Source organism: Polyergus mexicanus, unplaced genomic scaffold (genome assembly GCF_030449975.1).
Source record: "Polyergus mexicanus isolate NDT 795.1 unplaced genomic scaffold, iyPolMexi1.0 SCAF_5, whole genome shotgun sequence".
NCBI lineage: Eukaryota > Metazoa > Arthropoda > Insecta > Hymenoptera > Formicidae > Polyergus > Polyergus mexicanus.
In genome coordinates this window covers 6412366-6480746 of record NW_027223325.1, presented here as the reverse complement: position 1 = coordinate 6480746, position 68381 = coordinate 6412366, and the positions used below count along the sequence as shown (strand labels likewise).

The 68381-nt window shown below is 37.9% G+C and overlaps 2 protein-coding genes across 2 annotated transcripts; one reads left to right on the top strand and one right to left on the bottom strand.

Annotated features, from left to right (window-relative positions):
• Window positions 1–9608: 9608 nt before the first annotated feature.
• LOC138933117 (uncharacterized) lies at window positions 9609–47321 on the bottom strand. The gene is made up of 2 exons (XM_070295617.1): window positions 46999–47321; window positions 9609–10019 (listed from the first exon to the last, which is right to left on the bottom strand). The coding sequence occupies exons 1-2, from the start codon at window positions 47293–47295 to the stop codon at window positions 9609–9611; spliced, it is 708 nt and encodes a 235-aa protein (XP_070151718.1). The 5' UTR covers window positions 47296–47321.
• An 8410-nt stretch (window positions 47322–55731) lies between these two features.
• Window positions 55732–58248, top strand: LOC138933574 (uncharacterized). The gene has a single exon (XM_070296393.1). It carries the CDS (start codon window positions 55732–55734, stop codon window positions 58246–58248), a length of 2517 nt encoding a protein of 838 aa, XP_070152494.1.
• Window positions 58249–68381: the final 10133 nt, after the last annotated feature.

Genomic DNA, 68381 nt, shown 5'->3' with positions numbered 1-68381 from the left:
GGAGGTTATATTTGGTTATATTCTACGTATCGTCTGCTAAAAAGGTCGCATCACTCCTCAAGGAAGCTCGTGACCTTCCTTGAGATAAGGGAGCCAATAAGATTCCTTGTTCGGTCAAGGAAAGTTTATGAAACGTGGAACGAGAAACAAGGAATCCTTATTCCTCAAGGACGGACTATGAATACGGGTATATGTATACATATTCCGTAATCGGTCGAAATCGGCATTAGGCAATGTTAGAACGAGTCTTTTACAAAATAGATGTAATTGGTTACAATAAATTTTAATTCTATACATATGACTTATAAGTATAAGTCGCACGGCCGACGGGCACATGTCGCTCATCCGAATTATGTAAAATAGGCTCTCTCTCTATTCACTTCGCCGCCGCCGACAGTCATTAGTGTTATTTTCGCGTTTGTCTGTATAATAGGTTGTGAATTATCGGGATTTTTGCGTTCACGCGATCGATATTCCGACTCGCGCAAAGTATTGCGCCGCGCGACTCGTACACCACAGTCGTTATCGATAGTCTCCGTATTGTTTCTGTGTATTGTTAGCGCGTGTTTTGTGAGTATTGTAAGAAATTAGAGTCAGAAGGAAGCGAAATCCTAAAACTTCGTACAATAAATCTATCGGGTGTCTTTGAGCCCGCTATTAGTTTCCGCGAGTCATTCGAGCTAGAGATTAGGCATTTCAACGCAAAGGTCACCGTCATTGTTATTGTGGCGTATATCGGCTTACCGCGAGCCGGATCAATGGACCGATTTGAGTCGTGCAATCTAGTATTTTCTATTATATCGAAGCGGATTCACGAGCGTGCGTAAAGTAGTTACCGGCGTATTCGAGAGATTTCTTTAGCTGTCGCGGCCTAATTAAGTCTCGTACGGCGGAAATCCTCGCGGCCGAAAAGTCGAGTTAAAGCGCGTAAGACGCCCGGTAATTTGATACTGTTGCGCACGGTCGTGCCGATCTCCGCGGAAATAATATATCTTATTCGCCTGTAAAATAATTACTGTCATCTAAGGCTATTATTCATACAAACGGCTCTATACTCTTGTTTCTTTCGTTTTAAATATATTATTGTTATCTTTGTTTTAACCGACCGAATGCTCATTTTGGCTCCCGTGTTCTCGACTCTCAAGATTTCTCCCGTCTCCTCCGAACCCCCCCCCCCTCTACCATTTCGGGTATACTGAATAGCCGCGGAATTTTGCCGTCGCGTTAATTATCGGTCGCGCGATTATTTTTTGGTGTTGCGTTTTTCGTGAATGGTGCGGCCTGCCGTACCTGGCGCCCAACTTGGTTTATTTTGTGATTCCGGGAATTTTGTGGATCGCGAGGTCGATATTCGAAATACGCGCCGAAGGTGTACCGTGGGCATCGGAGAACCGCCCGCCGAATAAATAATTATTAATTAAATAATTTTAAAAGAAATATACGGTTACAATATATATATATGTAAATATATTATACATATAATTGTGTATGTAAATGTTTATATATTTGTAATATAAATTTAGAAACATATATAATACGTTATACAGGGTGTCCCCAATTTAAATGTCAAAACTTTAGGAGCGTGTAGGGGACCGATAAACTAAGACAAAAAGTCCTTTAGAGATTTGCTCGTTTTTGCTTCGTTTTGAAGAAAATCGCAAAAAATGAAACAAATAATTTTCACCAAAAAACTTAAAACAACACTAAAATTATTAGATTTATCAAAAAGTATTATAAAATAAAAATTGTAGAACATGGAATCAAGAAAAGAGAGTGAGTTAAAATCCTCCTGAGGTAAAATTAGATTAGAAACAAAATTTCGCATTGTCGCGTATTTATCTACAATTCTCTAATTTATATATATTAATCTAACGTGAAAGATTATAGATAAAGGGAGCCTCGCGAGCGAGACTTCGGAACTCTTCGATATTTGTCGTCTTGCTTGCTCCTTCATTCTTTCTCGCTTTCGCTTTTGTCGACTCTCCAGCATCGCGCGGGAATCTTTCCTTATCTACTATATATAAACATCTTATAAAATAAAAATTGAAACTTTCATATTGTATTTTATTAGTATAAAAATAATTATAATGGATTAATGAGATTCTTGCGATTAAAATAACACCAAATATGACAAATCGGATAATTTTAAATGAAATAAGTAATCATAATTTTAATAACATAATTGATAAAAAATAATCCGATTTATGCCATGTTTCGTGTCATTTTAATCGCAAGAATCTCATTAATCCATTATAATTATTTTGATACAGATGAAATGTAAAATACAAGTTTAACTTTTTATTTAGAAGATATATTTTGTAGATAAGGAAAGATCCCCGACGCTGAAGAGTCGACAAAAGCGAGAGCGAGAAAGAATGAAGGAGTAAGTGAGATGACAAACATGAAAGAGTTCCGAAGCCTCGCTCGCGTGACTTCTTTTATCTGTAATCTTTCACGTATTATATATATTATGTCATCTTACTATAGAAAATAAAGCTTTTGTATTTCGCATTTTATATATCTGAAAATAATTGTAATGGATTAATTACATTTTTGCGATTAAAATGACACCAAATACGATATAAATCCAATTATTTTAAATGAAATAAGTAATCATAATTTTAATAATATAATTGATTAAAAATTATCCGATTTATGTCATGTTTAGTATTATTTTAATCGCAAGAATCTCATTACTCTATTAGAATTATTTTGATATCGATAAAATACGAAAAACAGAAATTTTACGAACGATATGTAACCCGAGATATTATAGATAAAGAGAGCCTCGCGAGCGAAACTTCGGAACTCTTTGATGTTTGTCATCTCGCTTGCTCCTCGTTCTTTATTGTATTCTTTCATCCCCATTATTATATTCTTTTATTTCTTCGACTTTTATTCTTTCTATATTCTCGTCTTCCTACATAATAATACATTAATTTATTCGCCTTTATTTTATACCACATAAATGAGATATTGGGTATGTCATAAATAAAAAAAGTATTTAATTATGTGTATTTTTGTATGTACATGTGTTGTATTTAACACTATAGTTAAATAGAAAAAGAAAATAACTTGTGTATCTCATTTATGATGTATCAAATAAACATAAATAAATAAATTTATTTATTTTCATGTAGGGAGACGAGAATAGAAAGAATAAAAATTGAGCAAATAAAAGAATATAATAATGGGAATAAAAGAATACAATAATGAACGAGCAGAAAGAAAGAGAGAGAGAGAGAGAGAGAGAGAGAGAGAGAGAGAGAGAAGTGCGAGTGAACGCGTAAGTGAATATGCAAGGAGCATGAAGCTAAGCGATACGTAGTACATAGCGAGCGAGCGATTAGAAAGAGACAGAGCGTATGATCGAGAGAAAAAAGATACTGCAATAATGTTAGTGCGTACATACTCTCACACGCATGAAAAAGACAAAGATAGTACGATTATGTCATGCAACTAATCTATTGCTCTGTTTTACTCTTGAGCCTCGATTTCGCACACACACATATGCACGAAAATTTTATTTTGCAAAATCTTTTTTTTTTTTTATAAAGCTTCTAAACTCACTTCTCTAAGTTCACTTATACTCTTTGATGAAATGCCGAGTGCGGAGTTTACTGATTAGGCACGTATAGATTACAAATTTGTTATATTAAGTAAATGTTGACGCAGAAGCCGATAACAAAACTGTAATTTTCTCATTTTTTTTCACTTTTCATATAAAATCGTGAACTCTGCACTCTGTTATTATGTATACTTTAATTATGGAAAAGGATTTGTTGATATCTATAGTCAACAAAAAGATTTTGCAAAATAACTGATATTCGCGTCCTGTCGGTAATCCGGCATCCCCTTAAAAGATAAAATTGCTAAAGACGCAGAAAAAGAAAAGCATCTATTTTTACTTAATTACTTATTTTTATCATTTGCTTTTGTATCTTTTGATGGATTTCTAGTATCTTCAACTACACCTAACATTTAGCAATATAGGTGCTTATCTTTTTCTACATATTTAGCAATTTTATCGTTTAAAGTCATTAATTCTGTAATAAATATCTTCATTTCTAGATGTAATTTTTGAATTCAGTGGAGAGAGAGGAAGAAATTGTATAAGCTTTTGCATATTCCCCTTGGTGTCTCAATATTGTTCCTACGATACGTACAATATACCAGGTATATAAATATGAAACCGGAATTTTTGTATAGAAAATACACGTTTATTGTATGAAAATGATAAAAAATATTTTATTCGAAGTATTGCCCATTGGTAGCTATACATTTTTCTCATCTCTCTGACAATTTGTGGATGCCACGCCAAAAAAACTGTTGCTCCTTTGAGGCAAACCAGTCATCGAACCAGCCATTTTCGTACATTTTCGTAAGAAGTGAAGTGCTGCTCAGCAAGTACGTGCCCCATCGATGCAAATAAGTAGTAATCGGATGGAGCCAAGTCTGGTGAATAAGCCGCATGCGAAAGTATTTCCCAACTAAACGCCTCAATCGTTTCCTTGACCGGTTTTGCTGTGTGTGATGGTGCATTATTATGAAGCAAAATCACTTTGTGTTGCCTTTTTTGATATTCTGGTCGTTTTTCACGCAAAGCTTGATTCAAATCGATCATTTGTTGTCGGTAGCGTTCAGTATTGACGGTTTCACCAGGTTTTAGCAGCTCATAATAGATTTCGGTGGTCTTCCACGTTCTTCGTTTCTCACGTGAAAATCGCCACTTTTGAATTTTTTAAATCACTCAAAGCACTGTGATTCACCAAGAGCACGCTCACCGTAAGCTTCGATAAGCATTCGATGCGATTCTGCAGCAGTTTTCTTCAAATGCTAACAGAAAATCAATGCTGTCCGCAAATCGTAGTTTCCAGGCACAAAATTCGACATGTTCAACGCTATTAAAAACTATGCTGTTGTATGAAACTTGTATTATTGTGAGTTGAAAATCTTTATCAGATGTCAAAACAAGAAAATGGCGCCAATGACGCGGTTTGACGGTAACTACATTGACAGCTAGGGCCATCTATGGGCAAATTCCGGTTTCATATTTATATACCTGGTATATACACACATATTTACATTATTCCTGTGATACGCATAATATGTATACACACATATTTGAATTTTCTACATATAAAATATAAATCAAGAATATATAAAACTTATATAAAAAGATTAAAGATAGTAAATAAAAAGAAGATTAGGATTTTTGCAATACCTTTTAAGTAGCGCTTTAACATTTTGTAGTTGGCACCTTCATGTTTCACATTTTCTAAAACTGCTCCGTAAGCTTCTGTTTTAATCAACGCAGCTGCCAAATTATTATAAACTTTTATATGTTCCTAGAATAAAATTTGCAATTTAGTATCATTAATCAATTTTTCCTCCTCATTTTGATTCAAATTTGAATACTTTTTGTTGATGACAGATATTCTAATGTTCTCTGATAACATTATATTGCAAAACCCAGCTCTATCCAAATAATCAATTTCCATTGTTTAAAAAAATAAGTTTAATCATTATATCAAAAAAAGTTAAATAGCTTAACAATAAGTCTTGTCCCTAGAGAATTTAGTCTAAGAAAATAAATAACCTTTATTATATAATTTATAAACAAAATTATTATCTTGTTTCTCTTCCTTGACTAATACTTAACATTTCTATTTCAAGCTCTATGACGCTATAACCGTGACGCTTTCAATTCAACGCTATATAATGTAATATTTTTGATAGAATTCCTAAGACTTGTGTGTGTTTTCCTATATTAACGTAGATATACAATTCATTGTTTAGCCATTTGTAAGTGACCTAAAAATATTAATTATGCATTAAATACTTTTATATATAAAATGTAAATAAACATTTACATTTTCAGAACCAAAAGTAGCGAGTAATTCCAGATCCGCAAAATGTTTGTATACACTATAGAAAAGTGCTTTGATATGATTTTATCATTATTATTCTAAAGCTAAATAATGAAAATGTGTATTTAATGCTGTGATTTTTATGATATTTTTCATAGACTTCTCATAAGATTTATATTGCTATATTAATATAAATTCATTGCTTTTAGTCATAAGTTAACCTAAAAATATTAATTATGCATTAATTACATTTATATATAAAGTACAAATAAACATTATATACATGAATGCGTATTCGCGCGTATAATTACCAGCTTATCGAAAACATGGCCAACCAAAATCTCCAAATATTCCTTCGATTCATTCATAATCATTTTCCAATAATGTATTTATCACAAATATGTTATAATTGATAATGCACTGATTCACTCTGCTATTCGCTCAGTTTTATTAATGTAACCTGTAACCAAACTTTGCTCGATATGACATCGATTAAAAGAAATCACTTCTCTTCCTTACACTATTAATAGTGTACAAGTTTAATAATTTCTTTTCACTTTTTATTACTTCTCTTCGTTGTTGCACTATTCTGCGATACTTTTATCACTTTTCGTTCTATTATTCCTCGATATATACTATATTGTATAATTGAAAACTGCGCGACACACACAAAATTGTCTTTCAATCAATATAATGTTTTTCATACATTACTCTGCGATTATTCCCAGACAGCACAAAGATGTCCTTAGGACGTCCAAAGGGCATCCAGGACATATATGTAGGATATCCTCAGGATATCCCATTATAATCCTCAGATTTCCTCTGGATGTCCTGAGGAAGAGTAAATGATAGCCGTATATTAACCTCTGGAGAATCCAGGGAGATCCTGTGGAACATCCTAAGGATTTTTATAGGATATGTTAGGGATATTTTTCGTATGTTTCAAGGAGCAAATTTTAAAATTTAAATATAAATTAAAATTATGTTTTGTTATTTACTGCCAATATTAAAAATCTAATATTAAAAATAGTTCACCGTTCTTTAATATTTGAGGCTTTCGTGCTGTACATGAATATTTTAGGTTTGGCTCCCGGGTTTGAGTAGTGTAATATTTTCTAAACAATCCAATATCTGAATTCCCTATGTTGGGATTGCATCAGAAATTGAACTGATAGAAAATAATTACATTTGTAATTTCCTGTCAGTTGCTCTTTGCAAACTTTATATAATTCTCATGACCAAATCTCAAATACGAGTTCGCGTGTCGCATAGCGGTAAACAAACGAACTAGCGGTGTAATACTATTGTTTGTAAAGTTTTTGGAATGTTGCGAAAACATTTCTCTTGAAATATTAAATAAATAATAATTTTGGATATATGAAAATGTGCGCATCAAATTCAATTATTAATATTAAACGAAATTAATGTTAACAATTAATTGCACATGTATATGTCCTCTGGAAATCCAAAAGACATCCAATATAATAGACAGGGCAGATATATCCTACAGACATCCAGGGGTTATCCAGTGGACATTTATAGGACAATACTTATTATAATACTTAAGAGTTCTAAATTATATTAAATAGCCCACACAACTAAAAATAATTATGTATGCATATCAAATTTTTATAAATATATTTATAATAATATGTTAAAACATCCTACAAATATCCTGAACCGTCCTGGACATATTCAGGATGATCCTGAGGATGTTTTGTGCTGTCTGGATTATATATTATAACCTTGTTACATCTTATACCATACATTATTCCACGATTATAACCTTATTATACGTATCATATACGTATGCATGCTCATACACAAAATTGTCTCTCAAGGCGTATTTGCACACTCAAGCGAATAATCATACATGACCGTTGCAAACGCGCCTTGAGGGACAAAATCGCTTTGCGTGTTGCGTGCGAGCATATGTACGTGAGCGACTGAATCTGAACCTGAAAGAAAAATGAGAAAAAATGTCACATTTTTGGTATACGATTAACATTCCTCAGGATTGACTGCACCAATCTTATTCAAACTGGTCGCAATCGAAAGCTTGCATCCACATTGTATAAGAAAAGTGCCGTCAGATTTTTGATTAATGGCTTGGTTTCTGAGAAATTTTAATCAAAAATTTATTAGACGTAAAACTCCGGATAAGCTACTTGGTAGCGTCGCGGCCCCTGTACATAGGCAAACTGTTGACAAGCCAGAAAAAATTTTTTTTCATATACTTGGCGTCGCGACGCTACCGCATCGCTTGATATGTATATATAATAATTAGAATTTTGGTAATAGCTTTCCACATCATCCATGAGGTACTATTGTCGATGCGTTTTTTTTATAATTTTTTTTATAGTTCCCAGTAGGCCTATTCCACATTATCCTATTACTATTTCATTATTTTTATTATCTTCTAGTGGAATAGGCCTACTGGGGAAACCACTTTAAAAAAAACGCATCGGAAATAGTACCTCATGGGTGATGTGAAAAGCTATTATCTAAATTGTAATTATTATATATACATATAAGGCGGCCGTCGAGCCTCGAACGATAGTGGGGGAACCGCAGGCGGCGCCTCAGATATCGGTCCGAAAAGGGTATCTAATTCCGAGCATTGGTCTAGGATGTTAAATATATGTATATATTTTTTCCTAAAGCACAATTTTTATGATTTAAAAAATTATCTTACGATCTTCTAATATTTAAAAACTTTCAATAGATCACACACACACACGCACGCATGCAGGCACGCACACACACATGTACGCACGCACACACGCACACACGCACGCACGCACGAACACACACGCGCGCGCACGCGCGCACGCATACACACATACACACATACAAATTGCCAACTGCTAAAATATTTTTAAGTTTTTCATGAAATTATGATTTTTTTAACAACATATTGATATCAATGTTAAGATCATACAGAAGAGATAAAAACATAAACTTTTTTCACTATGTTTTTTCACTATATTTTACTTCTTTCGTTGCTTCTCTTTTCCTGCTTCCCCTCTTTATCATCCTTTCCCTCTCTCTCGCCCACTCCCTTTCCCTCCTCTCCTTCCTCCCTCTTTTCAGAGAACTGTCTTTCTCTTTTTCTTTCTCTTTCTAGCGCGTTTTTTAATTTTCTGCTAGCTTTGAACACAGCTTCGAACAAATCTGCAGCACCAAATTCAAACCGACAGATTTGGTTACTTTTCAAGCATTTGAAGGAGAGAAGACCATCTCTAACATGGCATAAATTGAGTAAAAAGATGCACGTATATATTTACAATATATCAATTGCTGCCATCATAATATTAATGTATTTGAAAAATACGCATTTCTTTGGTACTTTTTTCATAAGAAAAATATTTTTTTTAGATATTTTATTAATTAGTTTTTAATTATTATGTAAAAACGTTTATTATATTTTAAGAACTTTTTTTTAATAATATAATAATAATAAATCTATTTTTGTTGCTTTTGATTATGATAAAGAAAAAAGTAGATTATATTTATTTATACAACTTTATGCTGTGCATAATACAATGTAACCTCGTATTAGCGTTTAAGATCCCTTCTATATGTGCCAAACGATTCATGAGTACAGCTCCGTACAATGCATTATTATGAGGTTCTACTGTACTTATAAATATAATGTACGTATAAATACATTATTCTAACTAATACGGCAATCGTATACTATGTAAAAGATTTATAAAAATATATTATTTTCATCACTTACTCTATTATTTTTTGATGTTTTTTAATGCATGATACGATATGAATTTCATTAGTAGCTTGCTCCACTTCGAGAGCCAATATCTCCAGTTTAGCTGTGGAGTAGAATAAAATAACAGCAATCATAATATCTACACCAAGGCAGAAGACAGTTTGTGCAATTATAAATATTTGCATAATGTAGAGAATAAATTTTCTTAATAGTGGTTCTGTTGAAAACGGATACCACACATCCGTGGGAAATTCTAAAGGTAGAAATAACGGTGCGCAAATAACGGTGACCCCAGCTATGATAAAGGATATCGCAACAGCCGAGATAAACAATGCATAACGATCTACATATTTTTGTAGAATAATTTTTTCGCGATCTTCTGCGACTTCCACAAATTTTTCGATGCTCATCAGTAGACTCTAAAATAAATATTCATAATTCGAAATAAAATTACAATAAAATTTGAAATATACAGGATGTCCCATTAAAAGTGATAACTCCCTTTTATCTTTTAAACTAAAAGAGACAGATCGTAACAAATATGTACCAAATTAAACAGTTTAAACTGAACTCTATTGCGAGCATAGTGATTGCTTCCAAAAGTTATGTGTGTTAACGAACGAAGAGATAATATTTTTATACTAATATGAATACTTGGATATCATAATAGTTATAGCGCTGTTTGAAACAAATAAATCGATTGTGTGGGGGATTTTATAATCAAATGACAACGTGACATATATCAATCTCTAATGCGCGAGTCAGAAGTTGGCCACAAGGCAGGGCACAAAGTGAAAAGGCCTGCCATATTTTAAGTCGATAAAACTCGTATAATATGTAAAATATTTATATTATACCACACATTGTTATATTGATTTCAAATAGCGCTACAAATTTTATCGTGTTCAAATATTCACAGTAGTATAAAAAAATTATGTATGCTCTTCGTTCGTTAACACAGGTAGCTTTTAGAAGCGGGAGTGGTGCACTTGGACACAGTATAATTGGACACGGTGCAAATGGACACGTTACAAATGGACACGAGATTTTGCACACGGTTCAATTGGACACAGTGCATTTGGACACAGTAATTTTGGATACAGTAGCTTTTGGACACATAAGAAAATACGCATCGTTTACTTGGACACCGCTCAATTGGACACTGTTTATTTGGACACCGTTCGTTTGGACACCGTTATTTGCCCACCGTTCGTTTGGACACCGTTCGTTTGGACACCAAAATTTGATTTAAATTATACGACGTAATCCACACCAAATTTTTGTTTTAAATAAGAAATAGGTTTGGGTTAAGTTATATCTTCCGGAAGTGGAGCCCCCCCGCAGGGGGGGGGGGCGGAACCCACTGTATCCATGCATGACATCCAAATATGCGAAAGGCTAAACAAAGTGCTAAAAGCAATGTAAAATTAATGACATCAGTATCAGAGATATATAAGTATGAATATATTTTATTTTGACAGATATTATAACCTTCAAATGTATCTCCTTTTCACGATTTCATATTTTACATAGATTTACCAGTATAAAGTGTTATAAGAATACTGATTATATTTTCCCAAAATGATTTTTATTTCTCTCCATCTGTTACATATTCAAACAAACAGTGCGCATGTTTCTGTGTACAAATGAACGGTGTCCAAACGAACGGTGGGCAAATGAACGGTTTCCAAACGAACGGTGGGCAAATGAACGGTGTCCAAACGAACAGTGGGCAAATGAACGGTGTCCAAACGAACGGTGGGCAAATGAACGGTGTCCAAACGAACGGTGGGCAAATAACGGTGTCCAAACGAACGGTGTCCAAATGAACGGTGCGCATCTTTCTGTGTCCAAACGAACGGTGTCCAAATGAACAGTGTCCAATTGAGCGGTGTCCAAGTAAACGATGCGTATTTTCTTATGTGTCCAAAAGCTACTGTATCCAAAATTACTGTGTCCAAATGCACTGTGTCCAATTGAACCGTGTGCACAATCTCGTGTCCATTTGTAACGTGTCCATTTGCACCGTGTCCAATTGTACTGTGTCCAAGTGAAGGCCACTCTTTAGAAGCAACCATTATGCAATAGAGTTCAGTTTGAACTATAATTTGACATATATTTGTTACAGTGTAACGATGCATCCTACCGTTACCCTCCATTGTTACCCGGCCGCTGATCCGCTGGAAGTTCGCCGTCCAACAAACACCGGTTGGGCAAAATGCGGAGGCGCTGAGCGACCATTTTTAAACTATTAAACAAAACGCATAAACATCTAACCACCGTTAGGCGCGCGTAAACGTCGAGAGCTGGTGATGCGCTCGGGTACTGACCGACTGATACCGAAAACACCCGAGTCGCGTGCGCCGGTTCTATGACAAAAATACCATTAGCACAATAGGTGAATTACGCAGACGCGCGCGCCGAAAACTAGTATTAATAGAGCGCGTTTTTGTTATCGAGACCAGATCTTCCGATTCGCCAGAATCAGTAAGACGCCTGGAAAATATCTAAGATCCTTAAGAAAGCTCCTACGAAAGAGAAACAGGGTTGGGAGTACCTAGCCTTCGTCGAGAGTTTGCAGCATCTCAAAAGAGCAGTACTTCCGAATCACGGTTAGAAGCAAAACGAGATCGGGCGTATTCGATCCCACCGAGCGTTCTCGTCACCTCACAGATTTCCAATCACCTATATGTACCGGCAGTATTCACGAGGAGGGGAGTTCTCCCCCACGGACGGGTATACTCGTCAGCCGCAACACTCCTGAGTCCGAATAAATCTACATCGCGGTCCCGCTAACCGACACTATTAATATCCGTTCGAATTAAGAGACTCACCTTCAACCGCCATCGTCAAACTGAACTCGCCATAGATATGGAGCAATAAATCCCACGCCGAGGGACGACCCGCATCCCTACCGCGACACCAATCGACGCGCGGAAATCGATATTATCGCACATACGCGTCAAAGGACTGCTCACCGAAGCTACCGAAATTACCGCCCGCACGGTCCACGACCGACAGCTAGCGGTTCCTACCGAATCCGCGCCGCGTGATTTGTAATCGATAATTCGGATCTCGAAGAAAGGTGACCGCGCTGCATTTGTAACGGCAGGGCCGTTACTATGGCGCAGTAATGTGTAGCGCATAAATATATCTGTATTATATACACGGCTCGCTTTACTTCACCCAGCCTTACCTGTCCTGCTATCGCTATCTTTCACCCGCACACTCTATCTCTCTCGCGGTGTCCCCACGCGGTACCGACCCCACTACCGGACCGACAACACCTAGTGGGGGTAACAGCCGTGTATATAAGCCCTGCCGGCCGAGACATCGAGACCAAATCCCGTCCTGCCATCCAGCTCCTGACACCGACCTAACCACTGCCTACTACCTCTTGGGGGCTAAGATTGTCCTTAGCTCTGCTGGGTTGCATCGGCTCTCTCTACCTCCAGGACTGAGGTTGCCCTCAACTCCGCCGGGTTGCACCGGCTCCTATCTTTGCCTGGGGCCAAGGCTGTACTTGGCTCCGTCGGGTTGCATCGACCTCCGTTGCCAAGACAGGGTCCGACGTGACATTCGGCCCTACCCGCAATACCTAGCCACTCAGCCTGACACTAGGTCATAAGTTGCATGTCGTAGACCAAAGTCGCTAGCCGCGCCGTAGTACTAAGCCTGGTAGGAATAAGTTCGCTAGTTATGGCCGTAGGAATAAGTCTAGTAGAAGTAAGTCCGCTGGTTCTAACCACGCCATAAGAATAAGCTCGCTAGTAATAAGACCTAATAGTAGTAAGTCCATTAGCTGTAACCGCGCCGTAATACTAAGCCCACTAATAATAAGACCGAGCGAGGTGACCGCGTTACACATTGTATGCAGCACTGTCCGAATTAACTACGTACCATGCAGTATATGCGCTTATATACTTATATAATACATACTTGTATAATACACACACGCTTACATTCAACGTGCACACGCGCACCTCCGTATATTCTACATTTATGCGATCTCACACATATCTTATACATTCAAGCGCTCACATCCATAGATTACACACTCACACACTCGTTGTACACTACACGCACATCTTAAAATACAATAAATCTTTTTCTTTACAAATACATAACTTCGTGTTCGTATCTCGTACCCCTTTCACGAGCCCAGGATCCCGACCGAGATGTTCTAGTTCGTCTCGCGAAAACGTTACAACAGTTTATCTCCTTTAATTTAAAAGATAAAAGGGGGTAGTTACTTTTGATGGGACACCCTGTATAGATATGTATACGATATATACAATATATATTGTTGCGTCCGCGAATCGAAATGGATATTACTCGAACACGCGCGACACAATCGGCACTCACCGGGACGTAAATAAATAACATTATTTAAAAAAAACGAAAGGAACTTTAATAACAGCAAGAACACAGAACACAAAGTACAGAACAGATAATCTCGTAATCCGTCAATCCGTTCGTTCGGAATCGCATCCGTCGCGAGACTCAAGATGGCCGAACACCCTCAAGATGTCCGCCGTTGTTTAACAACAATCCTTAGCAACGTGTTTGGGAATGTTCTCCCGGAGACGGGTATAACAGGTTCAGGAATAACCGTCATAGACGACTCACAGGGACGCAACAATATATATTTGTGTATGTGCGCGCGCGCTTGCAGATGCGTGTGTACATGTGTGTATGTGTGCGTGCATGTGTGTGTGCGCGTGCGAGCGTGCGTACGAGCGTGTGTGTGTGCACGCGCGCGCGCACGTGTGCATGCGCGTGTGCATTGCGTGCCGTATGCATGCGCGTGTGTATATGCGTACCGTATGCATGGGCATGTGCGTGTATGCTGCGCGCGTGCGCACGTACAGGGTGAGTCATATGTTTAAAACTTCGTGAATGTATTCCAGGATAAAAAGTATGATCAAATGTTCCCATGAACATTAGACCAAAAATGCTTCGTTATCTAAATAATAAACACAAATGTTATCAAATAATGACTATATTTAAAAGCCTTAGGTAGGTATTTGTTTGTTCATGAGAGATGCTGTGAAAGTGTTACTATTATAATTGACACTGTTATAGTAAATAAATAAATCAATATTAATACTGTTTGGTTGAACTGCCTCAAGCATACTAACCAGTGATGCCAGAAACTGACTCCGGTAGCATGAGATAGCACAGTGCTGGGATTTACTTGCACATTTCGGCCCGATTCCGTGGCTCACGCCTCCACTGCCCTCCTTACCCCCCACTCACCGCTGGTGCGTTAGCAACAAGTCGCCAGATACGCGTAACTAAAGAGCGCGACGCTTTGTCTCAGAAGCGTCCGTATGTAAGAATGCCCAAATATAATAATAAGACAATACTTTTTTTAAAGCACCGCGAAAATTCTCAAAATTAAAAATTTTTCTTCAATATTTTATATCAATGAAATATAAAATATTGAAAAAAAACTTTTAATTTTGAGAATTTTCGCGGTGCTTTTAGAGAAGTATTGTCTTATTATTATATGCCGCGTTCCCACGAACGTGAATTACGCTTTCGTGCTCACTTTAGTTTCTTTCACGCTTAGTGGAAAGCGTGAACTGTTCACATGGAATTATTAATTCACGACAGTGTAAATCGAATCGTGGCCATGAATAGAATAGTTGCTGAGGGTTGTCAGATTATGTGTTCTATTTAAGCTTATGAAATTATTCGCTTACTTGGAACTGAACAAAAGAAACGTAGAAAAAGGCGATGGTGAATTAGACATTGGATATTACAACGTCCAATTTTGGGAGGTTCTACATTTATACAAGTAAAACTTAAAAATCATTATTCCGATGATTTTAAAAATTTCTTACGAATGACAGAAATACAATTTGCATATTTGTTAGAACGTATTCAACCTCTTATAAGAAAACGTGACACCAATATGAGACAAGCAATAAGTGCCAAAACAAAATTAGCAGTAACGTGCTTGCGTTATTTAGCAACAGGAGATTCTTTTAAAAGTTTAGAATTTTTTTTCCGTGTTCCAAAAAACAATAAGTAAATTTATCCCGTATACTTGTGATGCCATTTATACTTGCTTAAAGGAGTTTATTGGAGTAAGTAAAAAATTAATAATTATTATTATTTTTGTTATTATATTGTTTTCTATCTCATAAATTATATAACTAAAAAAATAATATTATGTATTATATAACGATATGTTTTCGAAGATATGCTTGATCGTTTAAAACAAGTCTTCTTGCGATTACGCTCGACTAATTTAAAGTTGAACCCAAAGAAATGTTCTTTCTTTAGACGGAAAAGTAAATATTTGGGACATATAGTTTTTCAGCAAGGTGTTATATCCTTGTACTAAGAAGCAGGTTCGTAGCTTCTTAGGTTTCTGTTCTTATTATAGAAAATTCGTGAAGGAAATTCGCTATCAAATTTTCGTTGATAACGAGGCTATTGTTTTCATTGACTGAAAATTTGATAAAATTTGTGTGGACTGAGCAGTGCGAGACAGCTTTTGAGGAATTAAAGAAACGTTTAGTGTCTTCTCCTATTTTATCTTTTCCGAAGGATAAGGGTCAATTTATTCTTGATACTGATGCATCTAATCATGGAATCGGTGCGGTATTATCTCAGGTTCAGGATGGGGCAGAAAAGGGTGATAGCTTATTATAGTCGTGTGTTGAATAAATCTAAGAGAAATTATTTTGTTACACGTCGGGAGTTATTAGCTGTTATAGATTCATTGAAATCGTTTCATCATTGTTTATACGGTAAATTCATAATTAGAACCGATCATATTTCGTCACGCTGGTTAATGTCATTTAGAAATTTGGAAGGGCAAATGACGCATTGGTTAGAACAAATTCAGTAATATAATTTTAAAATTGTTCATCGGAAAAGAAAACTTCACGGAAACGCTGATGGTTTATCGAGGCGCCCTTGTGAAGAGACCAATTGCAATCATTGCAATTAAATAGATTCTAAGAAAGAAGAGTTAGTCGGAAGAATGATTCTTGAGGAAGAAAATCTTGGAAATTAGGGTAAAGATCAATTAGAAGACCCGGTGATTCTCAAGATTCTTCATGGAAAGGAGGAAGATCAGTGTCCTTCTTGGCAGGAAATCGTTTCGAAGAATTCTTCCACAAAAACTTATTGGTCACAATGGAATTCTCTGGAGTTGAAAAATGGTGTTTTGTTTAGGAAATGGGAATCCCCAAATTTGCAAACTTGTTTTTCAGATGATAGTTCCACAGAAGAGGATTAAGGAACCTTAGAGGAAAAGAGTCTTAGAGGAAGCTCACGATTCTTCTTTAGGAGGTCATTTTGATGTAAACAAGACTTTGGGAAAAATTTGAAAAAAATTTTATTGGGCCACTTGTAAGCAGGATGTTGAAAATTGGTGTAGAGTATGTTGTAAAATATGCATAGCCAAGAAGGGTCCTTCTGATAAGAGATCTGAGATGCAAATTTATAATTCCAGAATTCCATTTGAAAAAGTACAAATGGATACTTTAGGTCCATTTCCAACATCTTTGCTAGGAAATAAATATTTATTGATCATTTCTGATTGTTTTTCTAAATAGGTAGAAACGTTTCCATTGAAAAATGTTAGGGCAAAAACTATTGTAGAAATTTTTGTGGATCAGGTAATTTCAAGATATGGTGTATCTTCAGAAGTACATACAGAACAGGGAAGGAATCTTGATTCACGAATATTCCAAGAATTATTACATTTCTTAGGAATTAGGAAAACAAGAACAACTCCATTTCATCCTTAATCTAATGGTTTAGTCGAACCTCAACATCAAATAATAATAAATTATCTAGCAAAATTTGTTTCAGATAATCAACGGGATTGGGATAGATGGATAGGAATGAATCTGTTGGCGTATAGGTCCACTAGATATGAGACTACTGGGATTTCTCACGCTGAGTTGTGTTTCGGTAGATTTGAAATTATCTTTGGAACTTCTTCGTGGAACGTTCTCCAGAAAATGAAGAAAATTTATCAGAAGAGAATTATGTTTAAAATTGAGAAGGAAATTAGACAAGGTTCATAATGTGGTTAGGCAATGTTTAAATATGAAGTTGTTCAGAAAATCTCGCGACTTTTACGCAATCTCCTCAACAGCATCTTACTCACTCTGGTCCTTCTCTTTAGTGTTCTCTCTCTCTTCCTTTTCTCTCTTGTACGCGACCTAACCCAATCCCGAAGCCTGTCCTATCAATCTAACCGGCATCGCGCCATGCTATCACCCAATCACAAGCACGCTCTCAGGACCTTATCCGCGCTCCTGCATCGATATCGACCCTTCCGGAGATTCTCGATCATTCCGTGAATACCCGTCTCTAGCAACAAGTGGCTGTTCAGACCGGCCTACGTCTCGGATTAATTAGCGATTCTTTGTTCGGATCAATTATATAATTCATCAGTTCGGTTCTTAGCGTGATTCATTATTGTTAATCATCATCAATCTGCATCGGGAATTTCTCATTTGGTAATGAACGAATATTATCAGTAACAAGGACAAATAACGGGTTATTGGTGCGGATCATTGGTTCGAATACTAACGGTCTTTCTCTCTTCGAAAATTTATTTAGTATCGCTCTCGGATTTATCTTATCTTTCTGTGAGGTCTTTCGTGACGCACGTCGCCTCTAGAACAGTTTACAAAAGCTCTCGGAATTCGGTTTTGCTACTCGGATCGGATCAAGTGAACACTATCCCGGTTTTCTCAAGGTTTTCGGTAACGACAAGGAACTTATCAACCGCAAATTAAGCATCGAAATACGTTTGCGCGAGGAATATTTGTGAGGTGCGGCTCAGACCAGGGTGAGTGTGCGTGACTCCTAGCTGTTCGGCCGACACCCCCCGAAACCAGAAACTTCTCGGGTCCTTTATCAAACAGAAGTCTTTAAGGGCAAAAGCGTTTTAGATACATTTTGAACCTGGATAGAAGGTTTAGTTGTATAATCCTTGAAGAATCGTAAAAAGAACTCCCAAATTACAAAATAATTGGGAACGTCCCTATGAGGTAGTTAAAAGATTAAACGACGTTGTATATTGTAATCGGAAATCTAAGAAGCATAGGAATAAAATAATTCATTTGGATGGGTTGGCCTCTCATCATGAGAGACACATTTAGATATCTGTTGTTTTGAGATTAAGACAGAAAAGTGGATTCTGTAATGAAAAAGATTGTTTTGCATCCAAAGCCTAATTTAATGTAATTTATTTTTTTTGTTACTCGTTTAATTTTTTTTGTTTCTTAACCAGTTCAATGAGGAAAAAGCGGTATGAAACATGCAGAGTTTGGTTGAAAAATTGCGATGTGAAACATACGGGTTTTGATTGAAACACGATTTTATTTTCGAAGACTGCCTCACCCGCGGTTTTTGAGCCATAGTTTTCCCGTCGGGTTTTAAGCCGAATGCCAAGGCAGGGGCTTGAGAAACTCTCTTATGAAGATGTCGGATTCATGGTAAATACTCCTTCTTGTCCGAAGATTTCTTTCCTTCTTGAGAAACGGCAGCATAGGATATTTCTACAAATCGGACGAGGAGTAGGGAACAAATTTTGTAGTAAGAAGATTTATCGGAGTCGAAGGAGCGGGAAACTGATTTGGTGCCCTAAAGTTGACAAAAATGAAAAGGATTCGATGACGAAGATTCAATCGAGCAAGAAGTCATTGTGGCACCTGGAGTCTTTGGTTTGGAAGAATAGAACTACAGTCAACCCATTCAATATAAACTCGTCGATCACTGATTGTTGGAACGACAATTTTGAGGAAGAGGGCGGGCAGTGTTACGTCCGTATTTCATCCCTGCGAGTCGTCTGCGCTAGTTAATCCTGAAGTTGCTGTTCCCGTTTCTAAGAGATGATCTCCAAACACGTTACTAAGGGTTGTTGTTAAACAACGGCGGACATCTGAAGAGTGATCGGCCATCTTGAGTCGCGCATCGGTGGTGATTCCAAGCGGACGGATTGACGGATTACGAAACTCTGTTCTGTGTTCTTGCTGTTATTAAAGTTCCTTTTGTTCTTTTAAAAGAGTGTTTATTATTTATTTCGCGGTACGCGAGTGCCGGTCGTATGTGTGTCGAGTAATAGTGAAGCCGATGCGCGAGCGTAACAATACTTATGATTCACTCATATATAATTTAATATATCGTGTGTGGCGGATAATCCACCACCAAGTAGAAACGCATGCCATATAAGGCGCGCGAAATACTCGCGGGAAATAAAGGTCCACGCGCTAATCACGTGCCACGCGCACAACAAGCAGCCACCAGCAACTCGCAGATACGAGGCCATCAAGAAGGCCCTCATAGAGCGCCTAACAGATTCACAGGCGCAAAAGATAAAGCAACTTCTTGAGCACGAAGAACTAGGCGACAGGAAACCGTCGCAGTTTCTACGACATCTGACTACCTTGGCCGGAACGACGGTATCAGACGAGCTGCTAAGGACCTTGTGGCTAGGGCGATTGCCTCCACAAATGCAAGCAATACTAGCTACACGAACGGAGGACGAACTGAGCAGCGTAGCAGAGCAAGCAGACCGAATACACGAGGTCAGCAACCGGACGCTGGTGGCGGCAATCGGACAGCAAACGGCAGCAACACAAGCAGCCAACCCATGGACAGCACAGATAGAAATGCTGACAAAGCAGGTCGCAGCACTCACGACACAGATGACAAGGTTCATGAAGCAAAGGAACACCCGAGGCAGCACGAGAGAACGCTCAAGAAGCAGGAGCCGAAATTATCAAAGAACACCTAAACAAGAGGGCATATGCTATTATCACAAACGCTTTGGAGCAGAGGCACGCAAATGCACTCAACCATGCACGTACAAGAAGCCAAAAAACGAGGAAAGCAGTCATTGAGGGCGGCCAATGACGGCGACACAGAACCTCGCCGCCTGTACATAAAAGACCAGAAATCAAAAATAACATTTCTGATAGATACAGGCTCCGACATAAGCGTCTATCCACGCAGGTTTAGGCAGGGAAATCAGCAGAGACAGCCATTCGATCTATTCGCAGCAAACGGCACGAGGATCGTAACGTACGGCATGATAACCCTGCAACCAAACCTGGGATTGAGACGAGCATTTCCATGGCGCTTCACGGTAGCAGACGTAGCACAACCAATCATCGGCTCAGACTTTCTGGCTCAATATCACCTATTACCAGACGTCAAGAACCGAAAATTAATAGACGGGAAGACCGGACTGGCCACGCCAGGAACGGCAAAATACAGCGAAGTCACCTCGATAAAAGTTGTGAAAGAGGAAACACTCTACCACCGTATAATAGCAGAGTTTCCGGGAATCACACAGCCCGCAGAAGCGCAGAAGATAGCAAAACATAATACAGAGCACCATATAGCGACAACACCAGGACAGCCGGAAGCAAGCCGACCACGCAGATTGGCACCCGATAAATTACAAGCAGCAAAAGCGGAGTTCGACCTCTTGCTACAAGAGGGAATTATAAGACCATCAAAAAGTCCTTGGGCATCACCGCTACACATGGTGCCAAAGAAAGAGAATAACTGGAGACCATGCGGAGACTACCGCAAACTAAACGCGAGAACGATTCCAGACAGCTACCCAATTCCGCACATAGAGGACTTCGCGCAAACGCTGCATCAGAAACAGATCTTCACAACAATCGATCTAGTACGGGCATACAACCAGATCCCGGTACACCCCGCCGATATCGTAAAAACGGCAATAGCAACACCATTCGGACTCTACGAATTTCTATACATGCCATTCGGATTGAGAAACGCTGCACAAACATTCCAACGTTTTATAAACGAAATCCTACACGGACTGGATTACTGTTATGCCTACATAGACGACATACTGATAGCCTCAAAAACAAAAGAGGAACACAGTAAACATATGAGAGAAGTTTTTACCAGATTAGATACATACGGGATCAAAATAAATCCAGCCAAATGTGTTTTCGAGGCAAAACAAGTAAAGTTTCTCGGATACCTCGTGTCACAAGAAGGTACTAGGCCACTTCCTGAAAAAGTCGAAGCCATAAGAAACTTTCCAAAACCTAGCAGCATTAAACAAATGCGCCAGTTCTTGGGGATAATAAACTTTTATAGACGTTTTATCCCCGGGGCTGCTAAAGAACAGGCAACCCTCAACGACGTGCTGAAAGATCCAAAGAAGAAAGGAAAAACACCTATCACATGGACGACAGAACTAGAAGAAGCATTCACCAGCTGTAAAAACAGCTTAGCTCGAGCAACACTACTGGCACATCCAGATCCAGCAGCAGAATTAGCGGTAACAACAGACGCCTCAGACACCGCAATCGGAGCTGTAGTCCAACAACGAGTAGACGGACAATGGCAGCCACTCGCGTTTCTAAGTAAAAAACTTAACAACGCACAAAAGCAGTATAGCCCGTATGATCGAGAGCTACTAGCGATCTACGTTGCTGTAAAACATTATAGACACTTGCTGGAAGGACGAACATTCACAGTATACACGGACCATAAACCGATTACGTTCGCCTTCAGACAAGATCCACTGCGCAGCTCACCACGACAAGCCAGACACCTCGAATTGATCGGACAATTTACAACCGACATTCGACACGTCTCCGGAAAAGAAAACGTCGTGGCAGATTCTCTTTCTCGCGTAGAAGCTGTAGAAAAGGCAGTAAACTACGAAGCACTCGCTCGAGCACAAGAGGAAGACCCAGAGTTACAAAAGATCCTGAAAGCGAAGAAAGGATTAAAACTAACAAAGATACCTCTTCCCGGAACAATAACCGGATTGTATTGTGACACGGAAACGCCAATCACACGACCATACGTACCAGAAGCACTACGGCGACAAATCTTCCTGTCACTACATAACCTGGCACACCCAGGAAGAAAGGCAACAGTAAAAGTCATCACACAACGATACGTATGGCCACAAGCACAAAAAGACTGCACAAGATGGGCACAAGCATGCATACCATGCCAAAAAGCAAAAATCTCAAGGCATAATCAAACACCGTTGGGAAACTTCCTAAATCCCACACAGAGATTCCAACATATACACATGGACATTGTAGGATCTCTACCAATTTCGAAGGGATACCGATATTGCCTAACCATCATAGACCGATTTTCGAGATGGCCAGAAGCCATCCCAATACGAGACATAACCGCAGAAACAGTCGCACAACACTTATACACAGAATGGATCACACGCTACGGCACACCAGCAAAAATTACAACGGATCAGGGCCGACAATTTGAAGCAGGTTTATTCAAACAACTAACACAGCTAACCGGTACGACGCACATAAGGACAACAGCATACCACCCGGCAGCCAACGGAATGGTCGAGCGCTTACACAGACAATTGAAGGGCGCAATCAAATGCTATCAAACCACCTCATGGACGGAGGTACTACCAACAATACTACTAGGCATTAGAGCCGCATGGAAGGAAGACCTGCAGGCAACCCCCGCCGAAATGGTTTACGGAGAAACAATCCGGCTCCCTGGACAATTCCTATGGGAACAACAGGGACAGGAGAGAGAGCAACAATCAGACACAGTAGTTGAGAAACTACGCAAAACTATGCAACAGTTAAGACCCGTAATAAAAAGGCACGGACAGAAAGCAGTATTCATATTCAAGGACATGGCAACGACACCACAAGTCTTCGTACGCCATGACGCCCCAACCGGAGCGCTACAACAACCATACGACGGACCATACGAAGTACTGCAAAGAAATGAGAAGACATACAAGGTCAAGGTCAACGGAAAACCAGTCAACATATCAATAGACAGACTGAAACCAGCATACGTCCTAGAAGAAGAACCAACGCCAACAACGCTAACATCGCCAACAACGCTAACATCGCCAACAACGCCAACATCGCCAAAAACGCCAACATCGCCAGCAACGCCAACAACGCAAGAACAGAAACAGCCAATAAAAAAGGGATACACCCGATCCGGAAGACCAATACGACCACCGGTCAGATTCAACATTGACCAGTAAAGGGACTTCACCACAACCAAGGGGGTCCTGTGGCGGATAATCCACCACCAAGTAGAAACGCATGCCATATAAGGCGCGCGAAATACTCGCGGGAAATAAAGGTCCACGCGCTAATCACGTGCCACGCGCACAACAAGAACCGCGCGCTAAGCACGTGCCGCGCGCAGGACGAAGACCACGCGCTGAGCACGTGCCGCGCACAGGACGAAGAGCACGCGATAAGCACGTGAATAACAGCTCAGGTAGTCAAATACCTAACCGCGAGGCGGCGAATTGGACAAACCAAAATCTCGCTATCAGAATACCATCAACAACAGTATATAAGGTAGCGAAGCGACAAGGCAGAACAGTCTGCTCACGCTTTCGAGAGCGCAAGCAACAGATACGTGAGCACGACTCTTTTGATATACGCTTAGAGCGTCAAAAAGCTGTTAAACAGCGCCCTAACAGGTTCGCCTTCACGACCGCTGCCGCCCCGTTCACCAGGGGCCGACCTACGGCATAGAGCGGACCAGCAGGGCACACAGCGAACTAGCGAACCACCAGCCAAGCGGGTACAGTGGTCATTACTGCCCTGGAAGCTGGAGCCGCTGGAGATACCGGCCGTCAACTTCACACGTCCTCCAAGAAGCCTGCTCGCTATCTGGGACATCCGACTGAGGAGGTATACATCACCCTCCTATCCAGCAACGGTGCCAGCACTCCTGACACCACCGGCGCTGACACCTCCCAGGAGCGACGCAAAAAGAGGCGACAAACAGGAGCGGGCCACCCAGACGGATCGTCGCAGCCTGGTACATCGCGGCACGCAACACCGACAACCGCAGAAACAGGAGCGGGCCACGCAGTCCTCCGACTCCGACTGGGAGGCCACCACCAGGACGACGGCCACGCAAACAGAGGCAGCATATCACAGGGCCTCCACAAGTATCCGGCGAGCGGTTTCCACACCAGCGAAGCCCAGGGGCACGTCCGGGCAAGGACCCTTGAAGTGGACTCGAACCACACCACACATCTCGTGGCGAGAAAACCTCGCCACGCGTAGGAGTCGCTAAACGCGACGCAATCGGCCCTTTTCAGGGCCACACAAAATTTAACACTTGTACATATATAATCAGGAGAATATATTTATTGTCGATACATAGACCACGCATTCTACCTTTCAATCGACATCCTATCTTCGAACACATCTACGCGACCACCACATCGTGTATATGTCGTGTAACGGCTGGTATATAAAACATTATATTTGCAGAATCAAATACTTATAAAGTTTGCACACATGCTTCATTTTATTAATAGAAAACATATGTCATATATATTTAAGTAATTGCAATCCATACACACAATTTATAAAACTTTAATTACATTTGTGCTTGTGATAGTGATATCTTAATAGTATTATTTATCATTAGATGAAACGTATTATTAGAGAAATATAGTAAAAAAACACAACACAGGTTCTAAGTAGGTCAACGTCAATAATAAAAGAGTTAATAAGAACTAAACGCGCGATGAAGGCACAAATAAAAAAAATAATGAACTTCTAATAAATTACAGGCGCCATTTATTATACGTTTCGGTCTCTCATCGGGCCATCTTCAATATCTATATAATAAAAATAAGAATATAAAACAAGATAACTATGCAAATTAGAAACTTGTACATTTCTTCCCCATTATTTTATTTCGCTCACAAAGTTTTAGTTCCTCAAAGCAAGCGGGTTTCTCAATCCTGGCTTCCTTATAGAGGAAGACATCTCCAAATTTATGAAAATTACAGCATGTATAGACATTTCTCAAAAAATTCAAAATTTTATAAAAAATAAATTCTTGCACAGATCCTCACCAAATCCAATACCAACCATTCATTAATAATATTCTATTAATGTAAAAAAATTTTACTCGATATCTCAAGATTTACGAAAGTTAGAATGTATACAAACATTTCTCAAAAAATTCAAAATTTTATAAAAAATGAACTTTTTCACTGATTCTCATCAAATTCAATACCAACCATCATTTAATGATACTCTATTCATTGTAACAAATTTAGCTCGATATCTCAAAAATTGCGGAAGTTAGAGGTTGTATAATACATTTCGTACATACATACGTACATACATACGTATATACGTACATTATACACTGTTCTAAACATATTGGCATAGAAAACTCGAAAAAAATTTTGTCACGAAAATGAAATTTTCTCTGTGAGGAAGCAAAATTATAAAAAATACAAAACAAGATCTTCATATAGTAAGAGTTAAATACAGTAAAATATATCTAGTACAATATAATATGATAGTAATATCTAGTAAACAATCGATAGAAATGCTTAAGGACCAAATAACGGATGTCCGTATAACAGTAAATCACAATGAAAAGACAAAACGCGACATTAATATTAATAAATTAGAGTAAAATAATTAACATATGATAATTTACAAGATGTGACTAATATAATATAAATAAAATGCAAGTTAAAAAATGTAGAATAAAGCGCTTTTTCTCGCTTTCTTTCTTTTCTTTTTTTACGTTTCAGTCCCAAACTGGACTCTTTTTAATGTAGTAAAATTGAATATAAAGAACGGTCAGTGATTAAAATTATAACAAACTGCCAACATATAAAATGCCAAAACTGATTAATTGTTAATTGTATTGAGTCTCTTCAACGGCTTCTCAATGAGATTACGAGAATTATTATCCATCACATAGTACCAAAAACTTGCAGTAAATGATGCCAAAGAGGCGCTAAGAAAATTCATTTATTACAATGGTGGAACAATGTCAAGTAAAAAACAATGTGAAATAAAATCACGACTTATCGATGGAGGATCAACATCGAGAGAAATATTGCAAACGCTTAAATATTGTAATAACGCAGAAACATCACATTCGATGGTATGTCTTAAACTACCGCGCGGATGGAGAAATAAAATACAGCGAATGGGAACAACGAAACAAAATAAAGTATAAAATAATCAGATTATATATAGAAGCGGCTAAATTAAAATTTTTTTAGCTTTCCGACGATCCGAAAATAGGAAGAATTGAGTAATTCCGTGTCGCTGTGCAGGTTCAAACCACATTTCTGTTTTTTTATATACAGACTGAAATGTGTATGGAAGGAGGGGGGGAGGGAATTTAAGGCGGTAGGAGGCACGAACCAACCATCCATCTCTTCCACGGCAGCGGGACTGTCGTATCAGTATAGGGCATTTACCATATATACTCTTTCAGTCCGACAAATAATTATTAGAAAACAATATTTGCGAACCTGAAAAAATGCGAGTACGAGTGGCTGAATCAGGAATTGAATCCGAGTCTTTCGCTTTCGGGCAACTGCTCTTACTGCTGAGCTATTCAGATCTCACATCTTATGCCATTTTAACACAGTTTATACGATTCCAAAGCAATGTTGGAATCTCGCTTAATAGATGCGGTGCCGACCGCCATGGAGAGATACCCAGCACGTCTCCAGAGCGAAAGTCATATGGTTCAGCTGCCAGGGCTGGTTGATCGTTCGCGAGGAAATGCGAAGCCTCTATGATCCTCCTCGAGTAGCCCATCCTAAATTACTACGTCTAAGCAACTCCCTCTTCTACTTCCAATTATCTGTGAGTCTTCTAGTACGGTAGCATGGTTCATTATCTAAAACTTCTATTCTATTTTGTTCCATTTGAAATTATGATTTTTCTTAGTTTAGTGGTCTGTAATTATGGAGGTTTGAGGGCAAGATCTGTTGATGTAATTGCGATGTTCACTTATGCGAGTTTTTAATAGTCTTTTGGTTTGAGCAACATATGACGCCTCACAATTGCAACAATTAATTTTATAAACAATATTGTTACAATAGAATTGTGGGAATGGATCTTTATGACCTTAAGGGGATCCAACAGTGACGAGCGAACTCCGACGGGTTAGCGCCCTCATCTAAGCGTAACTAAAATTATCGATAATACCGACCGAAATTATCGATAATATCAATAATTTTAGTTCCGCTGTTACCGATAATATTTCTGCATGTTTTATGCATATTTGAAAGAGAATTGTGTTCAATATGATGAAATCGGACAACATCGTGTATTTCTACTGCTCTATTGCCTCGCATGCATATTTAAGCGTATCTAAGCGTATAGATAACAGTATAACATAGACACGTCTCTGCCTTTATTGCATATTTGAACACAATTGCACACATTACTTATATGGACTTATATATATATATGTGCGTGTGTGTGTGCCTTCCATATATCTTTCCAAGAGGAATAATATTTGGCCATGTATGTGTGTGTGTGTGCATGTATTGTTATATATATATATATATGTGTGTGTGTGTGTGTGTGTGTGTGTGTGTGTGTGTGTGTGTGTGTGTGTGTGTGTGTGTGTGCGCCTTTTATATATATATATATATATATACATACATACATACATACAATGGCACAATACATATATATGTATTATAATATATAATAACGGTTATATTGCTAATCTTATATAACTATTAAATTGCATCCGATTCAAAATATTGTAAAGCAACCAGCACACGTAAATTGCCTCTGGAATACTTTTTACAATAACCAGCACACATAAATCGCCTCTGGGATATTTTTTACAATAACCAGCACACGTAAATCGCCTCTGGGATATTTTTTACAATAACCAGCACACGTAAATCGCCTCTGGGATATTTTTTACAATACCCAGCACACGTAAATCGCCTCTGGGATATTTTTTACAATAACCAGCACACGTAAATCGCCTCTGGGATATTTTTTACAATACCCAGCACACGTAAATCGCCTCTGGGATATTTTTTACAATACCCAGCACACGTAAATCGCCTCTGGGCTATTTTTTACAATAACCAGCACACGTAAATCGCCTCTGGGATATTTTTTACAATAACCAGCACACGTAAATCGCCTCTGGGATATTTTTTACAATAACCAGCACACGTAAATCGCCTCTGGGATATCTTTTACAATACCCAGCACACGTAAATCGCCTCTGGGATATTTTTTACAATACCCAGCACACGTAAATCGCCTCTGGGATATATTTTTAACCAGAACGCTCATGCAAACCGCATCTGGTATGAAATATTTACAACCAATTCACGAAAAGATCGCTTCTGGGATCAAATATTTCGGCAATATTTAGAGCGCACATGCAAACCGCATCTAGTATGAAATATTTACAACCAGTTCACGAAAAGATCGCTTCTGGGATCAAATATTTCGCCAATATTTAGAGCGCACATGCAAACCGCATCTAGTATGAAATATTTACAACCAATTCACGAAAAGATCGCTTCTGGGATCAAATATTTCGGCAATATTTAGAGCGCACATGCAAACCGCATCTGGTATGAAATATTTACAACCAGTTCACGAAAAGATCGCATATAGATAATATATAACACACATAGTATGCTCGGATCAGAAAGAGACGGACAGAGAAGAATGGCAAAGAGGAAGAGGATATGAGTGTAAGTGAGCAAGTGTCTATACAAGTGCCAAAAGTAAGAAAAAAAAGGAAATAGTTGGATCTTTCTCCGTAGCAATACTTTATGCTCACTAATATTTAGCGACTGATGTGAATTATTAATCGATATATCGTTGTACAGCCATTCCCTCGCATACTCATTCCTATTCTCTCTCTCTCTCTCTCTCTTTCTTTTTTTTGCCCATGTCTGTCTATTTCTTTATAACAAAAATACTATATGAGTACTAAATACTATGTGCATCATATACATATAATGTGTATGTTCATGTATTGTAGTAATTCTAAATTCTATTTAAAGATTAATTTTATGTTACAATTTTTTTATACAAAGGTCTTTATGTTGTTTTCTATTTAAGAATTGCTTTAAAGATATAATCAAAAAATAAAAAAAGAAACTTGAAATATTACATTTTTATATAATATTACATTATCATACTTATATTTTTGTGTAAACTGCACGGAAAAAAAATTCAATTATATCTAGCGACATATTAGTATATAGTATACATTAAAACAATTCCTTCTAGAATTATGGTATATAAATACACTAACCTTTTGACCCTTATTCTTTTTAAAGAAAGTCTGCGGGCAAAGCGAGGCAAGCGTTTCTCATTACATTTTCGCCCTATTATATGAACACACTATGACTACACAAACACAACACTCGTTTTTTAAATTCGACGCGTTATAACGCGTTATAACGGTTGAGCACACTTTTGCGGTTATCTCTCGTTACGCGTATGTACACAAACGCGCGACTGAGACTGAGACTGAGTACTGCCGCGCACTGATATTATCGCATGTGCCTGGCTGTGTGCATGTGAATAGTACAGTCGCCTTATTTCCCGATACGTACATACATACTTAGATACATGCATGCTACAAATATCGCGTAATAATAAAAACAAATGCGCATCTTTATAAACGAATATTCTGTAACCGAATAAAAAGTTATTTTCATATTGATTAAAATTAATTCGATACATAAAAACATTATTTATTAATATTTTACGACGTGTCATTTTAATCACAATAATGTAATTAATGCATTTAAATTATTTTTGGATATATAAAATGCGAAATACAGACATTTGATTTTCTATAGTAACATGACATATATATACAGGGTGTCCGGCGTCAACCGCAACACCGGTCATGTGCAGGTAGAGCAGGTGAAACCGAGAAGAAAAGTCCTGTACCGCGCGCTTAATAGTGTACGCCGCTGCGCATTCACAGCGCGCGGCTCACTGACGTGCGCCCGGCTAAAGGTCGGCGCTGATTGGCCATACTTTACTCAATAATAACTCTTTTATTAAGTGTTATAGAAAAAAAAGGTAAAGGACTTTTCTTCTCGATTTCATCTGCTCTACCTGCACACGACCGGTGATGCGACTGACGCCGGACACCCTGTATATATATATAAATTTTATAATAATTTATATATATTAATCTAACGTGAAAGATTATAGATAAAGGGAGCCTCACGAGCGAGACTTCGGAACTCTTCGATATTTGTCGTCTCGCTTGCTCCTTCATTTTTTCTCGCTATTGCTTTTGTCGACTCTCCAGCATCGCGCGGGGATCTTTCCTTATATAAACATCTTATAAAATAAAAACTGAAACTTTCATATTGTATTTTATTAGTATAAAAATAATTATAATGAATTAATGAGATTCTTGCAATTAAAATAACACCAAATATGACATAAATCGGATAATTTTAAATGAAATAAGTAATCATAATTTTAATAACATAATTGATTAAAAATAATCCGATTTATGTCATGTTTCGTGTCATTTTAATCGCAAGAATCTCATTAATCCATTATAATTATTTTTATACAGATGAAATGGAAAATACAAGTTTCATTTTTTATTTAGAAGATGTTTATATTTTGTAGATAAGGAAAGATCCCCGACGCTGAAGAGTCGACAAAAGCGAGAGCGAGAAAGAATGAAGGAGTAAGTGAGATAACAAACATGGAAGAGTTCCGAAGCCTCGCTCGCGTGACTCCTTTTATCTGTAATCTTTCACGTATATATGTCATCTTATTATAGAAAATAAAACTTTTGTATTTCGCATTTTATATATCTGAAAATAATTGTAATGGATTAATTACATTTTTGCGATTAAAATGACACCAAATACGATATAAATCCGATTATTTTAAATGAAATAAGTAATCATAATTTTAATAACATAATTGATTAAAAATTATCCGATTTATGTCATGTTTAGTATTATTTTAATCGTAAGAATCTCATTAATCTATTAGAATTATTTTGATATCGATAAAATACGAAAAACAGAAATTTTACGAACAATATGTAACCCGAGATATTATAGATAAAGAGAGCCTCGCGAACGAGACTTCGGAACTCTTTGATGTTTGTCATCTCGCTTGCTCCTCGTTCTTTATTGTATTCTTTCATCCCCATTATTATATTCTTTTATTTCTTCGACTTTTATTCTTTCTATATTCTCGTCTTCCTACATAATAATACATTAATTTATTCGTCTTTATTTTATACAACATAAATGAGATATTGTGTATGTCATAAATAGAAAAAGTATTTAATTATGTGTATTTTTGTATGTACATGTGTTGTATTTAACTATAGTTAAATAGAAAAAGAAAATAATTTGTGTATCTCATTTATGATGTATCAAATAAACATAAATAAATAAATTTATTTATTTTCATGTAGGGAGACGAGAATAGAAAGAATAAAAATTGAGCAAATAAAAGAATATAATAATGAGAATAAAAGAATACAATATACAATAATGAACGAGCAGAAGGAAAGAGAGAGAGAGAGAGAGAGAGAGAGAGAGAGAGAGAGAGAGAGAGAAAGAAGCGCGAGTGAACGCGTAAGTGAATATGCGAGGAGCATGAAGCTAAGCGATACGTAGTACATAGCGAGCGAGCGATTAGAAAGAGACAGAGCGTATCAAGTGTATGATCGAGAGAAAAAAGATACTGCAATAATGTTAGTGCGTACATGTATATTACTCTACACGCATGAAAGAGACAAAGGTAGTACGATTATGTCTGTCCTTGTCGTGTAAGATTACAGCTCCGTCTATCGCGACATCACGCAACTAATCTACTGCTCTGTTTTACTCTTGAGCCTCCATCTCGCACACACACATATGCACGAAAATTTTATTTTGCAAAATCTTTTTTATAAAGCTTCTAAACTCACTTCTGTAAGTTTACTTATACTCTTTGATGAAATGCCGAGTGCGGAGTTTACTGATTAGGCACGTGTAGATTACACATTTGTTATATTAAGTAAATGTTGACGCAGAAGCCGATAACAAAACTGTAATTTTCTCATTTTTTTTAACTTTTCATATGAAATGTTAAACTCCGCACTCCGTTATTATGTGTACTTTAATTGTGGAGAAGGATTTGTTGATATCTATAATCAACAAAAAGATTTTTCAAAATAAAGAATATTCGCGTTCTGTCGGTAATATTGGATCCCCTTAATGAAATGTTTAAGATTGTCAAGACCAATGTTAGACAAATAAAAGTCGGTGTTCTTTTTATGACAGATTTAAGAATTTTTCGGAGACTGATTTGATATATGGTAGTAAACGAAATTATCTAGAATCTAGGATCATCTATCTAGGAATTATCCAGGATCAGGAAACTTTTATCATCTATCTAGGAATTATCTAGAATCAGAAAACTTTTTTTATTAATGTCTGAACGATGGAATAGGTATTTTAATCTAAAGTTAATTGTGTCAAAAATAAAATTGAGAGGATAACTATTCTTTAATAGAATATCAATAATAAAAATTAGGTATTTTGGTGGAAAATGGGATGGAAGAGAAAAAAAGCTGTATCTACAAAACTAATTCTAGCGCCTCTTTTTTTACATAAAGGATGTTGTGAATGATCACAGAATCACAAAAAAAAAATATTTTTTAACTTTGAACCTCTGGTTCAATACATAATTTCTTATAGATTTTGGGTCTCTGAATATGAATCTGTACTTTATTTTACCGTATCACGTCACATTTTTTTTCATCGTAAAAAATAGTCGAAAATTTGCTCAAAATGTGTATTATATGAATAAGGATAAGTAATAACTTAAAAAAGTTATGTAAAGTATTCTTTTTTTTTAAATAATCAAATAAATAAAATATATTTTCATATCTGATAACGATTTAACTATAATGATTTACTATAGTAACCGTAAGCGGAGCGAGCAAGCACGCACGCGAGTCTTACGATAGAACGAGTGCGCGCTACGTGTGCCTGGTTCCGAGATCTAACTTTTTAGGTGTTTTATTAACGTGAGTTCCTTTGCCTTTCACGATTCGGAGCTTTATTAACGTGCAAATTGTATATTCTTTTATTTTTTAAGAATAAGCCTAAGTGTTGCTTGTTTTATTACGACACGTCATTACTTCCATGTAAGATATACGTACTATACAATAGGAAAGTATATCTTCCATGTAAGATATACGTACTATAAAATAAGAAATATAATAATAATTAATAATATAATTATAAAATGCAAGTTATCAGAAAAATATTAATTCTCTAAAAAGCTATTTCCCGAATGTTAGTCCCCTAAAAAGTTAGATCCCGGAATCAGGCACACGTCGCGCGCACTCGTTTTATCATAACACTCGCGTGCGCGCTTGCTTGCCCCGCTTAAGAGGATGCCGGATTACCGACAGAATGCGAATATTAGTAGGATTGCAAAATCTTTTTGTTGATTATAGATATCAACAAATCCTTTTCCACAATTAAGGTACACATAATAACGGAGTGCGGAGTTTAATATTTCATATAAAAAGTTAAAAAAAATGAGAAAATTACAATTTTGTTATCGGCTTCTGCCGTCAACATTTACTTAATATAACAAATTTGCAATCTGTACGTGCCTAATCAGTGAACTCCGCACTCGGCATTTCATCAAAGAGTATAAGTGAACTTAGAGAAGTGAATTTAGAAGCTTTATAAAAAAGATTTTACGATGCAACACTTTCGTGCATATGTGTGTGTGCGAGATCGAGGCTCAAGAGTAAAATAGAGCAGTAGATTAATTGCGTGATGTCGCGATAGAGGAGCTGCAATCTTACATGACAAGGACAGACATAATCGTACTACCTTTGTCTCTTTCATGCGTGGAGAGTAATATATATGTACGCACTAACATTATTGCAGTATCTTTTTTCTCTCGATCATATGCTCTGTCTCTTTCTATTCTCTCTCTAATCGCTCGCTCGCTCGCTATGTACTACGTATCGCTTAGCTTCATGCTCCTCGCATATTTACTTACGCGTTCACTCGCGCTTCTCTCTCTCTCTCTCTCTCTCTCTCTTTCTTTCTGATCGTTCATTATTGTATTCTTTTATTTCCATTATTATATTCTTTTATTTGCTCAACTTTTATTCTTTCTATTCTCGTCTCCCTACATAAAAATAAATAAATTTATTTATTTATGTTTATTTGATACATCATAAATAAGATACACAAGTTATTTTCTTTTTCTATTTAACTATAGTTAAATACAACACATGTACTGTAACCATATATTTCTTTTAAAATTATTTAATTAATAATTATTTATTCGGCGGGCGGTTCTCCGATGCCCACGGTACACCTTCGACGCGTATTTCGAATATCGATCTCGCGATCCACAAAATTCCCGGAATCGCAAAATAAACCAAGTTGGGCGCCAGGTACGGCAAGCCGCACCATTCACGAAAAACGCAACACCAAAAAATAATCGCGCGACCGATAATTAACGCGACGGCAAAATTCCGCGGCTATTCAGTATACCCGAAATGGTAGAGGGGGGTGGGGGGGTCGGGGGAGACGGGAGAAATTTTGAGAGTCGAGAACACGGGAGCCAAAATGAGAGCCACCATTCGGTCGGTTAAAACAAAGATAACAATAATATATTTAAAACGAAAGAAACAAGAGTATAGAGCCGTTCGTATGAATAATAGCCTTAGATGACAGTAATTATCTTACGCGAATAGATCTTAGGCGAATAAGATATATTATTTCCGCGGAGACCGGCACGACCGTGCGCAACAGTATCAAATTACCGGGCGTCTTACGCGCTTTAACTCGACATTTCGGCCGCGAGGATTTCCGCCGTACGAGACTTAATTAGGCCGCGACAACTAAAGAAGTCTCTCGAATACGCCGGTAACTACGCACGCTCGTGAATCCGCTTCGATATAATAGAAAATACTAGATTGCACGACTCAAATCGGTCCGTTGGTCCGACTCGCGGTAAGCCGATATACGTCTCGATAACAATGACGGTGACCTTTGCGTTGAAATGCCTAATCTCTAGCTCGAATGACTCGCGGAAACTAATAGCGGGCTCAAAGACACCCGATAGATTTATGGTACGAATTTTTAGGATTTCGCTTCCTCCTGACTCTAATTTCTTACAATACTCACAAAACACGCGCTAACAATACACAGGAACAATACGGAAACTATCGATAACGACTGTGGTGTACGAGTCGCGCGGCGCAATACTTTGCGCGAGTCGGAATATCGATTTTGCGTGAACGCAAAAATCCCGATAATTCACAACATTTTATACAGACAAACGCGAAAATAACACTAATGACTGTCGGCGGCGGCGAAGTGAATAGAGAGAGCCTATTTTACCTAATTCGGATGAGCGACATATGCCCGTCGGCCGTGCGACTTAATCTACCAAAAATATTCACCAAGTTAATCCACCAAAACGCGTGGCTCGACAACTATTAAGGGCGCGACTCATCCGAATTAAATACCAATTATTCGGCAACAAAATCGGTCGACGACGCTCGTCCCACCGGCAGGAATATCTCGGCTTTTCCTTAGCGCTCTCGTTCTCGCTCGTACGCTCTGGGCGACCTGCGTCCTTCCTAAAGGCTCGCCGAACAGTGCCGAGCGAGAGTCCTGCAGGAGACACGTCGGCGCGATAAATCACTATCGCGCCACTTGTGGCGCTTTCGCGTTACGCAGGGCCGTCCTGCGATCCTCGCGATCCTTGTTGTCATCACGGCCGTGTTGGTGGGTTCATCGCCCCGGAGTTTCCCAGATTTTCTTGTTCGGCTTAAAGGTGCGGGCTTACGGCTGCGCCCGATCGGCTCTCTTCCCTATTTGATGGAATAGGTTCCGGATTGAGAGTCCGCTCGTCGCCCCGTCCTTGGGACTCCCCCGCTTCGTGCGGCTGGAGTGGCCTCCCCTTTGGCCGGATTATTCCGGCCCTCCGCTCTCCTTCCCTGCCGTAAGAAATATACATTACCGGCAGCGATTTACTAGCCACCAAAAGTGTCTTTTAATAGTTAACAAATACGACCTGACGTCTCCTGTGTCCTTGGTGTCCTGGACTCCCGCTCTTCTCTCCTCCTCTCCTTCCGCCGGATGGGATCCCGCCGCTCGACCTCGTGCCGACAACCAATTCGCGGGCTCATCTCGAGCTTACATTTTCGATTTGTCTAACCGAAAGTCAGATCCCGCTGATCTGACCATCGGGCCGCTCTCTCCATGAATTAGGAAGATGCAGGCCCCCGAAAAACCGCCCCCGATCGGGCCATCCGGCCCTTGTGACGGACGTCCCAAAAACGTCACGTCACAGTACATACAAAAATATACATAATTAAATACTTTTTCTATTTATGACATACACAATATCTCATTTATGTTATATAAAATAAAGACGAATAAATTAATGTATTATTATGTAGGAAGACGAGAATAGAAAGAATAAAAGTCGAAGAAATAAAAGAATATAATAATGGGGATGAGAGAGAAAGAATACAATAAAGAACGAGGAGCAAGCGAGATGACAAACATCAAAGAGTTCCGAAGTCTCGGTCGCGAGGCTCTCTTTATCTATAATATCTCGGGTTACATATCGTTCGTAAAATTTCTGTTTTTTGTATTTTATCGATATCAAAATAATTCTAATAGATTAATGAGATTCTTGCGATTAAAATAATACTAAGCATGACATAAATCGGATAATTTTTAATCAATTATGTTATTAAAATTATGATTACTTATTTCATTTAAAATTATCCGATTTGTCATATTTGGTGTTATTTTAATCGCAAGAATCTCATTAATCCATTATAATTATTTTTATACTAATAAAATACAATACGAAAAAGTTTCAGTTTTTATTTTATAAGATGTTTATATATAATAGATAAGGAAAGATCCCTGCGCGATGTTGGAGAGTCGACAAAAGCGAAAGCGAGAAAGAATGAAGGAGCAAGAGAGACGACAAATATCGAAGAGTTCCGAAGTCTCGCTCGTGAGGCTCCCTTTATCTATAATCTTTCACGTTAGATTAATATATATAAATTATTATAAAATTTATATATATATATATACACAGGGTGTCCGGCGTCAATCGCTTCACTCGTGTACAGGTAGAGCAGATGAAATCAAGAAGAAAAGTCCTTTACCTTTTTTTTCTATAACACTGAATAAAAGAGTTATTATTGAGTAAAGTCTGGCCAATCAGCGCCGACCTTTAGCCGGGCGCACGTCAGTGAGCCGCGCGCTGTGAAGAGTGCAGCGGCGCACACTATCAGGCGCGCGGTTCACCGACGTGCGCCTGGCTAAAGATCGGCGCTGATTGGCCAGACTTTACTCAATAATAACTCTTTTATTAAGTGTTATATAAAAAATTGGTACAGGACTTTTCTTCTCGGTTTCACCTGCTCTGTCTGCACATGACCGGTGATGCGGTTGACGCCGGACACCCTGTATATACAGGGTGATTCAAAACAACCTTCTGTCCTTGCAATGTCATATACTTGACACTATTCTAAGACGATTTTTCCTTTGCGAAAATTTTTTCCGAGGCTTAGTTTTTAAATTATAAGCCAAAATAGTTAACGAATTACGGGCCGCGTACGCGAGGCAGGCAGGAGCGGCGCAACTCACCGTCCCATGCTGGTGATTACGTGAGGCGCTCGCTGCGATCAACTATTTGCTACATGCGATGAAGTATATGTGTGAGAGAGAACGTATACGCGTATACACTCACATAAATATTCTCTCTCTCTCTCTCTCTCTCACTCACTCACTCACTTACTCACTGACTCTTACCTTGTATGTAGAGATTCGTTGCCCTCATACGACTCAATAAATAATATTTCCGTATGATACAACGAGTAACTAGCAAACTTTTTTTCACTCACAAATTGTACCACTTATCGAACTTTTACGAATTAATCCACGCATCGATAAACTGAATTTATTAAAAAAAAGATGTTATTATACGTCATTATATTTTCATATTTTATAGTTTCATGTTTTCGAAACTATCGAATTTACAATGTCGGAGGCTTTAGCCGATCACAGGACACATGATAGCGTCCGCGTCGATCACGCGTAATGTGATACATTCAGTCGTTCGGCAGCCGGCAGCCGGCAACGCTAGTACCGACATGACTTGCTTGTTGTCGTCACGCAGTCTCCGCATCGAATAACGCGTTTCTTTCTTCGAGTTATTTTAATAATTAATCGGTAGTAATCAATAGATTGTGATTAGCCGTAGATTGTTATAATCGTTAACAAATTCAATTTATCGATAAAGTGCGTGGATTAATTCGTAAAAGTTCGATAAGTGATACAATTTGTGAGTGAAAAAAAGTTTGTTAGTTACTCGTTGTATGTAGAGGAAGTATTACACTTAGGAAGTATTACTTATTGAGTCGTATGAGGGCAACGAATTATTACATAAAAGGTAAGAATCAGTGAGAGAGAGAGAGAGAGAGAGAGAGTGCGTGTGTGCGATCAGCTGTTTGCTACACGCGATGGATGTAAAAAAGGAAGATAGAGAGAGAGAGAAAGAGAGTGCGTGTGTGCGATTAGCTGTTTGCTACATGCGATGGGTGTAAAAGAGAGAGAGAGAGAGAGAGAGAGAGAATGTGTATGTGTGTGTATACGCGTATACGTTCTCTTTCACACATACACTCCATCGCATGTAGCAAACAGTTGATCGCAGCGAGCGCCTCACATAATCACCAGCATCGGACGGTGAGTTGCGCCGCCCCTGCCTGCCTCGCGTACGCGGCCCGTAATTCGTTAACTATTTTGGCTTATAATTTAAAAACTAAGCCTCGGAAAAAATTTTGGCAAAGGAAAAATCGTCTTAGAATAGTGTCAAGTATATGACATTGTAAGGACAGAAGGTTGTTTTGAATCACCCTGTATATGTCATGTTACTATAGACAATCAAATATCTGTATTTCGCATTTCATATATCCGAAAATAATTTAAATGCATTAATTACATTATTGTGATTAAAATGACACGTCGTCAAATATTAATAAATAATGTTTTTATGTATCAAATTAATTTTAATCAATATGAAAATAACTTTTTATTCGGTTACAGAATATTCGTTTATAAAGATGCGCATTTGTTTTTATTATTACGCGATATTTGTAGCATGCATGTATCTAAGTATGTATGTACGTATCGGGGAATAAGTCGACTGTACTATTCACACGCAAACAGCCAGGCACATGCGATAATATCAGTGCGCGGCAGTACTCAGTCTCAGTCGCGCGTGTTGAGTACATACGCGTAACGAGAGATAACCGCAAAAGTGTGCTCAACCGTTATAACGCGTTTTATAACGCGTCGAATTTAAAAAACGAGTGTTGTGTTTGTGTAGTTATATTATGTTCATCTAATGGGACGAAAATGTAATGAGAAACGCTTGCCTCGCTTTGCCCGCAACTTTCTTTAAAAAGAATAAGGGTCAAAAGGTTAGTATATTTATATACCAAAATTCTAGAAGGAATTGTTTTAATGTATACTATATACTAATATGTCGCTAGATATAATTGAATTTTTTTTCCGTGCAGTTTACACAAAAATATAAATATGATAATGTAATATTATATAAAAATGTAATATTTCAAGTTTCTTTTTTTATTTTTTTATTATATTTTTAAAGCAATTCCTAAATAGAAAACAACATAAAGACATTTGTATAAAAAATTTGTAACATAAAATTAATCTTTAAATAGAATTTAGAATTACTACAATACATAAACATTCACATTATATGTATATGATGCACATAGTATTTAGTACTCATATAGTATTTTTGTTATAAAGAAATAGACAGACATGGGCAAAAGAAAGAAAGAGAGAGAGAGAGAGAGAGGGAGAGAGAGAGGGAGAGAGAGAGAGAGAGAGAGAGAGAGAGAGAGAGAGAGAGAGAGAGAGAGAGAGAGAGAGAGAGAGAGAGAGAGAGAGAGAATAGGAATGAGTAAGCGAGGGAATAGCTGTACAACGATATATCGATTAATAATTCACATCAGTCACTAAACATTAGTGAGCATAAAGTATTGCTACGGAGAAAGATCCAACTATTTCCTTTTTTTTTTTCTTACTTTTGGCACTTGTATAGACACTTGCTCACTTACACTCATATCCTCTTTCTCTTTGCCTATTCTTCTCTGTCCATCTTTTTCTGATCCGAGCATACTATATGTGTGTTATATATTATCTATATGCGATCTATTCGTGAACTGGTTGTAAATATTTCATACCAGATGCGGTATGCACGTGCGCTCTAAATATTACCGAAATATTTGATCCCAGAAGCGATCTTTTCGTGAACTGGTTGTAAATATTTCATACTAGATGCGGTTTGCATTTGCGCTCTAAATATTGCCGAAATATTTGATCCCAGAAGCGATCTTTTCGTGAACTGGTTGTAAATATTTCATACCAGATGCGATTTGCATGTGCGCTCTAAATATTGCCGAAATATTTGATCCCAGAAGCGATCTTTTCGTGAACTGGTTGTAAATATTTCATACCAGATGCGGTTTGCATGTGCGCTCTAAATATTGCCAAAATATTTGATCCTAGAAGCGATCTTTTCGTGAACTGGTTGCAAATATTTCATACCAGATGCGATTTGCATGTGCGCTCTAAATATTGCCGAAATATTTGATCCCAGAAGCGATCTTTTCGTCAACTGGTTGTAAATATTTCATACTAGATGCGGTTTGCATGTGCGCTCTAAATATTGCCGAAATATTTGATCCTAGAAGCGATCTTTTCGTGAACTGGTTGTAAATATTTCATACCAGATGCGATTTGCATGTGCGCTCTAAATATTGCCGAAATATTTGATCCCAGAAGCGATCTTTTCGTCAACTGGTTGTAAATATTTCATACTAGATGCGGTTTGCATGTGCGCTCTAAATATTGCCGAAATATTTGATCCCAGAAGCGATCTTTTCGTGAACTGGTTGTAAATATTTCATACCAGATGCGGTATGCACGTGCGCTCTAAATATTGCCGAAATATTTGATCCCAGAAGCGATCTTTTCGTGAACTGATTGTAAATATTTCATACTAGATGCGGTTTGCATTTGCGCTCTAAATATTGCCGAAATATTTGATCCCAGAAGCGATCTTTTCGTGAACTGGTTGTAAATATTTCATACCAGATGCGATTTGCATGTGCGCTCTAAATATTGCCGAAATATTTGATCCCAGAAGCGATCTTTTCGTGAACTGGTTGTAAATATTTCATACCAGATGCGGTTTGCATGTGCGCTCTAAATATTGCCAAAATATTTGATCCTAGAAGCGATCTTTTCGTGAACTGGTTGCAAATATTTCATACCAGATGCGATTTGCATGTGCGCTCTAAATATTGCCGAAATATTTGATCCCAGAAGCGATCTTTTCGTCAACTGGTTGTAAATATTTCATACTAGATGCGGTTTGCATGTGCGCTCTAAATATTGCCGAAATATTTGATCCCAGAAGCGATCTTTTCGTGAACTGGTTGTAAATATTTCATACCAGATGCGGTTTTGCATAATATATTTTGCATTATTATTTGCTTTCCATTATATCTATTCAGCAAACAAGTCATAAATTGTGACTTGTAGAAAATTATACACAAATATTGCTAATATCCTTTATATATATATATATATATATATATATAATAAATATCGTTGGAAAGGAACGCCTAAATGCAAATTTAAATCGGAGAGACGAAATATGTCAGATTAAGATATAAAAAAAACTCAAAAAGTACTTAATAAAAAATATTTTATTATAGTGTTTTGAAAAGCTCTCGAGATAAACTACAAGAATATGCAATAAAAAGTAGGGGTTTCCATTAAAAAGATTCAAGGTGACTTTGTCCTGACCTTGGTGACGCTACCCAATGTCAAACTTATAGTATCTAATAAATAGATCTTTTGAAACCCTACAACTTTTATTTGAAACATTTTTTTCTAAAATGCTTAGTTTTTCAGATATTTCACCGTCCCGGTACTTTTTATACATATATATATATATATATATATATATATATATATGCACATCATGACAAAATCAAAAGAGACAATATGAGCAATATTATATTATTGTGTTCAAAATATGTATGCGACACAGATATCTGTGCTCTATGACGGACTTCAGCAGCTAATGGTCTTTACTTCTCTTGTTATGAGCTTCTAATATAAAATTTCCAGAGGTTTCGAGTTTCTTCAGAAGCGCATAATTGAGGAAATAAAAAGCATTGTAGCTATAATCTCACATACAATTATTGACGACATTTTCAAGCGCTTCAAAATTATACTTGTGAGAATGAAGAAAAGCAGTTTTAAAATAATCATTTGGAAAATTCAACTCTTCAATAATAATAAATTAGTTTCTTTTTTTTTTAATAATTCAAGTTTCTCGCAAACATACTTTTTCGGATCACTCTGTACATCTATAGAGAAATTCCTATAAAAATAATATTGCCAATAATTGCTATAAAATTATTTATGTACACAATGTATACATAAATACACACAGACACACACGCACACACATATGCACACATAAATAATTGTAAAATAATTTCTCTCTCAGAAAAATAAGAATAGTTCTTTGTTTAGTTTTATATATAATTAAAAATTAATTATATATACATTTTTTATAGTAGTTAGTGCCAGAGGCGGTTTATTCGTGAGCTGGCTGCTTTCAAAAAAATTTATACCAGATTCGGTTTGCATGAGCGTTCTGGTTAAAAATATATCCCAGAGGCGATTTACGTGTGCTGGTTATTGTAAAAAATATTCCAGAAGCGATTTACGTGTGCTGGTTATTATAAAAAATATTCCAGAGGCGATTTACGTGTGCTGGTTATTGTAAAAAATATTCTAGAGGCGATTTACGTGTGCTGGTTATTGTAAAAAGTATTCCAGAGGCAATTTACGTGTGCTGGTTATTGTAAAAAGTATTCCAGAGGCGATTTACGTGTGCTGGTTGCTTTACAATATTTTGAACCGGTTGCGATTTAATAGTTATGTAAGATTAGCAATATAATCGTTATTATATATTATAATACATATATATGTATTGTGCCATTGTATGTATGTATGTATGTATGTATGTATGTATGTATACCCAGACAGCACAAAACATCCTCAGGATCATCCTGAATATGTCCAGGACGATTCAGGACATTTGTAGGATGTTTTAAGATATTATTATAAATATATTTATAAAAATTTAATATGCATACATAATTATTTTTAGTTGTGTTGGCTATTTAATATAATTTAGAAATCTTAAGTATTATAATAAGTATTAATGTCCTATAAATGTCCAGTGGATAACCCCTGGATGTCCGTAGGATATATCTGCCCTGTCTATTATATTGGATGTCTTTTGGATTTTCAGAGGATATATACATGTGCAATTAATTGTTAATATTAATTTCGTTTAATATTAATAATTGAATTTGATGCGCACATTTTCATGTATCCAAAATTGTTATTTATTTAATATTTCATGAGAAATGTTACTGTTCGCAACATTCCAAAAACTTTACAAACAATAGTATGCAACCGCTAGTTCGTTTGTTTACCGCTATGCGACATGCGAACTCGTATTTGAGATTTGGTCATGAGAATTATATAAAGCGTGTAAAGAGCAACTGATAGGAAATTACAAATGTAACTATTTTCTATCAGTTCAATTTCTGATGCAATCCCAACATAGGGAATTCAGATATTCCTAATTCAGCCAAACCTAAAATATTCATGTACAGCACGAAAACCTCAAATATTAAAGAACGGTGAACTATTTTTAATAGATTTTTAATATTGGCAGTAAATAACAAAACATAATTTTAATTTATATTTAAATTTTAAAATTTGCTCCTTGAAACATACGAAAAATATCCCTAACATATCCTATATAAATCCTTAGGATGTTCCACAGGATCTCCCTGGATTCTCCAGAGGTTAATATACGGCTATCATTTACTCTTCCTCAGGACATCTAGAGGAGATCTGAGGATTACAATGGGATATCCTGAGGATATCCTACATATATGTCCTGGATGCCCTTTGGACGTCCTAAGGACATCCTTGTGCTGTCTGGGTATATATACACATAAAAGGCACACATATATAACAATACATGCACACACACACACACACACACACACACACACACACATGGCCAAATATTATTCCTCTTGGAAAGATATATGGAAAGGCACACACACACACACACGCGCGCGCGCGCGCGCACGCACGCACGCACACGCACACACACACACACACACACACACACACATATACATATATAAGTCCATATAAGTAATGTGTGCAATTGTGTTCAAATATACAATAAAGGCAGAGACGTGTCTATGTTATACTGTTATCTATACGCTTAGATACGCTTAAATATGCATGCGAGGCAATAGAGCAGTAGAAATACACGATGTTGTCCGATTTCATCATATTGAACACAATTCTCTTTCAAATATGCATAAAACATGCAGAAATATTATCGGTAACAGCGGAACTAAAATTATTGATATTATCGATAATTTCGGTCGGTATTATCGATAATTTTAGTTACGCTTAGATGAGGGCGCTAACCCGTCGGAGTTCAGCCGTTGCTCCGGCATCCTCTTAAGGGTACTATATTAAATCGTTATAGTTAAATCGTTATCAGATACAAAAACATATTTTATTTATTTGATTATTTAAAAGAAAAGAATACTTTACATAACTTTTTTAAGTTATTACTTACCCTTATTCATATTATATATTCATTTTGAGCAAATTTTCGACTAATTTTTACGATGAAAAAAAATGTGACGTGATACGGTAAAATAAAGTACAGATTCGTATTTAGAGACCCGAAATCTATGAGAAATATCTATTGAACCAGAAGGTTCAAGGTTAAAAAATATTTTTTTTGTGATCCTGTATAATCTATCCGAAAAGATAGGTTTATGATACCAATCAAATATAAGATATCTATCTTGGTTGATAATTACATCTACAAAATCCAAGGTCTTATTTAAACCTACTTCCATCGTAAATTATAATCTAGGATAGAAAGAATTAAAAATTTCCAACACTAACTTGAAAAAAGCAGAAGGAACTAATAACGCTATGTCATCCATATATCTGATATAGAAAGGCAAAACCATGGAAAGTTTTTTAAGAGTCTCATATTGCAAATATTGCAGCACGACTTCGGCAATTATCGGAGACAAGGGTCAGCCCATGAGCGTTTGTTTATAAATAATACCATTAAAGGTAAAATACGTGGAATTTAAAACCAATTTCAGAGGCAGTATAAGATTATCCAATAGGATTTTTGTATTGGAAGAAATATTTAACGATAAAAACACATATATGATCGTTAAACGCAATCCCATTAATAATATTATATCAAAATTATATTCCTTGTTGACGAGAGTTGTAGAGAGACCGAGAATTTATTACATTACATTGTCGACACATAAATGTTTACGTTCTGCTGCATTCTTATTACCCAGAGAGGAGACAAAGAGAGACAGAGAGTCTATAGGTTACCTAAAATATACAAACAAAATCATCTTCTCAGAATCATTGTTTATTCTACTAACAGTCTACTTTATTCACTTGCTGCTTTTTTAAATAAGACAACAAAAAAGCATTTCTCAGCCGCATAGTCATGTTCTCAGCTTCCATCTCATTGATAAATGATCTAAAGTAACGTTAAAAGAGCATTTCGAATTTATCTCTCTCGATGTAGTATCACTTTTGAAAAATGTTGCACTTGATCTAGTTGTAGATATTATTAAAGAAAGATGGAATATATGATATATATATACTCTCTCTCTCTCTCTCTCTCTCTGTCTCCTCTCTGGGTAATCAGAATACAGCAGAACGTAAACATTTATATGTCGACAATGCAATGTAATAAATTCTCGGTCTCTCTACGACTCTCGTCAACAAGGAATATAATTCTGATATAATATTATTAATGGGATTGCGTTTAACGATCATATATGTGTTTTTATTGTTAAATATTTCTTCCATTTTATTAACATAAGCCGATTTATCTAATGCAACCGTGATGTTGCCTTTGTCCGTGCGTGTAAAAAAAACGTTATTGTCTCTAATAAAATTTTTTGTTCTGGTCAATGCTTATCAAATATCTCTATATTGTAAAATATCTCTATATTATCCTATGAGTAATTATGATGTAGAAAATCTTGAATAATAGATAGCTATCTTGAATAATAGATAGCTTGAATAATAGATAGAATTATTTCTGATATTTAATGAAACTTCAGGTTTTGCTTTCTTTGGATTTTCCATAAATTATTTTCTATGTGTTTAATGAATTCTGTGATGATTTTATCTTTTATAATTCATAGCTAGTTTAAATATCTAGTAATATTTTCTAAGAATAAATAATATGTGTGAATGATGAATAGATAACACACACACACGCGCATACGCATGCACACGCATACACACACACGTGCACACATACACATGTATGTATATGTATATACATTTACCTGCAGTTGTTGTCTTTTAATTCTACACAAAATTGAATTGAGAATAGCTTCGGTTAAAGCTGCTATGTGAGACATGTTCTTCATTAATATACCGATATCATTTCGACATTTGTATGTCTTTATTATCATTGGTATCCATACTGTCATTAATATGAAAATAGCGAGATAGTAATAAAGATTGCGAAGAAGGACTTCATTTTTTTCGATATCCGGACGTGCCGGCCATGTGTTTGTAAAGGTTCCGAATATTCGGAGAATACAAAATATTCGTTCAAACTTTAGATAGATGATTGCCATATTAAGACATTAATGCTTATTACATAAAAAATCCTGGCTAACTGTAAAGCGTGATATTGCACATCAGAAAAATACTGCAAGAAGAAAAGCGGAAGTTTAAAGCGGAATAGTACAATCAATAATGCATTAATCGTTTATAGACAAGTATCTGATCTTTTGTGATGATGATACCTATGCCACGATCGGAAATAAAGTTGAAATACGTGCAATATGTAGTGCATACAAATACTTGAACAATTGCAATAGATATCTATAGTGCTGCAATTTTTTTTTATTACTCTGTAATTTTATGGTAGCATATACAATAAAGGGAGAGTAAGATAATTGTAGTTCTTTATATATCATCATTTTTTGTTCAATGTTCAGTGATACTCAATACGAACCAAGTTATAGGTTTGCTTTTCACTGACATCCAGGATTCAGTAATTACTATAAATTGTGCCAATCAGCCATAAATAATATTAAATACACAAAATGATTCGAAAAATGTATAAAACAACTGGAAATAACATAACTTTTTATACAAAAATTAATAAAAAATATAAAATAAAAGATTTTCTGTACAATACTTTGTTTTCAAGCAATTTATTTTTAGATCAATATTACATCCAAATCTGGAGAGATGGAAAAGTATAACAAGTATTCTGAAAACAAATTCTTTATTGCGTTTCAGGTTGAACAAATTGTCACGTCTGAAAAACAGATCATTGATTAAAAGAATCGATGTTACGCGCTGTTTAATCTCTATTATCTGAGATAAAACTTTTTGCGATCTTTCAAAGCGAGGAGTAAAATTAAATAAATTATTATATTAAATAAAAAATATAAATATAAATAAATAAATAGAATTAAATAAATTATTATATTAAATATCATTATTTGTTAGAAGTTAAAGGAAAAGGGAAAAAATACATACATTGTTATTGATATATCGAATATATAATGTGAATTTTCCAACTATTAATAGAATTTAAAATACGGGAGAATTGTATATTATATAGATTTATGTCTCGTGAGAGATTATGTCTCTGTCGTTAGAGTGTAATCATTATTGCGTAAATGTTATAAAAATTTAAAGATTTTATTAGAATGATCGCTGAAGACTCTAACATTAAAATTTTAGGTTCTGATTCGTTTTATTACAACAATTAATAAAATAAATAAAAATTAAAATTTGTAAATGAGCAGAAGTCTGTATATATACAAGGTGTCCTAGACCACTCATACACCCCTTTTCTTTCAAAAACTAAGCATTTTACAGAAAAACGTTTTGAACAAAAATTGTATGGTTTTGAGAGAAACATAAGATGGTGTCATTGGTTTGACCTTGGATGGCATCGTTAGGTCAAGTCAAGGACACCTTTAATATCTTAAATGGAACCTCCTACTTTTTATTGCACATTCTTATAGCTTACCTCGAGAGCTTTCCAAAACACTATAATAAAGTATTTTTTCATTAAGTACTTTTTGAGTTATTTTATATTTTTATCTGACATATTTTGATATAAAAAATAAAATATTTCGTAAAATAGTCAGTTTTCGATAATCTTACCGTAATACTTTTATGTACAGAATAATTAAATCAAATAGTGCAAAAAAAAAAACAAATAATTATTTAAAGAAATACATTGTAAATAATTTTCTTAAAAATAATTATTTTTTTATACTAATCGATTTGTCTCATTATTCTGTACATAGAAGTATTACGGTAAGATTATCAAAAACTAAATATTTTACGAGATATTTAATTTTTTATATCAAAATATGTCAGATTAAAATATAAAATAACTCAAAAAGTACTTAATAAAAAAATACTTTATTATAGTGTTTTGGAAAGCTCTCGATGTCAGCTACAAGAATACTAAATAAAAAATGAGGGTTTCCATTTAAGATTTTAAAGTTGACCTTCACATGACCTACAAATGATTTTCCAAGGTCAAATCATTGTCACCATCTTATGGCCCTCTTGAAGCCACACAACTTTTGTTTGAAACATTTTTCTCTTCCGGGCTTGGTTTTTGAGATATTCAACTGGATGGATTAAAATGGGCCACCCAGTATATTGATGGATATTAGGTGTATATACATATTAAGGAATATTTAGGTGTGTGTGTGTGAGAGTTATGTATATGATATACAGGATGTTTAAAAAAAAGTAACGTATTTTGAGAGCAGTATTGATCCAAACAAAAAAAAAAGTCTAATAAGCATGGGTCCTAAGACAAATATTTAGGGTGGTATTTGTTGTGCTTCGTGTGATAAGATATCGTGCATAAAGATATTTAGGATCATTTGCTAAATTAGAACTAGGGAGTTCGGGTTTTGCCAAAGAGGTTTCGCCGACTAAAGTAGCTTTATTAGAATTGAATATGTTTTGTTTTAAATATTAACTTTAAATCTTCATTCCTTTCTCATTCTTCCAATTGTTTCATTTCGTGATATCGTGATATCGAGTGACTCAGCATACGCATGTCTGGTATCGCGTTCTTCATCACGAGATTAGCTATTAAAATTATCGTGACGCTATTCAATGATTTCAATTGTCCACCTCGTAGCTGCTTTTTTAAATATCTTAATTATAATTACGCGATATATGGTACATTAACATAATTTAAATACATTATATACATTAACATAATTTAAATTTTATTTAATTTTTCGACTGTATAATTTAGTAATTATAACTGCCTGCCTCGTTAGCGGTGAATGGTTTTATTATCTCCCTTTCGATTAATTTGGAGGGATTGCTTAGCATTATGACCATATGTATATGGTCGTGTCGCTCGTTTCGAACGGCAAGCTCCAGATGCAAGCTAAGGAAGTTCAAAGTCGAACTTCTTTGCGTGCACTTCCGCTTGTCTCGCAGTTAGCACTTCGCATGTCTCGCTGTCAGCACTTTGCTCTTCTTTCTTAGCTTCGAGTTATGAAGGCGTATATTAATATTAGTAAAGTTACATAAAGTTACATATATTACCTACAGTTTAAGACATTATGATAATAAAATTCGGCAAGCTGACATTATAGTAAATTATTTTAACGAATTTAACTTGTATCAACATAATATTATACCTAATGCGCAGTAACATATTAGATCTTTTGTTCTCTACTTTAAAATGTATCTCAGTGTTTTCAGCAAGCGAACCTTTTCTATCTTGTGATCATTATCATTCGGCGCTAATTTTTTCTCTGCCGCTTCCAAATACATTGCCATTGCGATCCTCAAAAACGATCAAATTCAATTTTAAGCATGCTTATTTTGCTACTATAAATAATTATTTGGGCAATATCAAATGGGACAATGAACTAAAGAATTTAAACATTGATGAAGTCGTTAATTTTGTATATTAGTTGTTAATTTTGTATATGAATCATATTATTGACTCTTGCGTTCTGATCTTTGTTTGATTCTTCTTATCCTGCCTGGTTTTCGGAAGAATTTATTTCTGTTATAAAAGCCAAATAGAAAGCGCACTTTTACTATAAGCGTACTTTTACTATAAACTCTTACTCCTACTATCTAATATTTGCAAACTTGCGATCTACATGTAAGGCTCTTCATTCGAAGTGCTGGAATGATTATGTAATCAAAACAGAAAATGCGGTCAACGGCAATGTTAGAATATTTTGGAATTTTGTTAACTCTTAAAACTACGAAACCTCCTTCACATTTTTCACATAATCGTTTTAACGATGACGATATTATTGCCAATTATTTCGCGGACTTTTTCGGATCTGTATACGAGGCTAATAATTCTGATTTGAGAAAAGTTAAATACGGACACGATTTGAACATCATAAATATTGATGTACTTATCATCGAGATCTTTAACCACTTGAATCTGTTAAACCTAAGGTTTAGCCCTGGTATTGATAGTATCTCTCCTGTGTTCTTCAAATTGTGCAAGTACATCATGTTCAGAATTCTCTGGATTTTATAAATGCAATAAATTGTTGTGTATTAGTATTTTTCCCGACTCATGGAAACTTTGTACTGTCACTCCGATTTTTAAGAATGGAGATAGATCTTGGATATCGGACTACAGACCGATTAGCAGAATATATTACTCAAAATCTTCGAGAATATCATCGCCGATAAACTTTCTTTGTTATTCAAAAATATATTAGCGAATGAACAGCATAACTTTATTCTTGCAAACTTGCTTCTTTATCATGATTATTTAAATTCAGCCATTGAGAATGGTGTGGCGTTCCTGCGACTGTATTCAAAATCATTTTTGTTACTAACTTCACGAAATCCATTTGTAACCATTTTCACACATTTCATTTATTGATTTAACATTCTACATAACAACATATTAAACAATTTATGTAACATTCATTCATTCGTTTATTGGTAATCAATCTGTACACATCCTTCTCACAAATTAAATCTTTTATTAGTAAAAGATAAAGTCTAGTTAACTATATCGCTACCACAATGGTTCTCAAATTGACACCATCTACACCGACTTTAAAAAAGCTTTCGATAGTGTCGACGTAATATTAATTACGTTTGGTGTCGGAGGCTCTCTTTTAAAATGAATATCTAGCTTTACAGACATCAAATGGTTATATTTAAAAATTTTCTCTCTGGAAATATGAAAGTTCTATCCGAAGTACCTCAGGGTTCTCATGTTAAGCATTTACATTTCAATATCTTTATCAACGATATAAAAAATGTTTTTAAACATTCAAAATTTTTACTTTATGCGGATGAGTAGTATAGTTAGGCCGGTTCTAACTCTGGTCCTCTGAGGGGGGGGGGGGGGTGAGGGACGAAGGAAAACCGGCGCGGGGGTATGACGTCATGAGGAGGGGGGGGCGTCAAGAGGGGGCGTCACGGTGGGGGGTGGCGTCACCGTGGGGGGGTATGACGTCACAAGGGGTATAACGTCACGGGGGGAGGGGGTTACGACGTCTCGCGGGGGGGATCGCGGAGAGGGGCGAGGGGGACCGCGGCGAAACCGACGGGCGAGGGATCCGCGGAGAGGGGGAGGGGGATCGCGGCGGAACGGTAGGCGCGTGATCCGCGCAGAGGGGGGTGGGGGACTGCGGCGGAACGGTAGACGCGGGGTCCGCGGAGAGGGGGAGGGGGACCGCGGCGGAACGGTAGGCGCGGGGGCCGCGGCGAGGGGGAGAGGGACCGCGGCGGAACGGTAGGCGCGGGGACCGCGGCGAGGGGGAGAGGGACCGCGGCGGAACGGTAGGCGCAGGGACCGCGGCGGAACGGTTGACGCGGGGTCCGCGGGGAAGAGGGAACGCGAAGGTACGTTGCCGCGAGTAGGTGTGACAGAGATAGCGTCCGCAATGTGTAAAAGAGGGATAGCGTCCGCATGCACTTGAGAGAGAGATAGCGTCCGCGCATGCACTTGAGAGAGAGATAGCGTCCGCAAGTTAAATTTTGCAGACTGTGCATATCTATTACACAGTTTTTATTCATACATAAAGGATGGGATAAATAATTAAATTCACAGATAATTAGTAAAATAACTTATTTATTACAAGCCTCGTGAAGAATATCATTTACAGCACATGTCAATAACTCGCAATCTATGAGCGATTCGCTGTTAAACATATCATTTTCATGTATAGTTTTTGCAGCGTTGCATACATTAGCGATATTATTCTGTTGTAAAACAGTTACAAATTGTTTGAATTTTTCATTTACAATATGCGTATTTTCGCATAACCAGTAATACATATGATCTATACATTTTTCAAAATCGAATAAATAGAATAGAGTTGGCGGTTTCATATATAAAGAATTATTAGATAATCCTATTTTTATAATATTCGAATCAGATATTTTAACCACTTCGAATGTCAAATCTCGAATTCGCAATGGGATTTCAGTCGATTGTAGAAGCCGTTCAATGTCCCCACGTTTCTGCATTAGCGATTTCCACGTTTCAAAAGGCAATATTATTTGATTGCCTCGATTATCGCCGAGAATCAATTAGACGCAAGATACAGCTCCAACGTTTATTCCAATGTCCAAATATTTGTATGACGTCGGGGTTAAGGCGTATCGTCTTCCGAGTATACGAACCGCGCGACGAGGCTCGGATGAAATGCTAGGGAGTAAAAACAATATTATTTATATAAATATTTAAAAAGTATAAAAATTCTTCAAGTTAATTAAAACTTACTTGTTACATTTCTTCTTCTTACACGGTGAAGTTTCATCAGCATCTTGAATCGGAACGTAATAATTCATACTTCTTCTTTCAGTGGGATACATTTTTATATGAACCTTTCGCACAAGTGAGTAGTATATATAGGAGAATTCTGGATCGGGTCCTCTGAGGGGGGGGTGAGGGGCGTGGGGAAACCGGCACGGGGGGATATGACGTCACGCGGGGGGGGGGGGGCACGAGTCGACGAGATCGCCTGGGAGATGGCGCTCGGCTCGATCGGGGGTCGCGGTTCCTTCCCGGCGCGACTCGATTTTTCGGGGCCGCGGTTCCTCCCCGGCGCGACTCGTTCTTTAGGGACTCGCGCCGCTTCTAGCGCGCGATCCGCTATTGCGATTCTTTAGGGACGAGCGTCGCTTCTAGCGCGCGATCCGCGAGCGGACGTCGGGTATCTGGCGTCGAGAGAGACGGGGATCGTCGGAGGGCGGTCGAACGGAGAAAGGAGCGTTCTCGTCGCTCTTTTCGCGACGCGCGTTAGCGGCGATACGAGCGCGCTTATCGCGTTTCGGGGCTGAGTTTTTTCGTTTTCGGGTACAGATTTTCTTAAAGAGAAATCCTTATATATATAGATATATTTATACAGGACAGATTTTCTTAAAGAGAAGGAATGAGGGGGAAGGGAAAATCGGCGCAGGGCGAGAGGATGGGCTTATCGCGAGGTGTGCGTGTATGCGTTGTCGGTCCGGTGGTGGGGGCCGGTATTGTGCGGGGGCGTCGCGAGAGAGATAGAGTTTATGGAGTGAGCGAGACGGCGCGTACGGTGTACGAGCGAGGGAGATAGCGCGTGCGGTGTGCGTGCGAGCGGGATAGGTAAAGCGGGCGATGTCCGTCTGCTAGAATATTCGCGGCAACGTGACTCAAGGTTTAGACGCGTCGAGATACGTTTATCGATGTTTTACAAATATCGGCGAGCGCCGAGTACAGCGGGTACTTTGTAATTTTTGTGTGAGCTAATTGTTCGGTACAGCGGAAGATTTCGCGATAATCCGCAAAATGGAAATTATGGAAAATATCGCGCGGATTGAACGCGACCTGTTTGAGCTGTCGCACCGAGTCGCTACCTTGGGCGAGTATTTCGCGTGGGCGCAGCGATGCGAGGAATTTATCGAACAGCTCGGGGAACGCAGCCGTGTCAAGCGTCCGCGACTCTCGATCGGAGTTCGACGATCTCTGGTGGCCAGAATCGCGCAACTTGAGGGTGCGAAGACTCGATTAGAGAGACGGTTTATACATAGCGGTGGTGATTATAGTGGTGACAACAACGCGGAAAGACTCATTTGGCGAGAGATCGATACCGCGTTCGAAGACCGTATACTGACCGGTGCGGTGATTAATGCGGACTATATCAAACCGCGACAATTTCTCGAGAACGCCAAAGACATTGTGCTCGAACGCGTGCAAAAAATTATGGAAAGATGTAATAACGTGAAAGTGAACACCATGTTTAATGGTGAGTTTGTGTCGGGTGATAAACGCGCCAATAAGAGTATCAATACCAGAAACTATGAACTCTTTCGCAGGTCCGATCTACACGAGTGGTACGAGCGACGCGTCGTCGAGCCCACCCTTGCCTCGCTCGAAGAATTTCAAGAACGCGATAGCGGGTGGGCATTGTCGCGAATCCTCGATTTAATTGTAAATATAAATAAATATAATCCAATGCGCGCGGGATGCTATATTAAATTACCGCGAGAAATAATATTGAAGAGAGCGGTAATAAACGTGCAATCTAATGACAATGCGTGTTTCGCATGGGCGGTGGTCGCCGCTCTGTATCCAGCCGAAAAAAACACGGGTCGGGAATCTTCGTACCCGCATTACACGACAGTGCTGAATCTCCAGGACATTGAGTTTCCAGTGACCGTTAATCAAATAAAAAAATTTGAACTTTATAACGGCATTTCGATAAATGTATACTGCATCGAGAAAGAGAATAATATTGTCCCGATACGTCTTTCGGCGCGAAAGACAGCAAGTTGACGTGTCTGTCCGACATGTCAACTTGCTATACGTGCAAGATTCGCAAGACCTCGGACATTTTGCGTGGATCAAGAATTTATCCCGCCTCGTGAGCTCGCAACTGAGCAAACATAATGATCAAAAATATATCTGCGATCAGTACGTATATATTTAATAAATTTAATTGCAGAAATCTTTGAACAAAAATTATTTCTTTTACAGATGTTTGCACTACTTTGGCTCGAACGACAAGTTACAGTCACATACGGTGGACTATCGAGAGATGAACGAGTGCGCTATCCGATTACCGAGCGATAAGGACAAGTGGCTCACGTTCAATAACTATAATTGGAAAGAGCGGCTTTCTTTCGTCGTGTACGCCGACTTGGAGTGTGTTTTAGAGAAGACGGAGGAAGAGAGAAACTACCAACATCATAAAGTATTTAGCATAGCATATTATGTACATTGTTCGTACGATGATTCGTTATCCGCGTATCATTCTCGCCGCAGCACCGATTGCGTTTCGTGGTTCGTGGAAGAATTAAAAAATTTAGCGCAACGCGTAAAGGCTATTTTAACCACAAATGTCCCCATGGTAAATTTAACGCGAGATGAGCGGAAAAAGTTTTACAGTGCGATACACTGTCACATTTGCGAGAAACTATTCGCGCAAGACGATACACGCGTACGCGATCATTGCCATTTAACCGGGCGATACCAAGGTCTCGCGCATTCAAATTGTAATTTGAATTATAAAGAATCTTTTTGCATTCCCATAGTATTTCACAATTTCCGGTTACGATCGGTCACAACCGGTTACGATTCACATTTTATTATCGAGGAAATAGCAACAGCGTTCGAAGGCTCGATCAATCTACTACCGATAACGAAAGAAAAGTATATTTCATTCACGAAACACGTTAAAGATACTATCGAAGGATCAGATTCGCGAAGCGATATAAAGTTACGGTTCATCGATTCGTATAAATTTCTCAGTACTAGTCTCGAAAAATTGATATCGTTTCTAAATAATGATAAACTTCAAATTTTAAAATCGAAATTTCAAAATTTATCGATTGAAGAGTTCAATTTATTGACACGGAAAGGTGTCTTTCCATACGAATACATTGGCTGCGTCGATAGGTTGCACGAAACGTGTTTACCGCCGCGCGAATCATTTTACAGTTCCTTGACCGGTGACACCGTATCCGAGAGCGATTACGCGCACGGCGAGAATGTCTGGAAGCGGTTCTCCGTACGAACTTTGGGCGAATACAGCGATCTATATTTAAAAACGGATGTCTTGTTATTGGCCGACGTTTTTGAAAATTTTCGCGACAAATGTATCGAGAGTTATGGGCTCGACCCCGCGTATTACTATACTCTTCCCGGATATACGTGGGATGTCATGCTAAAATATACGAATATTACGTTCGAATTGCTAACAGACATTGACATAGTTATGTTTATCGAACGTGGTATACGCGGTGGCCTGAGCCAATGTTCCGGCAGATACGCGCGAGCCAATAACAAGTACACATCGTCTTACGATCCATCGAAACCATCGTCGTATGTGATGTATTTCGATGTAAACAATTTGTACGGTTGGGCGATGTGTCAACCGTTGCCCTATGCCGATTTTCGATGGGTCGACGACATCTCTGATTTTGACGTTAGCGCGATCGCTTCGAATTCGCCCACAGGTTATATTCTCGAGGTCGATCTAGAGTATCCGCAACATCTTCACGACGCGCAAGCTGACCTACCGTTTTGTCCGACGCGCGATAAGCCGCCCGATAAGCGGGAGGACAAACTCCTCGCGACTCTGTACGATAAGAAGCGTTACGTGATACACTATCGCAATCTGCAGCAGTGCACGCGTCACGGCCTTCGCGTCACAAAGATACATCGCGTATTGCAATTCGCTCAATCCGTATGGCTTCGCGATTACATCGAACTGAACACCCGCTTTAGAACACTCGCGAAAAACGATTTCGAGAAAAATTTATACAAATTGATGAACAACGCGATTTTCGGTAAAACTATGGAAAACGTGCGCAATCATATCGATGTAAAATTATTGACAAAGTGGGACGGACGATACGGCGCGGAGGCGATGATTGCGAAACCAAATTTTCACAGCAGGAGTGTCTTTTCGGAAAATCTGATCGCCGTTGAATTGCGCAAACTCGAGGTGAAATTCAATAAACTGATCTACGTCGGTATGTGTATACTCGATATATCAAAAGTGTGTGTATACGAATTTCACCACGAGTACATGTTACCGTTATATCGCGAAAATTGTAAAATAATGTACACCGATACAGACAGTATGATTTATCACATCGAGTGCGAGGATGTGTACGAGAACATGAAACGCGATATCGCTAGATTCGACATGAGCGATTATCCGGCTAACAACGTGTACGGTATACCGCTCGAGAACAAGAAGGTGCCGGGCTTGATCAAGGACGAGAATAACGGTGCCATCATGACCGAATTCGTTGGACTCAGGGCGAAGATGTACGCGTTGAGGGTGGATGGTAGGGAGGACGCTAAAAGAGCAAAAGGCGTCAAGCGTAACGTCGTAGCGCATACTATAACGTTTGACGATTACACGCGGTGCCTGCACGATGAAATTGAAATGACTCGACAGCAGTCCCGCATAAGATCAAAATTGCACGAAGTATACACCATCAGCGAGACAAAAATCGCCCTGAGTCCGTACGACGACAAGCGATACGTCATACCACATTCGATCGATACGCTCCCGTGGGGACATTACCGAATACCCATATAATGTATGTATGTATATGTACGAGGAAAACAAAAGAAATATATTTCTATCTTTCTTTTTATATTTCATATTTTATATGCTATATATGTACTACGTATCGCTTAGCATAAAAATATATTCAAGCATTTTTACAACATAATAAGAATGCTAATTGGTCGATTTGCTTACGGCTTTACGGTTAAGATAAAAATTTTATCACGCACAATAGCAAGAATAATATCTTAAATAAATCAAAAAATTTGAAAAAAGTAACGATAAAAGTAACTGTTAAATTCGTTACTCGTTACCGGAAAATGTAACGAAGTTACATTTTCCATTACAAATAAAATTTGTAATGCCATTACCGTTACAGTTACCGAAAAAAAGTAACTGTAACGGCGTTACAAGTAACGCGTTACTTCCCAACCCTGCTCATTTATAAATTACTAGATAACTATAAATAATAAATTGTCATGAAGATTATAAGTATATAGTGCTCCTCGCACATTCGTTTACACGTTTATTCAAGCTGCTCTCTTTCTCTGCTCGTTCTTTATTGTATTCTTTCACTACCATTATATTCTTTTTTTCATATCGATTAAGATTAATTTGATACATAAAAACATTATTTATTAATATTTTACAACAAAATTAAATTTCTAAATTTTTGCTTTAGAAAAAGGTTATTTTCTATTATATAAATATAAGCAAGCATATATAAATATGCAAATGTTTGATTTTTGGCATAAATTTGGAAATATGGCGGAAAACAGTGCCGAACAAAATCTACGCGAGCAATCTGCAAGGGTGAATTCGATAGAGGAGTACGTTGCGTGGGAGCAACGATGCGACGAATATATCAAATCATTGGAAGAGCAAAGTCGAATCAAACGTCCACGATTATCGATTGGGATTCGACAATTGCTGATTGCCCGAATTGCACGACTCGAGGGATTGAAGAACTCGCTTACGCACGCGTTTTGTACACGCGGGTGCAGGATGCAGCACGCGGCAACACGGATTGATTTGGCGAGAGATCGATACGGCGTTTGAGAGCCGCATATTGACTGGTGTGGTTATAAATCATAATTACATCGAGCCTCGTCAATTTTTCGAGGATGTCAAAGACATTGTGCTCGAACACGTGCAAAATATGATGAAAAAACACTTTAATGTGAAAATTAATACAGTGTTCAATGGTGAATTTGTGACGGGTAATAAACGCGCAAATAAAAGTATCAATACGAGAAACTATGAATTCTTTCGCACATCCGATTTACGCGAATGGTACGAACGGCGCAATGTCGAGCCCACTCTAGCATCGCTCGAAGAATTTCAGGAACGCGATAGCGGGTGGGCATTATCGCGAATACTCGATTTAAATGTAAATATAAATAAATATAATCCATTGCGCGCGGGATGCCACATAAAATTACTGCGAGAAATAACGATGAAGAGAGCGGTAATCAATGTGCAATCTAATGACAATGCGTGTTTCGCGTGGTGTGTGGCCGCCGCTCTATATCCAGCCGAAAGAAACGCGGATCGGGAATCTTCGTACCCGCATTACACGATAGTGCTGAATCTCCAGGACATTGAGTTTCCAGTGACTGTGAATCAAATTAAAAAATTCGAACTTGCCAATAATATCTAATCAATATATATAGTATCGAGGAAAAGAACATTGTCCCGATACGTCTGAGTGAGCTAAAAAGAGACAAACACGCCAACCTGTTGTACATTGAAGACAACAACGTTGGACATTTCGCGTGGATCAAGAATCTATCCCGCCTCATGAGCTCGCAATTGAGCAAAAAAGAACACAAGAAATATATTTGCGATCGGTACGTATATATTGGGTTGAATAAAAAGTCATTGCGTATTTTTGCAACAGATGGCATTAGTTCAGTTTTGGCAGTACTAGATTCATTTACACATATGTTTGTCATATATCGTTTAACAGTTGACGGTTTAAGCTTCATTCTAAAAAAAAATTGAGCGATTTGGTTGAGTTTTGGAGATTTTACCACAAGTTGAAGATGGAAGACCAAACTGTGCATTTTCGCCATATTTTACTGTTTTACTTCCGTAAAGGGAAGAACGCGCGTCAAGCTTGTGAAAAATTGCGTAAAATTTACGGTGACGATGCTCTACAAGAACGTCAGTGCCAAAACTGGTTCAAGAAATTCCGCGCTGGTGATTTTGATCTCAAAGATGCTCCTCGGTCAGGAAGGCCCACCGAGGTTGATGACGACAAAATAAAGGCATTGATCAAGTCAAACCCACTTTACACGACACGAGAGATTGCAGAAACATTGAAGATCAGTCAAAAAAGTGTTCACGTCCACCTAAAGAAGCTGGGATACGTAAGCAAGCTCGATATTTGGATTCCTCATGAACTCAAAGAAGTTCATATGACGGCGCGTATAAACATCTGCGAGATGCTCATGAAACGTGAAGAAAACGATCCTTTTTTGAAACAAATGATAACTGGTGATGAGAAGTGGATTGTTTACAACAATGAGGAACGCAAACGGTCTTGGTCCCGACGTGATGATTCGCCTCAAACGACTTCAAAAGCAGAACTTCATCAGAGGAAGGTTATGCTCTCAGTGTGGTGGGATTGGAAGGGTGTGGTGTTTTTTGAGCTCCTACCAAGGAACCGAACAATCAATTCGGATGTGTACAGTCGGCAATTGGACAGTTTGAACGAATCTGTCATCCAAAAACGTCCGGAGCTCGTCAATCGTAAAGGAGTTGTGTTCCATCACGACAACGCGAGACCACACACATCTTTGGCGACCCGTCAAAAATTATTGGAGCTTGGATGGGATGTGTTACCCCACCCAGCATACTCGCCTGACCTTGCGCCGTCAGACTTCCACTTGTTTCGCTCACTTCAAAATTCCTTGCGTGGAATAACGTTAAATTCAGATGAGGCAGTAAATCAGCACTTTATTCAGTTTTTCGCTAATAAAAATAGGTCCTTCTACGAACGGGGAATTATGAAGCTCACCAAAAGATGGCAAAAGGTCATCGAACAAAACGGAAAATATATCATTGATTGATCTTTGTTCTTTATATAAATAAATAACTTTGAAAAACATACAAAAAATACACAATGACTTTTTACTCAACCCAATATTTAATAAATTATATTACAGAAATCTTTGAACAAAAATTAAAAATTATTTCTTTTACAGATGTTTGCACTACTTTGGCTCGAACGACAAGTTATAATCACATACGGTGAACTGTCGAGAGATGAACGAGTGAGCTATCCGATTACCGAGCGATAAGGACAAGTGGCTCGCGTTCAACAATTATAATCGGAAGGAGCGGCTTCCTTTCGTCGTGTACGTCGATCTGGAGTGCGTTTTAGAGAAGACAGAGGAAGAGAGAAACTACCAACATCACAAAGTATTTAGCATAGCATATTATGTACATTGTTCGTACGATAATTCGTTATCGGCGTATCATTGGCGAAAAATGATTTTGAAAAAAATTTATGTAAATTAATGAATAATGCGGTATTTGGCAAAACGATGAAAAATGTGCGCAATCACGTTAATATTAAGCTCGTGACACATTGGGATGGATGATATGGCGCAGAGGCGATGATCGCAAAACCAAATTTTCATAGTAGAAGCGTGTTTTCGGAGAATCTGATCGCCGTTGAATTGCGCAATCTCGAGGTGAAATTTAATAAACCAATCTACGTGGGTATGTGTATACTCGATATATCCAAGACATGTTTGTACGAGTTTCACTACGATTATATGATACCTATGTATCGAGAGAAATGTAAAGTCATGTACACCGACACCGACAGTTTCATATATCACATCGAGTGTGAAGATGTATATGAGAATATAAAGCGCAACGTCGACAGATTCGATACCATCGATTATGCGGTGGACAATGTGTACGGTATACCGCTCGCGAATAAAAAGATACCGGGTTTAAATGAGGATGAAAATAATGGCGCCATCGAATTCGTCGGGCTTAGGGCAAAAATGTACGCGTTGCGAGTAGATGGTAAGAAGGACACGAAAAAGGTAAAAGGCGTCAAGAGTAACGTCATCGCGAGAACGATAACGTTCGACGATTACACGCGGTGTTTGAACGAAGAGATTGAAATGACACGTCAGCAGTCTTGTATAAGATCTAAACTACACGAAGTATACACTATTCGCGAGACAAAAATTGCTCTAAGTCCGTACGATGACAAGCGGTATATCGTATCTCAAACCACCGACACGTTACCGTGGGGACATTATAAAATACCGTTGTAAATAAAAATCATGTATATTTATTGTAAATATAAAATTACGTATATTTATTGTAAATTAAAATTATATGTATATTTATTGTAAATTATATGTATATTTTATAAAGTGTACAATTTGTTTATATATTTGTAAAATATCTTTAATATTATGTATTATTGTTAACAATTTATAATATAATATTTTTATGTATCCAAGAATTGTGCGTTGCATCAAATCCCAGCCATTTCACATAAACCTCGTCGCCCCTTTTGCGTATTATTTTTTCCACGAGATGTATGTCGGGATTGGCAACGCGTTGTAACTGGTATTCGTAAAATCCGCCGGCGACGGGATTTCCGCGCGAATCTTAGTACATAGGTCACGGGATTAGTTTTCTGCACTTTAATCTTAAACACTTTGGTCGACCAATTTGGCGTGTAACCTTTGTCAAAGAAGGTCTTGAATTTACTCACGCGTACCGAATCGCCTACTTTGAATCTTGCTGGTGCCGCAATCTTTACGTTGCTGTATACCGTATTTAAAAGTTTATCGGCGATCGCGGGGGTAACATCGACAGGTCTCATACCGATAGTGCGATGTTTTCGCGCATTGTACTCTCTAACGAGCCGGGACAACGCGTCGATCCACTTGTAATTTCCATTAAACATAAACATTTTCGACATATTGCTCTTTAACGCTCGGTTGAATCGTTCCACAACCGAGGCTTTCATGATAGAGTACGTCGAATAATGATTAATGCTGTGTTTCTGTACATTTGCGTTGTAAAATTCTTTTCCTCTGTCGGTTTGAAAATTTTTCGTACATCTTCCATCGTCTCGAATTATCTTTGCGATAGCATCAGCCGTCTCGTTTCCACTCTTACTCTTGAGCGGTACAGCCCACGCATACTTGCTCAACACATCGATTACTGTGAGTATGTGATTGTAGCCTTTGTTGAATCGTGCATATGGACGCATCTCGACCACGTTCGCCTGCCACAGATCATCGTATCCGCGTACTATGACACGTCTATGTGGGAAATTTTTTCTCGCTGGAGCATGCAATTTTTCCACGAGCAGCTGTTTTTCAGAGGTCATTTGCGACATATTTGATCGAGGCATAATTTGCAATAATGAGATAATTCCTTCACATATATTCTTTATATATCTTTCTTCTCCTGCGCTGAATTAGATGTAGTCTGCGCGTGAGTTGCATACCGAAGCATTTTCTGCATCTCATCCATCATTATTTGCAGCGTTTGCACATTCGTCTCGAGCGTGATTATTTTTTTCTCAAGTTCTTCCTGTCTGTCTTCCAAAAGCTTGACACGTATTTCCACGTACTGTTTGTTTGCTGCATCAGTATCATCTTCCGGTTGCGCTACGCGTCGTATCTTGCGCGACCTTGCGTCAAAGCCGGAGGCTGTCTGACACAGAGCGTTATCGCGCACGTAATTTCTTAGTAATCCATTCCTTTGATAGTATGAATTGTTGGGTGTTCCCAACGATAATCCAAATTTATTAATCGACATTTCGATACAAACAATAATGACAGACTAACTCGTTTCGCCGACGCATAGATTAATTTATAATAAGGCCAGCTTCGTAAAGTTCCTCGATAATTGATAATACTTCATTGTCGTGGGCATTGTTGCCGGCTTGACGCGAAGCTTCCAGCAATCGCAAGCGATCAACCAACTCGTTGGGATCATTCCAATGCACGTAATCGATCTTATTATCGTTTAACGTCATAGCGCGCGGTATGTTTATACCTCTTCCAGCTTTTTTAATAGAGATTAATGGTGCTATTATATTTTTATACTTGTATCCCTTGTTACTTAACACTGGATTACGCATATCATTGCCACGTCTATGCGCATTTGTCGCCAGTAATATATTTTTGTATTTAATTTTATCATCGTCATTGTATAAGTCACCATCGGATATTCTCTTGAAAATCAACTCGTAGAGACCTAGTGTTCCCACGTATCTTATTCCACCGATAATTATATTGTCATCTTTATCCACATCAAAATTTTATCACCAATCATCATTCCTTCGTTGCAAAATTTAACACCGTAAACATAATCCATACTGTTATTTTTATCTTGACTCAAAATAGCTCCAAAATATTTTTGCCCTAGTGGACCCAGATGTGTGCGCAATGTATTTTGACCCTCGGACGTTTGTAGCAGATGTTGAACCGATGTCACAAGCGTTTCAGGCGTGGTTTCCAAAACTTCTTCCACCTACGGAGACGATCTTTCGTACAATATTTGACTCGATTGTACATCTTTTATCGGAGTAGAAGTAACCACATTCGATAATTGTTTCATTCGCTTACGTTTCGATTGATTTGGAGTAGAAGTTATTAGCGAATCGTTCAGTGATATATTTGACCTTGTTCGCTTTGTTTCAGACTCTTTTTTCAGATGCTTGTCTTCGAGCATACTCAATGGTTCGATTTTCGCTTCATTAGATTCCACATTGATTGTATTTTCGACAAGTTGTTTTAGAGGTTCGATAATTGGTTTAAAGTGCCTCTCCAATGCGACGTCTTCCTCCATTTGACCGGTTTTTAAAGAACGATATTTTTTGCGGATTGATTCGCTCGTTTTTACAATCTCTCTCGCAATCTTCTCACGATCGTCACTGTCAATCGTCGTCGTCGTGTTGCGCTCGGACGAAAATTTTTAGACGTTGCTCGATCGATGTATCGATAGCGGCTAACCACTTTACGGTATTGCAAAATCGTTAAATCCTTTTCGATATCGTCCATTAGTCTGTAAACTGTCTTTATCAATCACTACAAATCCATACTTGTGTGGCCAGCATTTCTGACAGAATGCGCGAAAATCGCCGTAAGACATGTCAGTATTTACATGATCGTTGTATACATGTTTCAAGTTTGTACCATCTTGTTTAAATAAAATCAGTAAATTTGCATTGTCCCGTATAAGATGCTTGGATATCTTGGCATACGTTTGACAAAGATAGAAACAGTCGACGCTCGAGTGTCGACCCATTACAAAGTACTCTCTTATCGTATCTTGCTTATCGCACGCTACGTCGTCAAAGATAAAAATGGAATTCGGAAGCGTCTCGCTCGGTGGAATAACGTCACTATTATTAGAGAATGTAAAATAACCAATTTCATCTATCGATAATAACAAATTTTCCAAGTATCGATATTTCGGTTGTTGGAGCGATTTCGAATATACGTACACATTCTCGAAATGTACACCGTGTGGACTTTCTATCAAACTTATCAATACGTTAGTCTTACCGCAATTCGAAGGACCGCAAATGATACCGCGTATAGTAGTCGGCAGCATGTTTCCATGCTTGCGTATTTCTTTCTCGGACATTACATGTGTTTTATCGTCAAAATTTATCACTTTGATTATCGTCGCTTATCGCGCGAACCGCATATTTGCTCTCGCGAATCTCAAATCAGATTTTGGAAAAGCCATCGGGGCCCTATTTATAGAGACGCACCGAATCGAAACCGCTCAGTTTCAAAAATGTTTCTTCTTCTATCGGTTGACAGCGATATTCTCGAGCTTATCACCGAGTAGTTACAGATTATCCCCAAGATTGTTTTACTGCGAGACTTTGGTAGCTACGTGGAACAATTGTGGGACAAGCTTCCCGAACATATAAAAGCTGACTCAGAGGTTCAACAGTATCGTCGATGCACGCGACATTATATTTTGTCGTGGCAGCAAACACATTTCGACGGTCCAACACCGTTAATAAAAAATTGTGACAAATGCCAGCAAAAATTATAAGAGGTAGCGGTTTGTTAAATCGTGCGATAAACGCACTTCCTATCGAATTGCATATTCCAGGCAATCAGTTTTGCAGACCGGAAACTCATTTAGAAACACGATTGGATAGAGGCGATCGGGGTATCAATCCATTGGATGCCGCGTGTCGCGAGCACGACATAGCTTATTCCCGAAGCAACGATCTCGGTCAACGACACGTTGCGGATAATACATTCGCCACGAAAGCGCGAACGCGTATTACCGCGAGAGATTCGACTCTTGGCGAAAGAGCAGCCGTAGCGGCTGTTTGGGAGGCTATGAAAGCAAAGACAAAATTCGGTATGGGGCTGAAAACAAAAAAATCATCGATGAAGAAAAAGACTGCGAAAAAACGAATACTTCCTATAGCGAAGCGCGGTGGTATCTTACCAATTTTACCATTATTGGGAGTTCTCGGTTCGTTGGCTGGCGGAGCAGCGGGAATCGCGAAAGCGGTGAACGATAGCAAGGCGACGTAACGTCAGCTCGAAGAAATGCAGCGTCATAATCGCGCCATGGAAGGTCACGGACTTTATCTCGCTCCATACAAGCGTGGACGAGGATTCTCAACAGCGGTCAAGAAAGAAAAATGTCAAAATAAAAATGCCTGCCGGTGTAACAACCAATGTACAATTGGAACAACTTGCAAGACGTATGCGTATACAATTTTTTAGAGGTGTTTTCATGCGCAATAATTTACCGATAAACGGTGTACGGCGAAATGAAAGCGGTATCGTCAATTTGGATGACGTCGATGGTTCCGGTACTCATTGGGTTGCATATGCAAAGAGGGGAGATCGTGTAGTATATTTCGATAGTTTTGGAAATCTGCGACCGCCCAAGGAATTAGTGCGATATTTTGGACAGAATGTTGCAAATATAGAATACAATCACACGGCCTATCAAAATTATAATCAAAGTATTTGTGGACAATTGTGTCTTGGATTTCTTCAAACGGTCGATGATCGATATGAATTTAAAGCCTGACAATTCACCGTCGCGACTCAGTATTCGTTTAACAGTTTTCCAGCATGTCACTCACACTTACGTTGACCGGCAAGAGTAGCGCGCTTGCTGTAAGCTACTTTCCGGCTATAGATTTAAACGATGGCGATTACGAGCTTGGTTTAACGGACTTTGAAACGTATCATACGATATCGAACGTGAATTCTTGAAATAATAAATTTTATTTTGATAACGACGATAAGGAAATTACGATTTCCGAGGGATCGTACGAATTACACGCTATAAACGAATATCTCCGACATGCAATTTTACGACATCGACGCGTAGTTGATTCCAACGTTATTGTTGATGGCGAAGAACACGATGAATATCCAATTTCGCTTCGCGCTAATCATAATACTCTAAAAAGTGAAATCATATGTGTCTATAGAATAAATTTTAGTAAACCGGGCAACGTTGGATCGTTGTTGGGATTCTCGTCGAATCGTATATTATAGCCTCGGAAATTGCACGAATCGGATGTACCGATAAATATTATTAGCGTAAATATTATTCGTATAGAATGCAGCGTAACCACTGGCGCGTGCAGCAATAATAAACGCGTACACACGATACATGAATTTTCACCGAGCGTGCCGCCAGGGTATAAAATATCGGAAACGCCAGCACAGATCATTTATCTACCGATCGTTGCACGGAGCATTACTGATTTAACGATACGCATTGTTGATCAAGAAGGACATGTGCTCGATTTTCGAAGAGAGGAAATTACCGTAAGATTGCATATACGGCGGCGCCAAAAATAAAGCGTTTGACAAATGATATGCTTGTGTTGAACGGAAGCACGGAGCACGCGAGAGACAATATCTTTGCGAGGGACAATATTTTTGCGAGAAGGCGAGTGACTGCTGTATCGGGTGACAATAATCAGATATCAGGTTACGCTAAAAAGAAGCTCAGCGCGGTGAATCGCGAGTTTTTAAAATCATTGGGATTCGTCGTACGAAATACTTAACAATATGATTGATATCTTGAATATCGGAGGTGAGCCGATCTTTGACGACCGTATCATCAAGATTGAGACTCATACGTACAATCCATACGCCAACACA

What these genes read in the sequence shown, in the direction of transcription:
- LOC138933117 (XM_070295617.1), bottom strand. Translation starts at nt 47,295, where the DNA reads ATGGCAATCATCTATCTAAAGTTTGAACGAATATTTTGTATTCTCCGA. An exon ending in TTAAAAGACAACAACTGCAG is followed by an intron (nt 10,020 to 46,998) that starts GTAAATGTATAT and finishes TATTTATTTTAG; the next exon opens with AGTCTACTGATGAGCATCGA.
- LOC138933574 (XM_070296393.1), top strand. Translation starts at nt 55,732, where the DNA reads ATGAACGAGTGCGCTATCCGATTACCGAGCGATAAGGACAAGTGGCTC.